Source organism: Erinaceus europaeus, chromosome 18, assembly GCF_950295315.1.
Source record: "Erinaceus europaeus chromosome 18, mEriEur2.1, whole genome shotgun sequence".
Taxonomy (NCBI): domain Eukaryota; kingdom Metazoa; phylum Chordata; class Mammalia; order Eulipotyphla; family Erinaceidae; genus Erinaceus; species Erinaceus europaeus.
This window is the reverse complement of record NC_080179.1, coordinates 45,754,241-45,825,934: the sequence shown is the minus strand read 5'-3', so window position 1 is coordinate 45,825,934 and position 71,694 is coordinate 45,754,241. Positions and strand designations below refer to the sequence as shown.

At 44.5% G+C, this 71,694-nt stretch overlaps 1 protein-coding gene and 1 long non-coding RNA gene across 3 annotated transcripts; one reads left to right on the top strand and one right to left on the bottom strand.

The window, feature by feature from the left end:
• Positions 1-25,346: 25,346 nt before the first annotated feature.
• Positions 25,347-32,156, bottom strand: LOC132534325 (uncharacterized). The gene is made up of 3 exons (XR_009546049.1): positions 32,043-32,156; positions 27,296-27,476; positions 25,347-25,567 (listed from the first exon to the last, which is right to left on the bottom strand). It is a non-coding gene; the product is annotated as an uncharacterized LOC132534325 (long non-coding RNA).
• Positions 32,157-32,303: 147 nt separating this feature from the next.
• MARCO (macrophage receptor with collagenous structure) lies at positions 32,304-70,793 on the top strand. 2 transcript variants are annotated; one of them, XM_016188886.2, is made up of 16 exons: positions 32,304-32,498; positions 41,293-41,394; positions 42,128-42,343; positions 43,137-43,172; positions 45,231-45,266; positions 48,161-48,205; positions 49,279-49,386; positions 52,615-52,713; positions 52,817-52,852; positions 53,450-53,548; positions 53,640-53,702; positions 64,261-64,305; positions 66,485-66,583; positions 67,315-67,359; positions 68,490-68,666; positions 70,493-70,793. In XM_016188886.2, exons 1-16 carry the CDS (start codon positions 32,390-32,392, stop codon positions 70,621-70,623), a joined length of 1,446 nt encoding a protein of 481 aa, XP_016044372.1. In that variant the 5' UTR covers positions 32,304-32,389; the 3' UTR covers positions 70,624-70,793. The 2 variants fall into 2 exon arrangements, with proteins under 2 accessions (XP_016044372.1, XP_060033990.1); XM_060178007.1 differs by lacking the exons at positions 41,293-41,394; positions 42,128-42,343 and having other exon boundaries at positions 32,305-32,498.
• Positions 70,794-71,694: the final 901 nt, after the last annotated feature.

Sequence of the window (71,694 nt, the reverse complement as noted above, 5' to 3'; positions counted from 1 at the left end):
ATTGTATGGAAAAGAAAATTTTCAAAAGGGAAATAGGTTTTTTTTAAAAAAAATTATGAGTAATTTAATAAGGATCAACAAGATTATAAGATAACAGTGGTATAATTCCAGGGTGGAGAGTAGATAGTATAATGGTTATGCAAAGAGACACTCATGCTTGAGTCTCCAAAGTTCTAGGTTCAATATCCCGCACCACCAAAAACCAGAGCTGAGCAGTGCTCTGGTTAAAAAAAGTGACTTTAAGCATGTTATATATGTTTTAACATGTTATATAATATTATATATGTTAACATGTTATATATGTTATATATAATATGTTATATATATATATGTTTATATATATAACAGAGATGTAATTCCATATAGTTCCCACTACCAGAGTTCTGTGTCTCATCCCCTCCATTGGAAATTTCCCTATTCTTTATCCCTCTGGGAATATGGACCAAAATTCTTTATGTGGTGCAGTAGGTGGGAGTTATGGCTTCTGTAATTGTTTCTCCACTGGTCATGAACGTTGGCAGGTGAATCCATAGCCCCAGCCTGTTCTTATTGTTAAGTTCGGTAATCCAAGAAATTCACCAAGAGACCAGGGTGATGTAAAGACAAAGAGCTTTATTTACTAGCCCGGGATAGGGCTAGGGCTGAGAACCCACAGCTGTATTGGCTGCTCAACCCTGATTACAATTTCTACTGGGCTTAAATAGGGCTCAGGACAAGGGGCCTACGTGGCAAGCATCATGTCAGTTTAGTTAAAAAAAGGTTTTTCCCAGCCATAGCAGGAGGAAGGGGGGGGGGGTTTTGCTACCTTTGGTTATCTCCCCTTCAGTCTGGTCAGCAGGATATAGCCGGTTGGGGAGCTGCCTTTGTAATTGTCTCTCCTCAGCAGGAAATGTTTCCTTAACTGATTCTTGTCAAACAAGTAGTTTACTGGCCTTTCCAGGGGGCCCATTTTCTCAAATTTTACTTTTTTAACCCTTTTATTTCTGGAACAACGTTTTACCTTCTAACACTATCAAGGGAAATAATTTTTATTTACTCCTTTGTATTATCTATTGTTTTCCCCTCTGCACATTAATTGTTTATTAATTGTTTCAGAACATGGATTCTTTTTTATGTAAATATTTTCATTACTTGTTATGTAAAATGCCTGATAAATAGCATGGACAAGGTGTGTTTGATATGTAGCAGTCTCCAAATTAAAAGAAAAAAAAGTAATGTAGAGATACTAAGGAACATATGTAAGTAAGAAATTCCTAATGACCCAGACCCAATATATATTCTCTTAATCAAAATTGTATTCTATGTACTTATAATTATTTTTTTTTCTGTTATCATTTTATTGCTGGGAGGGGGAGATGAATCATTTATAGTAGAGTTGTTCACACCTGGATCTCGTTGGTGTAGCAGGATTTCAAGTTGACTGGATAATAAGCTTATGGCTAACTCCCTAAATCTGAGGATGCTTGACTCAGACACGTATGACCAGAGTGTTACAGGGATGGAATAAGAAACAGGACAGACACCTCTCAGGTGTTCAAATGTTTAAATGTGCTTAAGTGTTTAAATGTGGGGGAACAAATACTGAATTTACGTAAGTAGAGCTTCCCCCAATGGGCAAACTAATATAATTGTTTTGAAGGGAAAGAAAAAATGCCAGTGGAAGGGATCCCAGCACGGTAGGGTACTGGCAGGCTGTATCTACTCTTTTTTTTTTTTTTTTAAGGATCAAAATCAGCATTTTATAAGGCCCAATTATAACACTAATAATTGTTACAAAATTTGGAGATTTTTAAGAGTACTTCTTCAAATCAAGATAATTTTTATTGTGGATACACAACCTGGATGCAAAACTTTGATTCTGAGAGACATAGAGATACTTAAAATGACAAATAAGATAGTTCGGTAGTTTTAAAATAATTACATGCTCTTCTTACATAAACACTTTAATTTCCCTGTCTATTGTTTGAAGCTGACATTCCATAGCAAGGTTTGGTCTCTGTGAGCAGAGTTGCCTTATTTTCCTGTACACCCACATTTCAGGGGTCTGGATTCTGGTTCAGTGAGGGTGAAGTCTGCAGGTATAAATTCAGTTACTAGGTGATCAGACAAGGTGTGTGTGCATATGGCCTGGACTCTGAGTGGCCCTTTGATTTCACCCAGACTGACTGATTTCTCAGTCATCTTCACAGTGTACCCTGAAAGCAGAGCCAAATTGGTCTGGAAGTAGAGTGTTGGACTCTCAAGCTTGGGGTCCCAAGTTCCAGCCCTGGCATAGCATATGAGAGTGATATCCACCGCCTCAGTCATTTCGTTTGTCTTGTTTCCTTGCCTTTTTCCCCAGTGGCTATCTTCCACACCTTGACTGTTAAAATATGAAATTTCAGCGATGAGAGCTCCAAAAAGCTGCCTTTCTTTCTCTTCCTTCCTTTCTCCACCTCCCCTTTTTTTTCTCCACTAGGGGGATGAATGGTTTACAGTCAACAGTAAAATACAGCAGTTGGTGAGTGTGTAATATTTCTGTTTTCCTCATAACACTCTAACCCCTCACCTAGATCCTCTTCTACCATCAAGTTCCAGGACAGGAACCCTCCCCACCCCAGAATCTTTTACTTTGTTAGAATACAACAACTCCAGTCCAAGTTCCGCTTTGTGCTTTCCCTTCTGTTGTTACTTTTCAACTTCTGTCTATGAGTGGGATCATCCCATATTCATTCTCCTCTTTCTGAGAAGCCTCCTTTCTATTTCAAGAAACAGCAAACCTGCTAGATGGCTTCATTCTGAACTTTGTGAGGTCCAGAAATCAAAGCAGAAAACGCCTATTCTGCCGTCAGCTGTATCAGTCTTCCCCAGCCTGAGGCAATGCACACACCTCCCCCAACCCTGAGTCTCCAAGCCTCACCTGCCCAGGGGCAAAAGAGGAATAAAGAAAAAGAAAAACTCACAAAAGGAAACTGCCTTGAGTGTATCTCAAAACATTATATTAGAGTTCCATTGTATGAATATAACAGTTTAAATGACTCTGTTGAGGTATATTCAGTTTTTTTTTTTTCAGTTTTGCTTTTCTTACCAACAATGCTGCTTTAAATAGTCTAGCCCATGTATACAATGTCTTTAAAGCAATGCTAAAAGGGTGTGGGAGATAGCATAATGGTTATGCAAAAAGACTCTGTTGCTGAAAGCACCTAGATCCCAAGTTCAATCACATTTCAGCCACATTTGAGCAATGCTCTGGGTTAAAAAGAAAGAAAAGTGTAAGTGTGTGTGTGTTTGTGTGTGTGTGTGTGTGTGTGTGTATGTGTGTGTGTGTGTGTTTGTGTGTGTGTGTGTGTGCGTGCGTGTGCGCATGTGTATGTTGCTGAAGAAATGGGATTACTGAGTTCTAAATACCTATTTTAATGGAGAATGCAAAAGCTCTTCCAAGGCAGTGCATCTGCCTGCTTGCTCCCTGAATTTTGCCCAAGATGGCTGACTACTCTCCATATACTTTTGCCAGTCGGATCTCCTCAAGCTTTCGATCATTTCCAACCTGAAGATCTGAGATCCGTTATTGTTTGTTCATGGCAAACATTTCCCCCTCTATAGGTTGTTGATGGCCTTGTGTGCTCCACTTACATTTGTAAACCTTTTATGGAGTCAGAGAATCAGTCCTTACAATGACATGCTTTAAATATTTTCAATATTTTAGCTTTTTCTGTGAAAAAAATTATAAAATTTTCTTCTCCCATGGTTAGCTTTAACATTTATAAATAATCAAATACATAGGATCTATGTTTTCATTTTGCTTGGAAAGCAAATGGTTTTCCTTACTTCAAAAATGGTTTTAAAATGTGCTAAAGCAAATCACCTTTCCTTCACCTACTGTCAGGTTTTCTGTTTGTTTTTTTAAACTTCACAGGTATACTTCTGATTCATTAACATTTAACTTTTGGCAATGAGATGCTAGTCAACTAGTTGGCTTAACAGAATTTACCATTGTGGACAGAGGAGATAGCATAATGGTCATGCAAAAAGACTTTCAGGGGCTCAGGTGGTGGCTCACCTGGTTGAGTGCAAATATTACAATGTACAAGGATTCAGCCCACCTGCAGGAGGAAAGCTTCACAAGTGAAGTGGGACTGCAGGTGCCTCTCTCCTTCTCTACCTCCCCCTTCCTCTCAATTTCTGATGGTTTCCTTGCAATAAATAAATAAAGATAATTTAAAAAAATTTCAAAAAAAATAAGACTTTCATATCTGAGATGCCAAAGGTCTCAGATTGAAACCCCAGCACCACCAAAAGTCAGAGCTGAGCAGATCTCTGGTTAAAAATAAAAATAAATAAGTGAATAGTCCATTTTTTCTTTTCTGATAATTAAATAGACCTTGTTTTGTACCCTAACAACAATGCATATTTCTGTTATTTGTGAATTCTTTCTTCTTTTCCATTGCTCCTGGCTACTCAGATACAGACACACTCAGTTTCTCACCGGTATCAAAATGTGTCATGTGTGCTAAGATTTGTCCTTCCTTGTAACTTTTAATTTTCTGCTTCTGACTGTGTGTGTTTGTTCTTCACATAAGCTTCAGACAGAACTCACTTATTTCATGCTCTCCTGAAAATTCTGTTTGTGCTTTTATTGAACTTGAACTAGATGTACAGACCCACTGAGGGACAGTTGGCTTATTGCAACTTTGGACCTTATATGACATTTATTCAAATCTTTTATAAATATACTTCAGTAGTACCTCAAAGTGTTCTTCAGAAAGATTCATGACATTTTTTCCCCTTCATTTATTTCTGGGTAGTTTATTCCTTCACATTTAGAGTGAGTGAGACATTTTGTTACATAGCATATGTGAAAGATGATTAGGTCTTCTCTTCAAAAGAACATGAATAGAACAACTGTTTAGTACAAAAATTCTTTTATAAGTTGTTATCTCTGACCACCTGTGGCCAGTAGTTTTGTATTCTTTAGGTCAGCTCCTTGCAGTGCTTGCTAATCCTCCAGCGGAGACCCTCAGATTCTGCGTCAGGTATAAAAGATGGGAGAAGGGTGAAGGGGCGCGCAGCTAGCTGATGGCCACTGTTGGCGGCACACCCTTTTGCAAAAGAATAAATGCCTTGCTGCAACTCCTTATTTTTTGCCTTGATTAGTCATTTTAATTGGACATCATTTACAACAGCATACCTCATATTTTCTGTTGTTGTTGTGGCCAGGTGTCGGGCTGCACCGCGGAGAAGAGAGAGGAAGTCCGGAGCAAGGGGGTACACAAATCTTTATTATAGGATGGGGGGGTGGCTCAGGCCACGTGGAGTCAGCCGACAATGGCCGTCCCCGCTACCTGACCACAGGGTGAGAGAAGGGAGAGAGATCTGCGATCTGCGAGAGGGGGAGCAGAGAGCTCGGGGGGGGGGGGGGTGAGGGGGCTTTTTATTGGGCAACAACCAGGGGTGACGTGTGGGGCCAGGATTGGTTGAAGGGGGCGGAGACTGCATCAGAATAATTCCTCACCGTCATCTCCTCCTTTCCCTTTATATCTAAATGGACACAATAAAGAAAAATGGAATGGAGCAGGCTTAAATGTTATTAAAGAGTGCCATGCTCAGGTGGGAAGATGTAGGACTTTCTGTGGAGGAGGGAAGGCTTAAATGGATGCCAACCTTGTGAGATTTATCCATCCTCCTGTGCTCAACCCCTCTTTAGAGAGAGAGACTTACCTGGAGGGACTCATCACATAAGTTTAAGCGCAGCCTGCTCAACCATCTCTTCACAATATCTCTACATCTTTTCTATCTTTCTATCCAGTAATAGCATAAGATGGTTCAAAGTCTGTAAAAGACTATCATGGAGCAGAAACCTTTTGGGCATAAACCTAAATGATATAACAAAACAGGAAGGGACAAGTAGGGGAGTAGTAAAAACCAGTGTGAAGTGAAGGGAAGGATTGGTGTGTAAAGGGACGTTCCCTGCTTGGGGGGGGGAGGAGCAAGGGTACATAATGAGGGGGAGGCGGGAGGGCATGACCCACCAAACAGAGGGGCTATTTGGCATTGTATAGTCCTCAAGGCAACAGTCTGTAAAGTCTATGAATTACTCAGGATCCGTCTATAAAAAACCAGCATTGTGAAGGGAAATAAGCTGCTTTAAAATTGTGTAAAATGTCTATAGGGTATGCCAGAAAGTCCGATACAAGTCTCAGTCCAAAGTTGATGGCTAGGGGAAGAATTGGCAGGGGATGAGACGCTGCATGAGGGAGGTCAGCCGCTGGAATTCTGCTGGTCTCTGTGAGCCAGATTTTGTAGGTACTGCCATGTCGTATTATGGGTCCTGGGATGTATCCTGCATCTGGTCCTCTTGTAGTATTTCTTGTTCTTCAGGGATAACAGCGCCATCCTGCGGGTATTGTCGGACATGGCGGGCAGGAACCTAGACAGGTTTAGAGAAATTTTGAGGGAAAACGCATGCAAAACCCCTTCCCATGGTCAATAGTTGGTCAGGTCCTTTCCAAATTTTATTGAGTGGGTCTCTCCATTTGACCTTAATAGATGGGAGGGTTGATGGTGTTTGCCAGTGAAGAATGATAGGAGGTAGGTCCGAGTTATTGTAAATATTAAAGAGATTTAACGTAGTTAAGGCTTTTGCTAGCTGGATATTCGGGGGGTACATTCCTCCTTTAATTTTATTTAGTTGAGCCTTAAGGGTTTGATGGGCCCTCTTGACAATGCCTTGTCCCTGTGGATTATAGGGAATGCCTGTGGTATGAGTAATGTTCCAGAGGGAACAAAAATCTTTAAATTGTTTGCTGGTAAATGCCGGTCCACAGTCAGTTTTCAGCTTAAGAGGTAAACCCATCACAACAAAACAGGAGAGCATATGGCTTTTAAACTTTTTAGTGCTTTCTCCTGTCTGAGCTGTAGCCCACATAAATTTAGAAAAGGTATCAATTGAGACAAACACATATTTTTGTTTGCCAAAGTTTGGTATGTGGGTGATATCAATTTGCCAAATAGCATTAACTTTTAAACCTCGGGGGTTAACCCCAAGGGTCTGGATAGCAGGTGTCTTTATGAGACTTGCACAAGAATAGCATGTAGTGAGGATATGTTTTAACTGTGGTACAGGAACATCAGGAAATCGAGCTCGAAGGCCTTTAAGATTAATATGGGTTAGAGAATGAAAATTAGCAGGATCAGAGACAGAGACTGGGAAAGTTCCTGTGGAGGCAAGGCAGTCAACTGCGGCATTCCCTTTGGACAGGGAACCAGGAAGAGGGCTGTGGGAATGAAGGTGTTGAATATACAGTGGTTGGGTTCGAGAACAGAGCATAGAGGCGATTTGAATCAAGAGAGGGGAAAGTGGGTTGTCATCAATTTTCACATAAGAACGAGCAAGCCATGGGAGTAAGTTAGCAGTGTACACACTGTCAGAAAAAAGGTTGAAGGATTCTAGTACAGCTTTTAATGCAAGGAAAACAGCATAAAGTTCTTTGTACTGAGGGGAATTCTCAGGAAGCTCAGTAAAGAGAGGTTTAGGAGATTGTTTGTCTGGGTAATATATAAGGGCAGCAGCTCCCTTTCTTCCGCCATCAGTAAAGATGTAGGAGCAGAGGGAATGGGATCCCGAGAGAAAAGTTTAGGTGCTAGTAGAGGCAGAAGAGGTAAAGAAGCTATCAATTTATTAGAAGGAAAATAGTTATCTATTTGTCCTGGAAACCCCACGAAGCTTATGGCAAAGTGGGAATGATGGCATATAATATACTCTGTATGTGTGAGAGAAAAGGGCAAAATAATTAAATCCGGTTCTTTCCCTAAGACCTGCACAGACCTATTTCTCCCTTGGCAAACCATGAATGCTAATGCATCTATCTCAGTGAGGAGTCTTGGAGCTCCTCCTACTGGCGTGTGAAGCCACTCGAGAACCCCATGGTCTTGCCACAATGCCCCTACTACTGTGGGGGTGGAGTTGAAGATTAGAAGGTTTACTGGAGAGGAGGGGGAGAATCGAACAAGGTGCATGTCCTGGAGGACCTGGTTAACCCTCTCCAATGCTGAGGAGGCCTCGGAGTTAACTTACGTTTTGAAGAGGGCTGTTTGTTTCCTTTCAGCAGGTCAAACAGTGGTTGGAGGCAGCTTGTAGGCAGATAGAGATACTGCCTAAGCCAATTTAAATTTCCTAGAAAACTTTGTAAAGAAGGAAGAGTAAGGTTAGAAGGGAAGGTGACATTAGGTTTTAAGGGACGAATTTGCATTAGAGAAATTTCTGAACCTAGGAAGGTTATTGGAGGGATTAGCTGTATCTTCTCAGGGGATACATTAAGGCTGCTTTTCTTTAATGCAGGAATGAGAAAGTCATGTAAGGCATAGAGATCTGTATCTGGTTTTCCCCATATTAAAATATCATCTGTATAATGAAAAACATGAAGGCCTTTATGAGTATATAAAGGGAAAGGGCAGATTTAACAGCCTCCTGACAAATTGTAGGACTATTGGTCATACCCTGGGGTAGCACCACCCATTCAAATCTATCAGCAGGGCTGGCATTATTAATAGAAGGAACAGAGAAGGCAAAATGTTTACAATCTTGCAGATGCAAGGGAATAGAGAAAAAACAGTCTTGTATGTCAATAGCTATGATTGGAATTCCCATGGGAATTGCAGAAGCAAGAGGCAAACCCTTTTGGGGGGAGCCCCAGACCTACATGGTTTTATTTACTGCATGGAGATCTTGAAGGAGGCGCCATTTTCCCGAGCGCTTTTTAATCACAAAGACAGGAGTATTCCATGGGCTTCGAGAATGACAAATGTGTCCCAATGACAACTCCTCTCGGACAAGCTCTTTTAAAATTTCTAGTTTATCCCTAGGTAAAGGCCACTATTCCACCCAGACAGGCTCATTAGAAAGCCAGCTTAAGCAGGGTGTTTGGCTATGAACAGTGGCATTTAGTATTGGGGGTGCTGATTAGACCTGGTCTCGCAGGAGCGAGTGTTACGCTCTGCAGAAGCATCTGTGGATATCCTAACATCAAGACATTCCAGAATATCCCTGCCCAATAGGTTGGTGCTAATATTAGCTACCAAAGGGCAGAAGTGTCCAGTAGAGCCTTCCGGGTCTTCCCAAATGAGCGAATCTCGTGTGCGAAATGATGGGGTCATCCCTCCTACTCCATGTATACTGGGTCCAGGAAGGAGTTCCCAATCTTGGGGAACCTCTTCTTGCCTTAAAATCATTTTTTCTGCCCCTGTGTCAATCAAAAATTTAAAAGGAATATTGCCAATCTTTACTGTCATAGAAGGGTGACCCCATTCTAAAACAGGAGTGGTCCACAAAATCTCAGGCCCCGAATTTGTACCATTCAGGGGCGAACCATCTTTATGAAATTGGGACCAACAATCTCTCGTCCAATGAAACCCCTTACGACATTTTGGACAAACAGTACGTGGCCTCTGGCTCCCTGACTGAAAGCGGGGTTGCTCTGACTGGAGGCGTGGCTTCCCTGACTGGAGGCGTGGTCACAGCTTATCAGGACATTGGTTACGCCAATGTCCTTGGCGACTGCACTGAAAGCAGGCCCCGTTGTGATTACGTGGGGTAACTGCATAAACCTGTGTCTTAGCGGGAGCCCCATAATTGCCTGATATAAGTTCCTGTGTCACTAAAATCCAATTATCTGGGTGTAGGTGTTTAAGATTAAGGCATGCCTGACGGAATTGTGGTGTCATGCCTTCCCAGACAATAGAGCGCAGTAGTAGTGAGCGGACATCAGGATTATAAACCTTTCTCTCTAAGCTTGTCTTCACCCTTGAGATGAAGCTCGCCAATGATTCATCAGTGCCTTGGCGAAGAGAGTTAATGGGAACTGATGAATCTACATCCGGTGGGGTCACCCTTTCCCATGCTTGTGTTGCGCAGTTGCATACCTGTTCAAAATAACTGGTTGGAAACCTGGCTTCTGCCTGCTGAGCTCCAGATTCATAAGCTCCTGCTCCAAACAAAGCATCAGAATTCCATTCTACCTGTTTGTTACTATTTTCCTGTGACTGTCTAGAGCACTCATCGCGGAAGCATGCCTTCCACTGTAGATAGAGTGGGTCTGGGAGTGCAGCACGAGCCAGGTCTTTCCAATCCTGGGGCATGTTAAGACGCTGGTAAAAACTCCTTAAAATGGACTTGGTCCATGGAGCGTGAATTTTGTTCTCCCTGACCGCTTGTATGAGTTTTCCGAGCTCTTTAGAGGTGTATGGCTGCCACGGCTGAGGGTTTTGTTTAGAAGGGGCCACGTTTACCAGGAAGGTGTGGATTTGGTCCGATGGTGCCGGAGAGTGAGCTACAGAAGTGGAAGGTGCCGTGGAAACTTCTGTAGTGGCCACAGGAGAAACTGAACGCATATCTACGGGGACGGAGCTCTCAGGGTGGACTGCACATGGTTTAAAGTCCTTAAATGCTGAAAAAATATCCTTTAACTCTCGTATCTCAGCCACAAGGTCCCTTAATGATGACGTATCAGCAGGGGGCGGGGTCAGAGCTTCAGGAGAAGCTGAACCCGGGGTGGCAGGGGGCTGGGTCAGGGGAGGAGCTTCCGAACACATGTACGTGTCTGTGGGAACGGAATTTTTGGATCTAGCTGCTGATTGCTTAGGGCATATAAGTTTTAAGCACATGTGCTTTAACTCTCGTATCTCAGCCTCAAGGTCGCGTATCCTCAAGGCAGGCCACGTTGTACATATCTTGTAAGTTGCGATTATAGCTATGAGAACCCACGGTGTAGCGAAAATTAAACAGTCTCTGAGAGGGCAAATCTGTCCCAGGACAGAAGGAGATAATGACTGGGACACCTCTTCATAAAACAAAAAATTTCCCATGGTGGAGGGAAACGCGGGGCCACAGAGGTGGGCGGATGCCACTTACCTGTGTCTGGGAGGCTTTCAGGGACCTCAGGCCGGGCCGTCCAGCGGGGCGTGGGTGTGGAACACGATGGGCGCCAGATGTTGTTGTTGTGGCCAGGTGTCGGGCTGCACCACGGAGAAGAGAGAGGAAGTCCAGAGCAAGGGGGTACACAAATCTTTATTATAGGATGGGGGGGTGGCTCAGGCCATGTGGAGTCAGCCGACAATGGCCGTCCCCACTACCTGACCACGGGGCGAGAGAAGGGAGAGAGATCTGCGAGAGGGGGAGCCGAGAGCCGGGGGGGGGGTGAGGGGGCTTTTTATTGGGCGACAACCAGGGGTGACGTGTGGGGCCAGGATTGGTTGAAGAGGGCACTGCTAGGATATCGAGGGGCATGATAAAACCTGGGGGCGGAGACTGCATCAGAATGATTCCTCAGCGTCAACTTTCTAACTGATGGCCGTTTCCATGAGGTAAATTAGGATCTCAACTTAATTTTGTTTTGGGCCACTTTACTGGCTTTACTCAGTGGCCAGTCACCTAACTCAAGTTGGACGTGCTAAGATCGACCCAGTCTGGAAAAGAGAAATTTCCCATGAGTGGTTATCCCACTTCCGTTTATCTTGTCCATCTCCAAAACTCTCTCCCTTTACACTGTCTGAACTGGAAGACGCTTTGAAAAGGGTTAAACCGGGTTTATCATGGCTGCTGGCTATGATAACATCACCCCAGAACTCATTCTTAACTTGGGCCCCGCGGCAAAGAAGTGGCTCACTTCATTCCTGTCCCACATCTTGGAATCTGAATCTATGCCCAAAATTTGGCATCGTGCGAAGATAATAGCAGTTTTGAAACCAAAGAAAGACCCAACACTGGCAGCCAGCTATAGACCAATTTCTCTCCTCTCCTTGTATTACAAACTCCTTGAGAGGCTGCTTCTGTCACGTATTTCTCCTCTTACAGAGAAATTCCTATCACCCGCACAAGCTGGTTTCTGCCCAGGAAGATCTACCTGCGAACAAGCCCTGGCCCTCTCAAATTACATTGAAAATGGATTCCAGAAGAATTTAAAGACGGGTGCTGTCTTTGTTGATCTCACAGCAGCCTATGACACGGTCTGGCACCGTGGTCTCCTAGTCAAGATCTCAAGATGCCTGCCTCCATGGGTGGCCAACACTATATCGTTTCTTCTCCAAAACAGAAGATTCCGGGTGCATCTGGGTGACAAGTCTAGCAGATGGAGACTTGTCTCAAGTGGCCTCCCCCAGGGCTCTGTTCTGGCTCCTACGCTATTTAATATTTACATCAATGACCTTCCAGAAACTTCTTCAAGGAAGTTCATCTACGCCGATGACATCTGCTATGCAACTCAGGCATCCAAGTTTGACATCCTCGAGGAAACACTCACGAAAGACATGTCTCTGATATCTGATTACTGTAAAAAATGGCAACTAATCCCTAGCACTGCAAAAACGGTATCATCTGTTTTCCATCTACACCATGCCTCGGCCTCCCGTGAGCTTAATGTGCAGCTTGACGATACGAGAATCTGGCATGAAGCCCAGCCAGTCTATCTTGGCGTTACTCTCAATCACACCCTGTCATTTCACGAACATCTCATAAAAACTGCAGCAAAGGAATAACGCGCGAGGAATAACATCATTGCAAGACTGGCCAGCTCCTCATGGGGCGCAAGCGCTTCCACACTACGATCATCATCTCTGGCATTATGCTATTCCACTGCAGAATACTGTGCCCCAGTATGGTTCTGTAGCCCCCATGTCCACTTGGTCGATTCCAAATTATATTCCTCCATGAGGATAATTTCTGGAACCATCCGTTCCACCCCAGTTCCATGGCTGCCAGTTCTTAGCAACATCACCCCGCCAGATATTCGTCGGGATGCGGCATCATCTAAGTTCGTTTCCCACGTCTACGCTCGACCGGACCTGCCAATATACATGGATATCTTCGCCCACCCTGTCCAACGCTTGACATCTCGTCACCCAATCTGGTCCCCTACGCCTACACTGAACTTCTCTGTTCCAGTCTCTTGGAAACAGAGCTGGCAGTCAGCTGAGGTAAAGAACAAACACCTCATCACAGACCCCTGCAAGCGTCAACTCGGCTTTGACCTAGCACGTTATGATTGGGCCCTCCTCAATCGCTATCGAACAGTCCATGGCCGGTGCGCCGCTATGTTCCATCGCTGGGGAGCCAGAGATGACCCGAACTGCCCCTGCAGCTTACAGACAGACTATGACCCACATAGTCAATGACTGCTACCTCTCCAGATTCAAAGGAGGTCTCGAAACTTTACATCAGGCTCAACCTGACACTGTTGACTGGCTACGGAAGAAGGGCAAATGCTAGAAGAAGAACTGGCTTTACTAATACTTTCAATATTTCACTTTATTCTTTTGACTTTTCCAGGTATATAGTAAGGAATCTGCAACTGAAAATAATTTCTATGGGAATTTTCAGTACGTAGTATTGATTATCTTACAAAACTGTCTTCTCCTCTTCTCTCCAAATCCACCCATGGCACTGAGGCTGCACCCTCAATCTCAGCTCAGCCCCTCTTCTCCCAAGGACCACTTCAGCTGGCATCTCAGGCCCCACATCACCTGCACAGTGTGTGTACTTGGGGGAAAGTGGCTGTCCTTTGCCACCAGTTGTGAGGCATGAAGCACACACCTAGAATAAGAATAATACGTTCTCCTTCCTCCACACAGACCATAACGACATACATACTCAGATTAAAGACAGATGACCCAATTTGAGGATGATGGGGGTTTTCAGTCAGGAGTTCTTATTCTTTCTCAACTGTGAGGGAAGTGTTGGTAACCTCCCTGCAGTTACTATGTAGTTAGAGAAATGTAGTATCACTATATTCCTATTGGAATGAATAAAATTGGTAATGTGTTAGTATACTTGTCAGAGCTCTCCAGAGAAGCAGAACCAATAAGGCACATGTGTATACACACATGCAAACATACATAGCATGCATCCAAAGACATATAAATATATCCATGTATATACACACAGACATGCAGGTATAGATACATACATATAAATTTTGGTACAGATTTATCTATCTATTTATGAGGGAGAGAAGGAGAAAGAACCAGACTACAACTCTGGCACAGTTGATGATGGTGATCTAACTCAGGACCTCATACTTGAGAGTCTGACTGAGGCTTTATCCATCCTGCCACCCCCTGGACGCTATATATCAAGGTCTATGACGGGAGTCAACTCATATGGGTTTGGAGGCTAAGAAGTTCCATGATCATTTAACTTCACAATAAACTGAAGATTGAGGAAGGTTATCAGCATAATTTAGTCTGAGGTCAAAAGCTGGCTTAATGTCACAGGAGCTAATGGTGTCACTGGCTATTTTAAGATCAGTTTACCCTGCTGTAAACCCCAAGGTCTGAAGGTCTGAAAGCATAAGGCTGGATAAAGTCTGTCGCATATTAAGCCAACTCTGCCTGTTCCATCCTGCATTACTGGTACTATGGCCTATTTACATAATCATTGTTTTGCCTGAAAGATCCCCACCCATCCCATTGATCTATCTTCTTTCTACCTGGAGACCTGCCCTGCCTGCAGAGTAACATTAATCCCACGGGTTAAAACCCTCACAACAGTTGCTAAGGAAGCTTCTACCTTTCCAGTGTGCTTTTGCCTTTTTCCACCCCCTTTCCTAGCCATTTCCGTTTCTGACTTGCCACTTCCGGTTTTATTCTATAAAAGCATTGGATCTCTGATCAATAGATCCTTTTGCATTACCACGCTGCCACAAGTTCCTGAGTCAACTATCTCCCGCACCACTGAGTAGCAGCCCAGGCTGAGTCCAGTTGAGTTCTCTCCAACCCAGAGAGCACACACCGGGGAAGAGGCACCCCCACACTAGCCTGGCAATAATGAAAGACTCAGCTCAAGGAAAGAGATAGGTTGGGGCCTGGCAGTGGCATGGTGGACATGGTGTGCAACTAAGCAGACATAATATGAAGTGCAAGGACCCACTCAGGGACTCAAACAAGGATCCAGGTTCAAGCCCCCAGCTCTCCACCTACAGGGGGGATGCTTCACAAGTGGCAAAGCAGATCAGCAGGTGTCTTTATCTCTCCCTCTCCCCTCCTAATTTCTCTCTGTCCTATCCAATAAAATGAAAAAAAAAAAGCCACCAGGAGCAGTGGATTAGTCATGCCTGCACTGAGTCCCAGTGATAACCCTGGAGGCAAGAAGGAAGGAGGAGGAGGAAAGAAGGAGGAGAGGAAGAGGAGAAATCTATCTCACCCTCCTTCTACTTTCATGGTCTCTGCAGGCTCTCCAGGGACCGAGTGAAACCATTTTAACTCCCCACTTTGGGACTATCACAAACAATGTATTTGAATCAAAGTGAAAATTGTGATTATTTTCTTAGGTTAATTCTGGCTGAATTAAGTGTTGAGTGTGTGTCCAGTCTCTTTTAGGGGGAGATCAAGGACCTCAGTCAGGGGAAGAGGACATTGAATGGTGGAGGGGATGCTTAAAATATGTGGTAAAGAACTCTAGTTTTCCTGCAGTCTTACCAGCTTCTGGTTCTTCATAGTTCTTAAAGTGGATGGTATCAGCTCTATAGATTCAGACTCATGAATCCTTTGTTTCCGTACTCCAGTTAAATGACTCCAGCTATATTGAGGGAAAGTGGGACCGGTGCTTATTTTCCCAACTTTTAAAAAGTTTCTCATACATTATCTCAAAAAATAATTGAGGAGAGAGCATGATTTTTGGGAATTTTAAATTTTATTTGGGAAAAGTGAGAACATTCACATGTTAGGCTGAGATCGAAGAGAGTAAGACAGAGAGAGAGAGAGAGAGAGAGAAGCCCCCAGAACTCTCATTCACATGTTGATGGGGTGCTCACCTAGGGTTGAGAACCTGATGGAGAGTGAGCAAGAGAGAGAGGGAGAGAAAGAGAGAGACAGAAAGCCCCCCCCCAAAAAAAAACAGCTTAGTCACTCACAGGGTGACATAAAGAGAGAGAGAAAGAGAGAGAGAGAAAGCCCCAAAAGCAGCTTACTCACATGGTGACCTCAGGAGAGAGAGAGAGAGAGAGAGAGAGAGAGAGAGAGAGTCCTGAGAGCTACTACTTACATGTTGACCTGAGCAGACAGAGACCATGCCCACAGGTCTAGCTAATAACACCAAAGCCCCGACCTCACTTTTGCAAGCCATACCTGTCACCACTCCCATTTCCTGGGCAGTACCCTCCATCAGTACATGGCCTCTTGTGATGCTGTGAGACTCCAGTACTCAGTGCACACATGGGAAGCTCATGGGGGCTTGCACACAGGGGGACCTGGTTGTGTATTGTTTATAGGAGTCTTTCAATGGCCCTGAACCTCACTTTCCTCATTTTCAAAAGGGCACAACGACATTTATATTTAAAGAAAATTGCTGTGAAGAATGAATCAGCATAAATACTTAACTGTGTCAGGCCTGGAGTAGATACAAAAATCGAGACTTATCCAGAAAGGGGAAGTGGTCCTACAAAATTGACCACTGAAATCTAGTCTTACTTCATCCAGCTCTTAAAAACTCAGTCTCAGGATTTTGATGTCCTCTTTTTTTTTTTTTAAATGTATTCAGTTTGCACAATCATTTAGTTGATTCCTGTTAGTGAACAGAAATGACACTAGAGAGATAAGAATAGCTTGGAAATTTTGCAGACAAATGTATAACTCTTTAATTTTTAAAAAAAGATAATTTAATCATACGCAGAATAAATTCTTAGATTTAGTAAGTCCTGGATTACAGTTTCCACATGATGGAGTCAAAAGTGGTTTTGTTCATTTTTAAATGTATTTATTTGTTGAGAGGAAGAGAGAGGCCAAAGCAGTCCTATATGATGCCAGAGATTGAGCCTGGGATCTCAGTCATGTAACATCTGACTTCTTCCAGTTTAGTGTCCTCCACAGGGCTGTATCTTGCTTATTATAGCACAAGCGCCACTTTCTAAAAATGTCTGGAATGGGTGTGGTGTGATGTGGTGTAGTATTGTGTGGTGGAGCTTTGCTTTTGGTGTGGTGGAGCTTTGCTTTGGGTGGCTGAAATTGTCCTTATGTGGAAACTTCATCTCCCAGTAAAGGAAATGAGCCATTCTTCCTACCAGAAATAATTAAAATTAAGAACCATTGACTGTCATGTTCAATAAGAAATTATTTGAATTGAGGAATGAATTGGGTCATTGGGAACAGAACCATATTGGTTCTAAAAGCCTGCTCTGCCCTAATTTGAGTGGGAGCCAATCGAGTCGAGCAGGAGGCTGATGAGTCTGGTTAGACCTCAGGTATCTGAGCCAGAACAGTGGGATGCCAGACGGAGGAGAGTCATCACCTGCCGTCCACAGAAAGGAGATCTCGAGAAAGTCCCAGGAGTCATTTGTGCAGAGCTATTGGGGGTAGGGAGTAGAAATCAAATCTGAACAACTTAACAAAAGGAAATTTACTGGAAGAATATCAAGGACTTCCAGATTTCACAGAAGAACTAGGAACCAAAGAGGCAAAAATCAAAACTGAAGCAAGTTTCAGTTTGTGAAGAGCAGGGCAGGGCTAAGGTCAGGTGACAGGATACTCTGCAGACTAATGTAACTCTTTGAATTTGTACATGTAAATAGTTTCACCATACTCAATATAGAACAACTCAGAGCAACACAAGAGGGGCATAAGCCTGCACTACCTTTAGGCTGTGGTCACCCTACCTGTGACTTACAAACCCTGAGGGAACGTGCCATATGTCTGACTCTGTTTCCTTGCCTACTCCTTTCTCCGGTTGTCACGGGAGGCTCCTTGTTTGAAATCAGTACAATGAGAGGCATTCAGGAAGAGCTAATACTGATGAACGAAGTTGACATCAAGGAAGGCCAAAGTGGGTGTTGGATAGCCTACTCATGTCTACTCTCGGAGTCCTGAGCAAACAGGTGACACACCTTCAATAGTGCTAAATGGCCGAGGTGGCCTGAGGAAACTCCTCCTCCTCCACTTCCTCCTCCTCTACCTCATCCTCCTCCACCTCCTCCTTCTCTTCCTCCTCCACCTCCTCTACCTCCTCCTCCACCTCTAACTCCTCCTCCTCTTCCTCCTCCACCTCCTCTACCTCATCCTCCACCTCCTCCTTCACCTCCTCCTCCTTCTTTTTCTCCTCTATCTCTTCCTCCTCCTTCACTCCTCTTACACTGCCTCTACCTCCTCCTCCACCTTCTCCTCCTCCACTTCTTCCACCACCTTCTCCTTCTACACCTCCTTCCTAAACCTCCTCTCATCTCCTCCTCCTCCACCACCACCTCCTCCTCCTTTTTCTCCACCTCCTCCTCCAATTCTTCCACCTCCTGCTCCTCCACCACCCACTTCTCCTCCTTCATCTCCTCCTCCTCTTCCTCCACTCCCTCCACCTCTTTCACCTCCTCCACCTCCTTCACCTCCTCCACTCCCTCCTCCTCTTCTTCCACTTCTTCCTCCTCTCATCTCTTCCTCTACCACCTTCTCCTCCTACACCTCCTAAACCTCCTCTCATCTCTGCCTCCAACACCTCCAACTCCATCCTCACCACCTCCTCCTCTTCCTCCACCTCCTGCTCCTCTGTTTGTTGCCCCAAAACCACAACACCACACAGACCTTCCCCAAGCACTGTGTTGTCCTTTGGAACATCATGATATTATAAAGGAAGCCTTCTTCCCCTTGCACTTCCATTCCACATGACTGTTGAACCCTTCTGGTGCCTGGGGGAATCACTTCTGACTGTACCCAGAAGTGAAAGTCAAATGATAAAGAGAAATATTAAGTAATCATTCCAGTCCTGGGGCTTCTTTCACAAGCACCTACTTCTGTCTCTTAGTTTCAGATTACTCCATTCATAACTTGAATCCCTCAGGGAGTCATGACACTGAATAACTAGTGAGTGAACTAGTCACTAGTCAGTGGAAAACCCTGTAACCCCCCCCCCCCCACAGAGGCAGTGTCCCTTTAAACCTAGATTTCTCAGGGACAGTGAAGCAATGAGTAGAGAAAAGGGGAAATTGGATGCAAATCCTACAGATTTACATGTAGAAGGACCTGGCAAAGGATGGGGGTGGGCCATTCTGGTCACCCTGGCTTGTACTTCTCCCACTGTGATAAAATATGTGTAACCTAATATTCATGTTACTGTAGGTATGTTTGGTATGGTATGTTGTCTTCTATTTTAATCCATCTTTAAGTATTTTCTCATTTATCTTGTGATTTCTTCTTTGACTCAATGATTATTTAAGAGCACACTTTTATTTCCACATTTTTGAGTTTTTTTCAGTGTTCATTTTACTCTTGATTTATGTAATTTCTATATAATTAGAAAAGACATTTTGTATGATAGATGTCTTTTCAAATCAACTGGGATTTGTTTTGTGGTATCACAGATGGTTTATCCTGGAGAATGTTCCATATACATTAAGAAGAATGTGTCTTGAGCAGTTGAAATAGCTCATCTAGACAGAGTGCACCTACTTCATTATGCGTGAAATCCAGGTTCAAGTCTTTCCCCTCCTCACTGCTTTGGAGAAAGCTTCAACTCTCTCTCTCTCTCTCTCTCTCTTTCTTTCTTCCTTCCTTCCTCCTTCCTTCCTTCTTCCTTCCTTCCTTCCTTCCTTCCTTCTTTCTTTCTTTCTTCCTTCCTTTATTATATTTATTTATTCCCTTTTATTGCCATTGTTGTTTTATTGTTGTAGTTATTGTTGTCATCATTGTTGGATAGGACAGAGAGAAATGGAGAGAGGAGGGGAAGACGGGGGGGGGGGGGGCGGGGGGAGAGAAAGACACCTGCAGACCTGTTTCACTGATTGTGAAGTGACTCCCCTGCAGGTGGGGAGCTGAGGGCTCGGACTGGGATCCTTATGCTGGTCCTTGCGCTTTGTGCCATGTGCACTTAACCCGCTGCACTACCACCCTCTGTCTCTCTAACTAAAAACATTAACCTAGAGCAATGAGGCTGGGTCACTCACAAGACAAAGCCCAGATTCCAGGTGAGCTATTGGTACTTGCTCTTTGTTTTCCACTTGCCTTACAGAATTTTCGTCATTTCCTCCATTACTCCTGTGTTTTATAAAGAAACATTTTGATTTTCTTGTATTTTTTTTTTATATGGACCAGTGGTTTTGCAAATTCATTGATTTCATGATAACATTTTCATTCAAAGAGCTAGACATTGAAAGAGAGAAGGAGACAGATAGAAGGAAAGACACCCAGAGCACTGCCCCACTGCTTTGAAGCTTCTCCCCTGCAGGTGGGAACTAGAGTCTTGAAGCTGGGTCCTCGTGCATGGTAATGCATGTATTCTGCCAGGTTAGTGTTTTTTATTAGCAAATTAAATAGATATTTTCTTTGTGGTTACTATGAGGACTATATTCAACATCTCAAACATGTAACAATTTAGTTTTATGGTTGGGGATAGAGCATAGTGGTTATGCAAAAGACTTATGTTTAAGGCTTTGAGGTCCCAAGTTCAAACCTCAGTACCACCATAAATTATAGCTAAGCAGTTATCTTAGCTATAATTATCTTAGCTATAAGTTATCTTCCAGGTTATCTTTGTGTAGTTTGCTTTTGATGTGTAGAAGCATTTTAGTTTCATGTAATTCCTTTCATTTACTTTTATTTTCATTTCCCATGTCCATGGGATTGAGTGTCCAAATATGTCATTGATGTGAAAATTCTGCAAAGTTTCACCAATGCTTTCTTATATAAGTTTTAGTTTCTGCAGGCTGGGAGTATGGATTGACCTGTCAATGCCCATGTTCAGAGGGGAAGCAATTACAGAAGCCAAACCTTCCACCTTCTGCACCCCATAATGACCCTGGGTCCTTCCAGAGGGACAAAGAATTGGAAAGCAGGGTCAGGTGGTTGCGCACCTGGTTGAGCACATGTGTTACAATGCACAAGGACCCAGGTTCAAGGCCCCAGTTCCCACCAGCAGGGGGAAAGCTTTATGAGTGGTGAAGCAGTGCTGCAGATATCTTTCTGTCTCTCTCCTATCTCTCCCTACCCCCTTGATTTCTGGCTGTATCTATCTAGTAAATAAAGATAACAAAACTTAAAAAACAAAGGAAGTATTTTAGAAAAAAAGAATAAGAAATCTTTCAAGAAAGGGGATGGGATATGGAACTCTGGTGGTGGAAATTGTGTGTAATTGTATCCTTCTTATCCTATAGTCTTGTCAGTGTTTTTATTTTATAAATAAATAAAATAGTAATTAATTTTTTTTAGTTTCTGGTCTAATATCCAAATCTTTGATTCCCAGATTCTCAAGTTCAAACAAGACTTATGCAAAGGACAAAGAAAAACATTGGAAACTTCTAGAGAAAGGGAGAGAGAGAGAGAGACATAACTACAGCACTATTATGTCCTCACCATACTTCTCACCAGGAGAGAGTGGAATGGATCATTCACAATTCTAAAAGGTAAGAGTTGTCAGCCACAAGTAATTTACTTTATAATTATCACTCAAGTGTAAGGGAGAAATAATGACCTTCTCAGACATATAAAATCACATTAAATCTACCATTTCCAGGTCTGTATTAGAAGGCTATCCAACCCAATTATAGGTATTCAGCTAGAAACATAAAATTGAAATATACTTTTAAAAAAAAATAGGAGTACCACAAGAAAAGAAGAAACCAAGAAATACAAAACCCCAAATAAGGTGATAAACAATAAAACACAGCCAGAAATATAAACAACAGTACCTTAGGCAACCACAAAATATAAAAGGAGAGGAACTAATGGCTAGAAGCGTATAGTTGAATGATGATGAGACCAGCTTAAATCGGTTCAGTGAATTGAATCCAATACTCATGATAACCACAAAAGAAACAAACAAATGGCAAACTACAGTAGACATTCCCAAAAGGAAAACATGAAGAAATTGAGAAAACCAGGTCCCTCTTTCTATGAACTCTGCTGGTGAGATTAGACCTCAGATAGAACAAATGGCCAAACAGCCAGTGACAGGTGTTAGGAACTCAGATTTGGCTCCCTGGTTGTTGTGGGAATTTGTTTTGAATGCTTGAATTTTTACTGGTGGTTTAATATGGTTGCTCCAGTTTTCAGGTGGAATGAGGTTACTCTGGAGTTATTTGTGATCAGTCAGAAGGACACAGGAATTTATTGTCAAGCTCAGGCAGAGTCACCAGGAGAGGATGCCACACTTGGCTGGAGCTGCAGTTCCTCTGTCTCTTGTCTAATAAAGCACTTTGAGTCACTTCAGAATATCACCACTTGATAAAAATTAGAGCTACTGTGACCACACATTTAAGTGGTCCAACTCCACTATGTGTACTTTATTAGAACTGTAAAGCTGAAACCTGTCTATAAAATAGCAAATGAAAGAATGACAAGGGCCATGGGACTGGGCAGTGGTACACCTCATTGAGAGCACATTATACTGCACAAGGATCCAGGCTTAAGCCTCTGGTCCCCACCACAGTAGGGAAGCAGTAGAAGCAGCACTGTAGGTCTCTCTCTCTTTCTTTCTCTCCCTATCCCCCACCTTCCTCTAGATTTCTCTCTGTCTCTTTCCAATAAATAATAAGATAAAGTATTTATTTTTTATTTTTTTATTTAAGAAAGGATTAATTAACAAAACCATAGGGTAGGAGGGGTACAATTCCACACAATTCCCACCACCCAATCTCCATTTCCAAACCCCCTCCCCTGATAGCTTTCCCATTCTCTATCCCTCTGGGAGCATGGACCGAGGGTCATTGTGGGTTGCAGAAGGTAGAAGGTCTGGCTTCTGTAATTGCTTCCCTGCTGAACATGGTCGTTGTCTGGTCGGTCCATACTCCCAGTCTGCCTCTCTCTTTCCCTAGTAGGGTGGGTCTGTGGGGAAGCGGAGCTCCAGGACACATTGGTGGGGTCTTCAGTCTAGGGAAGCCTGGCCAGCATCCTGATGACATCTGGAACCTGGTGACTGAAAAGAGAGTTAACATATGAAGCCAAACAGATTGTTGAGCAATCATGGACCCAAAGTTTGGAATAGTGGAGAGGAAGTGTTAGGGAGGTACTCACTGCAAACTCTAGTGTACTTCTGCTTTCAGGTATATATTTTGCAGTAGTTTATGGATATGTGTGAGCATATGCTCTCTCTCACAGAAACTGGTGTATATCTAGGTTTTGGGACTTTGTTAGAAAGTGAACCACCTGAGATGAAATTAGAGTATACTATGAAAGGAAAGGTCTCACCTGAGTAATGAAGCTGAAGGGTTGTCATTCCACATCTGAAGTCTCTGGACACAGTCTGAAGTGAAGCATGTTGAGGTGGCAATCGTTGTGTTGGTTAGGTTGTGATTGGCAGATGCAATATTATTTGATATGGATTGGGAGAGGCATATGGAAAAGTGGGCCCTATCCAATGGTTCCAGGACTGGGGGAAGTAGAGGCTCTATAGTGAAGATGTGAGGTTCCTGCTGTCTTAGGGTTCAAAAAGACAATCTATAGTTAATGTTATCATCACATTATTTGGTAATTGCGTTAACTTTGAAAAGTCCTTTTGTTAGAGTTTGCTGTACAGTACCCAGTATCTTGTATATAGCTGTGCTATTAAGATAAAGTATTTTTTAAAAAAAGGAAATAGGTCTCATATGCAAGTCAACCACTTCATGTTGTTGAAATTGGGCTAGAGTTAATAAATGAAATATAGCTAGGATTATCTATAGGGAACACAGAGAAGGAGGGAATGTTGAAACTGAGCTAGAGTTAATAAATGTAAATTGGTAATTAAAAGATAGGTAGGCCTGGACTCCAGCAACCTGAAGGCAAACTGCTGATGTAGACCCCTGAGGCGAGGTCAGAGGTCATAACAAAAGAAGACATCTCCCGCTGGAGGCACTGTGAGGTATCATAACAAAGGAAGACACCTCTGGAGGCAGGCAAAGAAGATAACCACAGGGCTATAAAAAGGACCCTCACTTCCCTCATACATATGTAATAGATAACCATAATTGTAACACTGTCATGTGCTTTATCACATAAGCCATGCATTCTGAATTATATATAAACCCTAATAAGACTTAGATAAGGGGTTGAGCACCCAATACATCTGTGGGGTCTCGGCCCTAGCCCCTATCCCAGGCTAGTAAATAAAGCTCTTTATCTTTACATCACCCTGGTCTCTTGGTGAATTTCTTGGATTACCGAACCTAACATTGTAGTACTCAAGGGAAATCACCAGATCTGTATTCTCAGAGATAAAACTATTTGAGGTCATGAGCAGGACTGAGGTCAAGCACAGTGAAACATTTAAGTGATGACAAGAACAGACTGGGAGTCTACCATTGTTTTGTGGTTGGTGGGATTTGCTTTAATGTTTGTACTTTTTTTTTTCTAGAATAAATTTTTCACATTAGTTTTGACTTCTAGTACATTGTGTGAAAAAAAAAACTACTTATCTTGGTTACTCACTCTTCTGCTTCTCAAGCAACTGCCACAATAGCCTCACGTTAGTGTGGGTCCTGCATGTAGAAAGATTAGCTTGCATCCTTCAAATTATCATTATTTTGTGTCAAAAGAGATGAATGTCGATGACCTCTTAATAGATCCTTCTCAGATGGGGTCTTAGCCTCATCACTATGGACTGTTGCGCAATGACTCCAACCAGGAGACATTTATTGAAACCAGAGCAGGAAGAACTCAAAAAGAAATTTGGTTCATACTCCCAGCAGGGATAGCATAATGGCTGTGCAAACAGATATTCATGCCTAAGGCTCCAAAGTCCCAGGTTCAATCCCCCGCACCACGATAAGCTAGAGCTGAGCAGTGCTCTGGTGTTTCTCTTTGTATGTGTGTCTTTCTCTGCATCTCTCTAAAGACAAAATAAGTAAAATATTAAAAAAATAAAAGAAATATAAAATTAAAATACTAAAAAAAGAAATCAGAACAGGTGGCAGGTGTGCTTTGTAAAGAATTCCTCTTTTCTTAAAAATTATATTTATTTTCCCTTTTGTTGCCCTTGTTTTTATTGTTGCTGTTGTCATTGTTGGATAGGACAGAGAGAAATGGAGAGAGGAGGGGAAGACAGAGAGTCGGAGAGAAAGACAGACACGTGCAGACCAGCTTCACCACCTGCGAAGCGACTCCCGTGCTGGTGGGGAGCCAGGGGCTCGAACTGGGATCCTTACACCAGTTCTTGCACTTTGCGCCACGTGCGCTTAACTGCTGCGTTACCGCCTGACTCCTTAAAGAGTTCCTCTTATGTGAACATTTATATTAGAGTACTAAGTTAGATTAAACTGGGCTTACTCCAATTTGACTAGAAGTCATTTCAGCTTCAAATTCTGGTGTCTTCACTTTCTGATCACACAATTTGACACACAGAACAATCTGCTGTGAGTATTGAACAATATGTGTGAATGTCTAGCTCAGTGAGGGTCATCTAAGCAAATCCAAGATAGCAGGAAATGCTTTTCCAGGTTATTGCCTTTTGCTGAGTGGTTCAAAGAAGTTGAACAAGTCACCAAGGCCATATGACAAGTTGGTAAAAAGAATAGAGCTTGGGGGCCAGGTGATGTAGGGTTCACAGGTTATCATGTGGGAAGACTGGGATGGTCTCCACTTCTAGTGGAGTAAGCTTCATGAGTGGTGGAACAGTGTGGCAGGTGTCTCTTTTCCTTCTCACTCTTCCCTATTTCTATCAGAGAGAAAAAGAAAAAAAAAGTCTGCTAAGAATGGTAGAGTCATGCAGGCACTGAGCCCTAGAGATAACCCCAGTGGCATAAAAGTGGGAGAGGGGAATGCAGGGGAGATAGCATAATTATTATGCAAAGATACTCTCATGTCTGGGCCTCCAAAGTCCCAGGATCAGTCTGCAGCACCACCAGCATAAGCCAGAGTTGAGCAGTGCTCTGGTAAAAGAGAGAGAGGGGGGTGGGGGTGGTAGTGCAGCAGGTTAGGTTGACTTCTCTCTGTTGTATCCAACAACAATGACAGAAATAACAACAACAACGTAAACAACAAGGGCAACAAAAGGGAAAAAATATATTCCAGTAGCAGTAGATTCATAGTGTAGGCACCAAGCCTCTGCAATATCCCTGGAGATGAGAGAAGGAGAGGGAGAGGGAGAGGGAGAGGGAGAGGGAGAGGGAGAGGGAGAGGGAGAGGGAGAGGGAGAGGGAGAGGGAGAGGGAGAGGGAGAGGGAGAGGGAGAGAGAGAGGGAGAGGGAGAGGGAGAGGGAGAGGGAGAGGGAGAGAGAGAAATAGAGTGAGTTTGGGTCCCAAGCCTATTTGACCTCATAGCCAGAGATATCACAGGCTTGCTTCAAGCATGGTAGTACTTGGTAATCAGCTCACAGCATTTTCCAGTGAGCCCCCTGCCCATCCCTATAAATGAAGACCAGTCTTGGTCAGAGCTGAGCTGCCCAGGCAGGATCCTCAACAAGCAAGAAACTTTGTTGGGGGACTTCCCTTTCCTCAGGGGGAGCCCCTTACCGCTTCCACTATCTTCTGTTATCCACCCCTAACGACTCTGACTTCAAGCTGACAGCTGTCTCCATTGCCTTCCCATTCTCACCTTTTCACTTTTCTGTCCTGGCTTCAGCTCCTGGCCTTCTCCAAAGTACTGACTTCCTGAATGTTGAGATGATGGGCCCCACTGGGAACCTGTGCCTTGTGGGGTACTGTTAAGACTCACTTTCCCCAGTTCCTGTCCCCTTTTGCTTTCTGCCATAGCAGAGTTCAGAGAGTGGCTCAGCCATGGTCACCTCATTGCCTCTCCCTTTGTCCCCTCAGCTCAGGTTCCAAATGACCCAAGAGGTGGGCTGGCTAAACAGCCCAATTGGATTGTCCGTTGCTTTACCATGTGCACAAGCCAGGTTGAAACCCAGCCCCCACCACTCTGAAAGAAGCTTCAGTGCTATGGTCTCTTTTAGTCTCTCTCTTTGCTTCTCTCTTTTTAAAATTATTTATTTACTATTTATTAGATAGAGACAGAGAAATCAAGAAGTAAGGAGTAGATAGAGGGGAACAGAGAGAGAGAGAGAGCTGCAGACCTGCCACAGTACTTGTGAAGCATTCCCCCCTGCAGATGGGGACCAGGGGCTTGAACTGGGTCCTTAAGCATGGTAACATGTATACTCAGCCAAGTGTGCCAACACTTAGCCTCTCTATCTAAAAGCAAAGCCAAATGGGCTCAGAGGCTTATGGCTTCCTGCTGCCATCCCAGCCATCCTACCTCTGTTAGGCTGCATTTCGATCTCCACTGCTTGAAAGGCCTTTGCCTCCCCACCTTGCTCTCTGCACAGTCTCCCGGTCATCCCTGCAAACCAGCGCTAACACTAAAACTTGCCTATGCAGCCCCACTCTTGTCCCATGTGATCTTTCACTGGCTCCACTTACATTACAGTACTTACAGTGTACTTACAGTGGTGGCTGGAACTTGGCTGCATCCACAGCCACATACACTCCCACACCAGACCTCAAACTCCTTCAGGGCCATGGTCATCGGCTTCATATCCTGACACCCAGGTTTCATAGTGTGTCCATCTACTGTCATAGCAACATGGCTTCAGTGTTCTCCATGGGTCAGGTACCACCCCAGACACCTGGAAAGATATAAGAACTTTAATTTGCACAACCATTGTTTTACAGACAGGGCTAGGAGACATATCCTGGCACCCAACGTGGGGCCGGACCTGCGCAACTCCCAGATAAGTGAAGACTTTGCCTACCTATGCACTATGGTCTTCTCTTCTGCTTATGAAGAGGTTTGCCAAAGCCTCTACTGTTTCATCATGAGACAGTTACTCTGTCTCTGGAACATTTTGCTCTGGGCCACACTTTGTTTCCCTGACCGGGAACTTTGGTTTCTTGTGACCCTAATCATAGAACTTGGGAGATGCACTGAGATTTCTCCTTGGACTTTCTGGATTCCCTCTCCCATGTTTCCTGAGGAAAAGGACTACATTTTGCTCCCGGCCACAGTTTTGTTCTTTATGACCGTGATCGTAGACCTTGGGATATGCATGGGGATTTCCCCTGGGACTTTCTGGACTTCTTCTCGAATGTTTCCCATGGAGAAGGACTACTTTAATTTGAGGGGCATTCTCGAGTACCCTGGCAGTCCCCAAGAATGGAGACACGTGGTTAGTTCTACTCTCCTGATTGGATTCTTTCTTTGATGGGAAGACGCTTTTAAAAGTAGATGCCTGAAGCAATACAGCAGGAACAGTCAGAAGCACCCTAAATGGAATTTTGAAGAGCTTTTTGGACTACGACGCCCTCTGGGGACTCTTGGTGCTACATGGTGAGGTCTGTTTCATAAGAGAGTGATTTGAATGAATGAATTTTTGTTTGACACTGACTTAAAAAAAATGCTGGACGCAGCCATGATTTCTAGAGACATCCAGAAATAATCCAAAAAATTGTTTTTTTCCTCCTTTGATTTCTTTTTTTATGTCTTGGCATAAATCTGAAACGTTTAATCCTGAAACGGTATAAGTTAGGGGTGGGGCAGATAGTGCAATGATTATGTTAATTATTCTCATGCTTGAGGCTTTTAACCGTGGTTCTTCTGTTTACCTTTCCACATTTTATTGAGTTTAAACTGTTTAAACAACCTTAAAATCATACTAGAAAGGACTTCCAATTATAATGTAGTTATCAATTATAGTAAACTTCTATTCTGCTACAAGTTTTGTTTGACAAGTAAGTGAATTTCAGCTGTCAAGTCTTCACATGAAAAAACATCTACTCAAATGGAATTCCCGGAAATCCATTTGGAACCCTGTTCTCTGACATCGCCCACAAGATGGAATGACTACAACACACCCCCAGAAACCAATGATGTGACCTGGCATGACCTGAAGAAACAGATTCACAGACTCCAAAGCTCACTCTCTACAGAAAAGCAGAATTCTGGTGGCCGACATTCCCCATCGAGACAGACATGCAGCGTTTCATCCCTTGGCATTTTCTCCTGTGGTCAGCTACTTTGGACTGACACCTCCATCGGACTTACTGGTACTCGCTGCTGTGTTTCTCAAAGACTATCTTCAGCCAATTGCCTTGGGACTTTATAGACCATGTCCCCTTGCCTGCAGGCTCTGTCCCCAGAATCAGAAAACTCTTCCTCCTTATTAGGTTATGCCCACAGAGGCAGGAAACGCCCTTTGAGGCAAGAGATGCCCCCAGAGGCATGAAGCACTCCCAGAGGCAAGAAATGCCCTTTCACCTGCTAGGCCTTGCCCTTTGAGGCAAGAAACATTCCCCTTGGCATCACACTGGTTATTGCAGTTCGCCTATTTTGTTTTCCATGTCTTATGCCAGTTCTTTTGAAAATGCCTGTACGATATAGGTTTCTGTTCACCCCACATTCCTGATACTATGGCCATTAGTTAAAAAGAAAGGGGGACTTGTTGGTATGCTTCTAAAAACCCCTTCTGTTTCATTGGTTTAATCCCCCCTGCTTAATACTATTCTACTTACATAACCACTGCATTCTATTTACATAACCGCTGTTAACAAGCACCACGCTCCCTCCAGGGCATTGGTGGTTCAGTGATAGAATTCTCGCCTGCTCCGCCCCCTCTCCTTGTCATACCCTAATTTTCACCAGTCACTTTTCTCTCCACCCTCTCTGCATCGCATCCTGTTCCCACCCTACTGGGCTAGTATATTTATAAGGACAAGATTGTTTGTAGTTGTTAGTTTAGCTTAGGTTGGTATAGATTGTGCTGTGTCCTGTGTGAATAAAGAGATACTGCCTACAGCTCAACCATGAGTCCTTGGTCGTCTGTTACCCACCCGTGAAGCCAGCCCAGTGAAAACAACAGCCCATGACTTACTAGCTTTTGCCTGAGCCTGACATCGAAAGTTTGATAAAGGAAGAGAGTAGCTCCCAAATATGGGAAAAGTATATAAATATTGTAGAGCCCATCAATTTGATCTGGGGTCCATATTTAACATAGGAGCCTATGTGACCTCTGTATCCCTGTAAGTTTTAGTTCACATTTATGTGGTCACGAGTAGAAACATTCCAGGTTGCACAAATTTCAGGACCCATCTTCCTTAGGTGGTAGGTAGAGTATGTTATCCAACCTCCCTTCAGAGGATGGAACATTCTCTACCATTGTTGATCCACACTGAAGGCAAGGTCCTATGGGGGCCCTCAAAGGGTCCATTATGTTGTTTCTGATGTTTCAACAGTGGAGAGAGGGATCTATTTGAGGTCTAGGCCTCTCATGGCTATGTGAAAATCCTAGGACTCCCCAACTAGGGCCCCAGATGATGGGGTGGCCTGGTTGTGACTAAAGAGCCATCATTAAATATGCCAGTCTCTTGCCCTTATTCAACTTTTGTAGTCCTTACTTTGACAAGATTAGCGTTGGAGTGCTTATGGGAATTGTAATAGGAAGTAGGTGAGGAGCGTATCTAGGTCTAAGTAGAAACTATTTCATTAGGTATTTTAAGGTGTCTTTTTAGGTCTTTCTACTTGCTGCATTTATTGACTCACTGCAGAATATTGTGCACTTTTGCCCTAATTTATGGATACATGTGTGCATATGCCCTATCTCATGGGACCTGGTCTATATCTAGGTTTTTGGGCTTTATTAGGAAGTGAACCACCTGAAATGGAATTAAGGAGTCCTATGAGAAAGGAAAGGCTGAGGGGTTGACATTCCATGCCTGACATCTCTGAACACAGTCTAAAGTGAAGCATGCTGAGGTGGTACTCATTGCACTGATTAGGTAGGTTAATGATTAGTCAATATTTTTTTCTGCTTTACATCGTAACTCTTTTCCAGCTACCAGTTTCCAGATGCTACCATGATGCCAAATGGAATTCCCAAGGCAGACAACCCCATCAATGTATCCTGGAGCCTCTCTTCCCCAGAGCTCTGCCCCACTAGGGAAAGAGAGAGACATACTAGGAGTATGGCTCGATCTGCCAATGCCCATGCTCAGTGGGGAAGCAGTTACAGAAGCCAGACCTTCCACCTTCTGCATCCCACAATGACCCTGGGTCCATACTCCCAGAGAGATAAAGAATAGATAAGCTATCAGGGGAGAGGATGGGATATGGAGATCGGGTTATGGGAATTGTGCAGAATTGTACCCCTCTTATTCTATGGTTTTGTTAATGTCTCCTTTGTTAAATAAAAAAAAAAAAGTATTGTCTGGGTAATACATTGCTGCTGCTACACGCCCCAAACTCTGTGAAATGAAGAGAAACTGTAAGGGTCCAAGCAGATCAGAGGAGGGAGATCTCTCTGATCTCTGGGCTGGGGAGGTCCTGGTACAGCATATTAGGTCTGGGCTGATGACAATGGGGAAAGCAGTCAGCACCTGGAGAGACACCCTCCCCATCTCCATCCAGCCAAGCACTCCCAGGGACCATGGAGCAAAGGCTGCTTTCACACCTGAAACTTGCCTCCAAACCACCTTGTCTACTACCTTCCCCTCCCCCCAATAGCTATACTAAGCAAAAGTGCCACGTGTGAATATCCTTTTTTAAAATCTAATATAACTAATTTTTTAATAATCTTTATTCGTTGAATAGAGGCAGTCAGAAATCGAGAGTGGAGGGGGAGACAGACAAGAGAGGAAGAGAGACAGAGAAACACCTGCAACACCACTTCACCACTCACAGAGCTTTACCGCCAGCAAGTGGGGACCAGGAACTCGAACCTGTGTTCTTATGCATGTAACATGCCTTCAACCAGGTGCACCCCCAACTGGGCCCCTTAATCTAACTGAATTTTATTAGTGATGTAATTATTTTTTATTGCCTCCAGGATTATTGCTGGGGTTCGGTAGCTGCGCTACGAATCCACTGCTCCTGGAGGTCATGTTTTCAGTTTTGTTAGCCTTTTTTTTTTTAAATTGTTATTATGATTGTTGTCATTGCTGTTGGATAGGACAGAGAGAAATCTAGAGAGGAGGGGAAGACAGAAAGGGGGAGAGAAACATAGATACCAGCAGACCTATTTCACTTCCTGTGAAGTAACTTCCCTGCAGGTGGGGAGCCAGGGGCTCAAAATGGGATCCTTCCACCAGTCCTTGCGCTTTTCTACGTGTGTGCTTAACCTGCTATGCTACTGCCCAAGCCCCATAACTATGTTTTTCAAAGTTATATTATAAAGGCATAGTTGCACACCACCCACACCCACCACAGTTCAGAGTCTTTGAGATAGCTTGGCTAATTCTTCTTCATCTTCAACTTCATGTGTTTCCTTTATCTATATTACATACATGTGCAAAACTGTTGGATAGTTGCCTTTCACCTCCTTACTCCACTAAGTGTATGAACAGCCACCCCCCACTTTGAGAAACACCCAATCCTAGATCATGTCAGGAAACATCTTGCAAACCCAGAAGTCAGAGCCAAAGGGAAGTGCTGCCTGTCCATCAGAGCCAGCCGTGGTGGTTAAATGGGAACAAGCCCTCCCCAAGTGGTTCCTCTTGCGGACCACTTTTCTGCTGGCTCTGGGACTTTGGCCACCTATAAAGTGGAGTGATGGAAAATAAGGAAATTCTCAAGGAAGAGGAATTTTTGGTGAGATCTAGAGAAGCCACGGCTCTGGAACCAACCATGTTCTCTACCATGGAGACCTTTGAAGTCCACGGTAAAGTACCTCTCTCCAGTCACGGCCCAGAGATGTAGCTTTTCTGTTGGCAACTTAAGACTAGACAGTCAAGAGAAATTCCAGGTTTGCATCACAGACACTCTAATTCTCTTCTGGAGTACTAATAACTGGTGCTGTCTCTTTAGCAGGTAGTTATTTTATTCTGTCTACCATTCCTCTAAATGGCATTTCAGTTTTCCCTCTTAGATTGCTTGTTCATGCTCCTCCTTTTTGTTAGTGACTTACTCTGGTATGTGTGTTCTGTGATGAAGTGGCAACGCCAAATGAGAGCCCACTCATCTAAGGTCTGACACTTAAGGACTAAAATGGAGTCCTTAAGAATGGTTTTTACTTGATGCCCATAGTAGCCGACGTATTCCCTCCTATTCTTGTTGGTGAGGTTACAGTCACAGTTCATGTTTAACATGCTTTTCAGTGGACTCAGGTTTTGGAAATTTCATCAGTTCTTTTTGTGAGGATTACTGGTTTGCAGTATATATAGTTGTGGGTACATGTATAAAGTTTCTCAGTTTTCTGCAAAACAGTTTCACCCTCAGCCTAGGTCCTCCATCCCCACCATGCACAAGGACCTAGCCCTCCCTCCCACCCCAGGTCCTTTACTTTGGTGCAATACACCAAACCCCAGTCCAAGTTCTGCTTTGTATTTCCCCTCTGTCCTTATGTCTCAACTTCTGTCCATGAAGGAGATCATCCCATATTCACCTTTTTCTTTCTGGTTTATCTCACTTAACATGATTCCTCAAGTTCCATCCAAGATGAGGTGAAGAAGGCGACTAATCATTCTGAACAGTTGAATAGTATTCCACTGTGTATATAGACCTCTAACTTACTCAGCCACTCATCCTTTGTTAGACACCTGGATAGCTTCTAGGTTTTGACTATTACAAATTGTGCTGCTATGAACATAGGTTTACACAAATCTTTTTGGATGGGTGTGTTTGGTTCCTGAGGATATATTCTTAGGAAAGGAAATGCAGGGTCATAGGATAGGTCCACTTCTAACCTTCTGAGAGTTCTCCAGACTGCCATCCACAGGGGATGGACCTACTTACATTCCCACCAGCAGTGTAGGAAGATTCCTTTGTCCCCACAACCTCTCCTGTGTTTGTTGATTACTTTGGTTTTCTGAAGAGGCTCCATATGCCAGTGGTTCTTTGCCCTGAAGGTCCAATAAAACTTTAGGTCTTTCCTTAAGAAAAGTTTTGTGAGGGTGGGAGCTAGATAGCATAATGGTTATGCAAAGACAACCTCATGCCCAAGGCTCCAAAATCCCAGGTTCATTCCCCAGTTTCCCCAGCATCTCCTTAAAGGAGAGTTGAGCAGTGCTCTGGTAAAAAAAAAAAAAAAAAAAAATCCTGTAACATACTTTCCCCCACCTGACCTCCTACTACGTTGTAGCACAGCTTCAACAAGAGACTTGCCTCTGAAAACTATCTTTCTGAGGTGTGTATCTTTTTACCTTCTTGGAAACAATAAACAGGTTTTTTGTTTGTTTTGTTTTGTTTTTCTCTGGTTTGAGTCTTCCTGTCTCTTTCCCAACATTTCTGGTTTCCCTGGGCAAGTTCTTGCACATCTGAGGATATAATTTCACTAGACCTCTCATCTCATGCTCTTAAGAATCTTAGGCTTTCCCATTTTTTGTTTTATGGTGTTTCACGCAATTGGTTTTTTTGTTTGTTTGTTTTGTTTTTCCTGAGAGATCAGGACACCACTATGTCATTTTATTTGACACTGGGGATGGAACCCAGGGCTTCATGCATACTAGGCATGTTTGCTATTGCTGAATCATCTCCCCAAACTTCTCATGAACATTGAATCTGCTGAGCAGACTTCTTTACAGAGAAGACTGCAAGTAGCACCTTAGGATTTTTTTTTTTTAAATCTATGACTTTTATTGTTGTTTGCTTTAAGTAACACTAAATATCAGCTCTAAGCTATCCCTTCCTGTTGTTCCGATTATAACTTAGAATAGTCTCCTAATAGAATTTAACCCTGGAGTTTATTCTAACTCAGCTTGATTGACCTGACTATTATTTCATAACTTTTGTTCTTTGTCATGTTACTATTTCTAAGCAGTTTTTTTTCAAATGTACAACTTTACCCTAGTGCCTAAAAAAAAACTTTTTGTTATGAAATAATTATAAATTGACAAGAAATTGCAAAACCTATCCAGGGAAGTTGTAGTACAGTTTCTCTCAGGGACAAAACCTCATATAGGTGTAGCATGACATCTCAGCCAGGAAACTGATACTAATGGAACTCGTGGGGCTTATTAATTTCATTAATTTTATGTGTACTTATTTTTGTGTGAATATGATTCTTTTTTAAATAAATTCTTAAAAAATTTATTATCTTTATTTTATATATTGAATAGAAACAGTGAGAAATCTAGAGGGAAGAGGGTGATAGAGAGGGAGAGACAGAGAGAAACACCTGCAACATTGCTTCACCACTTGCAAAGCTTTCCTCATGCAGGTGGGGACGGGGGCTCAAACCTGGGTCCTTGCACATTGTCACATGTGTGCTCAACCAGGTGCACCACCACCCGGTCCCGTGAATATGATTCTTACCAATTTTATCATCTGTGTATATTTGTGTGACCACTCCTAAAATCAAGATGCGAAACTGTTCAATCCATTAAATCCTCTTTCATACACTTTCTTGATAGTCATGTGCAACCCTCTCTCCCCACCAGCAACTGCTGTCCTTGGACAGCCACTAATCGGTTGTCCATTCTACTATTATTTTTTAAAATAAATATACATATATATTTATTTATAAAAAGGAAACATTGATAAAACCATAGGATAAAAGGAGTACAACTCCACACAATTCCTACCACCAGGTTTCCATATCCCATCCCCTCCCCTGACAGCTTTCCTATTCTTTATCCCTCTGAGAGTATGGACCCAAGGTCATTGTGGGATGCAGAAGGTGGAAGGTCTGGCTTCTGTAATTGCTTCCCTGCTGAACATGGGCATTGACAGGTCGATCCATACTCCCAGCCTGCCTCTCTGTTTCCCTAGTAGGGTGGGGCTCTGGGGAAGCAGAGCTCCAGGACATATTGGTGGGGTCATCTGTACAGGGAAGTCTGGCATCATGCTAGCATATGGAACCTGGAGGTTGAAACGAAAGTTAATATACAAAGCCAAACAAATTGATGAACAATCATAAATCTAAAGGCTGGAGTAGTGCAGATGAAGAGTTGGGAGGGGAGCCTCCATTTTGTAGATAACTAGTAGGCATATTTCAGTTATATTCCATAGGGCCTGTGGCTATACTAGTTTTGTTTTTTTCCCCTCTCCTAAGCCTGAAATTTGATATGCAGGTGGATCCAAGTTATTGTCTGGGGAGATGATGTCATGGCTGGAAAAGGAACAGAAAGCTGTATCAGGGAAGGGGGCATATATATTGTTGACTTTAAACCCCATCGATCTGATGTGATCTGGGGCCCATATTCAGCTTGGGAGCCTATGTGACCCATTCTGTTATTTTATCTCTCCCTCTCCCCCCCCCTTTCAAAGCACTGCTCAGCTCTGGTTTATGGTGGTGTGAGGGATTGAACCTGGAACCTTGGAGCCTTAGGCATGAGAGTCTGTCCATATAACCATTGTGCTATCTCACCCACTACCTATTATTTTATGATTAAAGAATATTATGTTATGTAATTACAGAAAAAATATTCAAATATTGGCACACGCGCACACACACATACACACACACACACACACACACACACACACACACATACACACACACACACAGTAGTATTCTCTTCAGGTCCATCCAAGTTGTTATATGTATCAAGAGTCAGTTCTTTTTATTGATCAGTATTATTTTATGATGTGAATGTACTACAGTTTGTTTAGTCCAGTGAAAGATATCTGGGTTGCTATCAGTTTTTGTATTACAAATAAAACTGCTATGTATAAAGAAGTTGTAAGTCAGTGTTGGGGAGACAGCATGATTATGTAAAATATTTTCATGCCTGAAGCTCTGAGGTCCCAGGTTCAATCCCCAGCACCACCATAAGTCAGACCTGAGCAGTGTTCTTGCATCTATCTATCTATCTATCTATCTATCTATCTATCTATCTATCTATCATCTATCTATCATCTCTGTATCCCTCTTTCACTAAAATAAGCATATTTTTCAAACAAGTTGTAATCCTATTTTTTAAATTGCTCTGGGGTAAATGTCCGCAAATCCAGTTGCTGGACTATAAATGCACTTTTAGTTTTACAAGAAATAGTCCATTTTTGCTATGCAGATATCACAGAGCCCCATCAGCAATGTTCTCCACTGCCAGTTTCCTGTGTCCTTGCCAGCAATTAGTATTGCTGCAATCTTATCTGTATCCTTCTGATAGGCGTGTGATAATAATGATGTGAAAGTAATAACCTCATTGTGATTTGCATCTTTGTAATTCATTGCTGGTGATGTTGACTGTCTTCTTAGGAGTTTATTTGTTGTTTGTGTATCCTCTTCGGAGAGATGTTTCTTTGTGTCTTCTGTCAATGTTTTAATGGGATTGTTTGGTTCTAACTGTTTTGTTAAGATTCTTTATGTATTCCAGACACAATTCATCTGCCAGGTGTGTGGTTTGCAATATTCTCTCCTAGTCTGAACTTTGTCATTGCACCTTTTAAACAAAAATTTTTGCAAAGTAAAAATATTTCATCCTATTAAGTTTCAGTTTATGTTTTTTTTTTATGAATTGTGATTTTGGTGTCAAACTAAGGACTCCTTTTAAAATTTTTTCTTAAATTATCTTTATTTATTAAACAGAGATAGCCAAAAGTTGGGAAGGGAGGGGAAGAGGGAGAGAAAGAGAGATATCTGCAGCCCTGCTTTATCACTTGCAAAGACCCCCCCCCCCCCGCACGCAGGTGAGGAACAGGGGCTTGAACCCCGGTTCCTTGCACATTGTAACACCTACACTCAACAAGGTGGGCCACTACCCAGCCCCTCAAATCTAAGAATTCTTTTCCTAACCCTAGGTCCCAAAGATTTTCTCCTATTCTTAGTTCTGAAAGCTTTATAGCTTTCCATTTCATGATTACTGTTATTACCTTTTTTGAATTGATTTTTAGTATGACAAAGTTTGTTTTCCTAGCCTGTCTAATTGCTCTAAGACAATGTGTTGAAACTGCTGTCTTCCTGAATTTAATTATTTTCATAAATTTGTCAAAAAATCAATTGAATTTATTTGTGCGGATCTGGTTTCATTCTTTATTCTATTCCATTGAGATATATATATTCCTTCTTAATATCAAACTATCAAACAAAAACTGTAGGGTTATTATAAGTCTTAACTCGAAGTAAAGTTATTCCTTACATTTTCAGGATTTTTTTTTCAGTCATTCTAGGATTCATACCATTAGGAAACTGTGTTGGGATATTGTAGGAATTGTGCTATACTTACAGGTCAGTTGAGGAGAGCTGACATTGTTACCATGTTCAGTTACAACTGTGAACATGCTGTGTCTCTAGATTTATTTAGGTCCCTGTGTGTTCTTCGGATAAATATGTAGCAGCATAATTTTTCAGTCATTTGTTCTAATTTAATTTTTTTTAAGGAACTTTCATGCCTTTCCCCATAGGGGCTAAACCAATTTACATTCCCATCTAGAATGTACAAGGGTCACTTTCTCTTTGTACCCGTGCCAACACTGATTGGTTTTGGTCCTTTTGAGTTAGAGCATTCTCTTGTGTCTGAGAGGATATCTCATTGTCATTGTTATCTTCATTTGTGTTTCCTTGTTAGTGAGGAATAATGAACAAGTTTTTCACATATGACTTTTCTGGTAAAGAATCTGTTCAACTCTTCTGGTCATTTTTTTGTTTGTTTGTTTGAGATGGGTTGCTTTTTTTGTTGTTATTGCTGAGTTTTATAAGTTTTTTCTGTTCTATATTTCTTTATTTTTATGTTTTAAAAAAGTTTATCTAGGCACCAGGCAGTGGCCCACCTGGTTAAGCATTAATTACAGTGTGCACGGACTCAGGTTCAAGCCCCTGGTCCCCACCTGCAAAGGGGAAACTGTGCGAGTGGTGAAGCAGGACTGCAGGTGTCTTTCTGTGTCTCTCCCTCTCTGTCTCCCCCTCTTGTCTCAATTTCTCTCTGTCTCTATCCAATGAAATTTTTTTTTTAAGTTTATCTATTTCATGAGAGAGACCAGAGGACTGCTTGAGCACATGCAGTTCCAGGGACCCTGGAGATTCATTCATACATACTCATTGAACCACCACTCCCCAACTTCAGGGCAATTTCGAACTTTGCCTTCTTGTCATGGCTAAAGTGTATTGGTCGTTCTTCTCCTCCTGCTGCTTCTTCTCCTTCTCCTTCTTCTCTTCCTTCTCCTTCTTCTCCTCCTTCTCTCTGCTTTATTCAATAGACTAGAGAGAAATTGAGAGTAAAGGGGGGGAATAAAGAGGGAGATAGAAAGATAGACACCTTCAGACCTGCTTCACCACTTGTGAAGCATTATGACCTGCAAGTGGGGAGCCAGGGGCTCAAACCCAGATCCCTGCGCTTCGCACTCTGTGCACTTAACCCCATGAGCCACCGCCCACTCCCCTATTGGTCATTCTTCAGTTAGCATCTCAGCACTTTGAAATTTCAGGCAGATGACAGAGCTTTCAACTACGGATCGTGAGTGACCCACTCATTGACAAAACCTGCTTGCTTGGAACACAGTGTTTGAGAGGTATAGCCAGAGACCAAGTACAACATAAATTCCTTTTGCTTTTGTCAATAGTTTCATCTCTCTCTGGTTAGTCCATCAGAAGGCAACCCATTTGGATTCTGTTGTGCACAGGAGAAATGTACTAATCAAGTTTAATAATATGATCTTAAATTCATAGAAAGATAACTGAGAAAAATGTCCACTTGGGTGTAGGGAGATAACACACCCAGTTGAGTCATGAAACATTGGAATCATTTTGCTATTTACTCACCTTACCATGCCTGAAGTGCTGGCTTTGAGCCTGAGCACCAGATTGGAGCACGAAGGGAACTCCATGAACGGTGAAGTGCTACAATGGCATCTCTGTCTGACTTTCCCCCTCTCTTTGTCCTCTCCTCTCTGTCTTCTCTCTCTCACTCAAAAATACTTTAGAAAATTGGACTGAGGACACAGCTCAGTATATTGTTCATGTGAAGGACCTATGCTCAGTCCCTAGGCTATTTGTTTTGTGAGCTGTTACTAAGTCTTACATACTAGCTTTAGAATATACTCCTTTCTATAACTATATGTGGCATCTTGGTCATATGTTTTTTCCAGAGTATAATTTTTTATAAAATATTTATTTATTTATTTATTTATTTATTTATTCCCTTTTGTTACCCTTGTTTTATTGTTGTAGCTATTATTGTTGTTATTGATGTCATCGTTGTTGGATAGGACAGAGAGAAATGGAGAGAGGAAGGGAAGACCGAGAGGGGGAGAGAAAGATAGACACCTGCAGACCTGCTTCACCGCTTGTGAAGCAGCCTCCCTGAAGGTGGGGAGCTGGGGTCTTGAACCGGGATCCTTAAGCCAGTCCTTGTGCTTTTCGCCACCTGCGCTTAACCCACTGCACTACCGCCCAACTCCCCCCAGAGTATAATTTAAGTGGTTTGACCCTGAAGTCTATTTGTCTAAGTTCAGGAAAGGAGAAGAAAAGAAAAATCAAGTCCATCTAGGTATATGCATTTGTAAATTTCTGCAAATAAGGGGGTAGGGGTAAGAAGAAGGTCTTGGGATGTTAGAACCTCAGAGACTTGAGGGAAGATTAATAATAAAGACTGAGAAGGAGAAGAGGGAAAGAAGGAGAGCCATTTACAGCCATGTTCCAGTGCTTGTGAAACTTTCCCCTTGCAGGTGGCGATGGGAGACTTAAACCTAGGTCCTCAGACGTGTGCCACAGCCCTACCCATATGCATAGATTTCCATCTCCTTGTGATAGGTGTCTACTACTATATAACTTAAAAAAATGAAAACTTCTGTGACACTTTTGTTGGAGGGCTAACAAATGAGAGGTTATTACAACATGGGCTATTTGGGTACATAATATCCACAGTACGGATGAAACACGGAACTCTAGTGGTGGGAATTGTATGGAATTGTACCCCTCTTATCCCACAGTCTTGTCAGTCACTATTAAATCACTAATAAAAAAATCCATGTAGTAAAATAAGCAAAAGGGGAATTGGCTATACCCAGGATGGCACAGGCCACAGTGCTCAAGTGTAGCTCACCAACATTCAGCCACACCACATGCAGTTCACAGGGGAAGTGGCAGGCTGGTTCCGGGGAGAAGGTGCAGGCAAGCAGAAAGAAGAGAGCCATTACTACCAGACACTCATATACATAACTTCCTCTACATCCACAATCCCTTGTGGATTTACATACATCTATTATATGTTTTTGACTTGATGTCAAGTTGACTGTCAGCCATGTGGTAATTACGTTCATGTCCCAACAACCAAAGCTCTAGCTTTAGCTTATGGCAGTGTGAGAGATTGAACCTAGGACCTCAGAGCCTCATATTTCTCCACAGTCATGCAGTAGGTCCTCAGAACCTCTTTCATCCCTGATCTCCAATCCTTCCCCCACCTCTGCCACCCCCACTCCAATCTTTGGATCTGTTACAATAGACAGCAGCTGGCTTAAGTTTCTTCAGTGACTTCACCAGGGAACCTATACTCACACAGAGAGGTGCTGGACACAAGTCCGGGGGCTCTAGTTTTCTCTCTTTTGCTGCAACCACCTTGGCCCTGGTTGTGTTTCAGATAAAAAGCCCAAGAAGAGAACTGGGAGGAACTGCTGCATCGCCATAGTGGCCACCTACCTGATCCTGCTCTCTGCGGGTGTGGGAATGCTGGCGGTGCAAGGTAAAGCCTCCTTGGTCCTGCAGTCCTTCCTGGAATATCAAACATGGCCTCTCTGACTCAGGACTTGGGGGAAAGGAAGAGAGCCTGGGGCACCACTGTCCAACTGCTGAGAGAGTTTCCAGCCTCTTAATAGCCACCTTGATGGGGGTCCAAGACAGGGAAACAGAGAAGGGAGAGGAAACACACACACAACGATTCAGGCATGAGCCTGTGTGTGCATCTGAAGCCCACTGGTCTGCCATGTGTGCCTTACACCGAGGATTTCCAGTTCTGAGAGAGAAGGGGCTTTGTTAATCAGGGTGTCCTTTTCCTTTAGCATGGCTTTACTGTCAAAGTGCTCCCAGCTTACTTGTTAGAGTTGTGAAGCGATTCCATCTGCAGACATGGGAGTCACTGGAGAGCATCTGCCCCAGGTTCAGCTGCCAGGAAGCCATGTCATACGCATATACAGCTCACACCTGAGAGCCAAAACAGCAGAGTCTCCCCTGTACGGAGAGTGAGGTATGAAATGGATACGTCCACGCAGGATTGTTCTGTGTGCTGGTAATGACCAAGTGTAGGATGCACATGTGTGAGATAAAGGGACAGCCGTGTCTTCACACAGAGTCCTTGCCCCACATGAAGATCTACAGAGCCACATGTACATCACACAGGAAGGTCAGGGATGTGCTCCAAACCCTGGGCTTTCATGAGGCCACTCAAGGAATGCCATGGGATGGGTGTGGGTATCCAGTTATGAACCTGCAGAAGCAGCTCTTGGAGAGCCTCTTCGACAATGGAACACTGGCTGCCGAGGGCATTCCATCCTTCTCCTTGCTCCGGTCGGCACGGCTCCCACACCAGGCTGGCAGCACCAGCAGGCTACATACCCTGCAGACCCAGCTCAGCCAGGTCTGCAGCCAGCAGGAGCACCTGCAGCAGCAGGTGGATAACTTCACTCGGAGTCCAGGTTTGACCCTGGGTTAGGACTCTTCTGGGAAGGATGGGGAGGAGGAGCTATTTGTCCATGGGCAAGGGAATCTTTTAGGTCTGAGTCTCTTCCCAGGCAAGAGGGCAGGGGCACTTCCAGAACCCTATCCTGGTATGGGATCTTAGGGGCCAAGATGTAGGATCAGAACAGCATGAAGGAGAGTGTAGACAAAGATGTGAGAGGTGATAGAGTCAGGAACACAGGAACCAAGGCCCCTGTCCAAGCAGGATGAGTGTTAAGTCTTAGTGTGACCACTGAGATCCATATACTGGAGTAGCCAATCACAGGTCAGTCTGAGTAACAAAAACTTCAAACCAGTGGGGAATGTTTAGAATGAGGGAGGGGGAGACACAGAGCTTGGGCTGATTCCCAGCAAATATTGGCCTATGGGTGGGAAGAGTGTAATGGCGGCCACCAAGGCAGTCAGTCCAATTTGGGGAGTTTGAAGGGGAGAAGACAACTAACTGAACCACAGGGACACAGTGGCTGGTCTGGTGGGGCTGTGTGCAGAGGTAGAACCGCCTGAGGAATCTCAGCACCTCCCAGGGATCTGGAGAGCTCAGGTGTAAACTTCAAATTAGAGCTTAATACCAGGCTCTTTCCAAGGCCTCATTTCTAGAAACCATGCAGGTGTCTGGTTCCTGTTGTCCTACACCTATGTCTGTCATCTGCCTGAAGCCTCTGTCCCTCACCACAGTGGCCTTGGCGGTGTGATGTCCCTTGGGAGCTTGGGGGTGCCACCTCAGCTACACTCTGCCCCTTTCTTTTGCAGAACTTTTCAGAGTCAAAGGAGAACGAGGTGCTCCAGGTAGGCTTCTTTCCATCCTTCCTTCCATGCTGCCTGCCTTCCAGTCTCACTAGGGGCTTCTTGTCCTGTGCCTCTCTGCACCTCCCCACCCGATGCTGACTTCCTTTCCATTGACTTCTTTTCCCTGGCTCCCCACAAATCCCGTGACCTTCTCCCACCCTGACTGTGTGTGGACTGCCAGCCTCTGAGCGTTGAGCCTGTAACCCTCCTCCCATCCCTGGAAATCAGTCTTCCCTGAGGCTCTGAGCTTCCTAGAACAATCCCCAGCCCCATCACAAGCCAAAACTGAACAGTGCTCTGGTAATAAATAAATAAGTAAATAAATAAAAATAAATATTATAATTGAAAAAACTGAAAATCAATGTATGCTACATTATGGGGACAAAACTGGCTTATTCTTATTTACTTATTATTATTATTATTTATTATTATCTTTATTTATTGGATAGAGACAGAAATCAAGAAGGTAGGGGAGATAGAGAGGGAGAGAGAAAGAGACATCTGCAGCCATGATTCACCACTTGCAAAGCTTTCCCTCTGCAGGTGGGTACCAAGGGCTCGAACCCGGGTCTTTGAGCACTGTATCATGTGCGCTCAACCAGGTGCGCCACTACCCGGTCACGTTTTTATCATTTTTGAAATTATATTTATTGATTGGATAGAGACAGACAGAAATAGAGAAGGTGGGGGAGATAGAGAGGGAAAGAGACAGAGAGACACCTGCAGCCCTGCTTCACCACCTGTGAAGCTTCCCTCCCCCCTGGCAGGTGGGGACTAGGGGCTCAAACCTGGATACCTGATCATTGTAACATGTGGACTCAACCAGGTGCACCACCACCCGACCCCCTGTCTTATTATTTCTCAAGTGAGATCCAGATCACACTACTGATCTAAAGGGTGGTGGAGGCAGCCTTGTGTAGGGGCTGGAGTACAGACTTGCAAGACTGGTGCGCTGCAGGCAAACATGGGGTCTGCCACTCTCAAACTGGGGCCTTGGGCTACTCCTTTCACACTTCTGAGCTGTGCCTCCTTTTGCCCCATAAAGTCATAGCATGGGGGTAATGAGACGGGCCTGAAGAGCAACAAATGTCAGATGCTTGGCCTGCATCCAGCTCAAAGCAAGCACTCAACAATCTCAGTGCGGTGCTTACCCCTGCTGGCTTTGTAGTTGAGCTACTACTTGGTGGCCCCCAGACCTCCCCAAATTACTCTTCTCTCTAAGAAGATGCTCTACCTGTCAGAATCAGTGGGTAAGCCTTGCCCTGACCTGTCCCATGTGAGCACCTGCACAGGGGGAAACTGCATAAGTCATGGAACAGTGCCATGGTCTCTCTCTCTCTCTCTCTCTCTCTCTCTCTATCATTCTCTCCTCCACTTCTCACCTTCTATCTAAAAAAATTGAATTAACTGGGGTCCAGGCAGTGGTGCATCTGGTAAGTGCAAAAGGACCAACACAAGGATCTGGGTTCGAGTCTCCCAACTCCCCCCTCCCCACCTGCAGGGGGGAAGCTTCACAAGAGGTGAAACAGGTCTTCAGGTGTCTGTTTTTTTTCTCTCTCCCTCTCTATCTCCTCCTGATTTCTTAATTTCTTTCTATCCTAAAAAAATAAAATAAAATAAAAGGCTACTAGGAGCGGTGGGTGGATTTGTAGTTCAAGTACCAAGCTCCATCAACTGCAGGAAAAAAACAAAATTAACTACTTAATAAATTAATAAATAAAAGAAAAGATTCCTTTGAAAATAGTAGACTCATGCTGGCACAAAGTCCCAGCAAAAAAATTAAAAAGCCTGGTGGGGAAAAAACAAAACAAAACAAAAATAAGGATGGGGGGGTAGATTGCATAATGGTTATGCAAAGATACTCTCAATCTGAGTTTTCATAGTCCCAGGTTCAATCCCCAGTACTACCTTAAACTAGAGCTGTGCTCTTGTGAAAAAAAAAAAAAAATGCAAGGGAGCTCATAGAATCCAGCCTCTCTCTGTCTAGCTGCCCCATTATCCTTTCCCTCCTTGGTCAGGCTGTGTCCTGACTTCCTTTTCCTTCCTTTTCCCTTCTAGGACCCCAAGGCCCCCCAGGACTAAAGGGAGAGGCAGGTAAGTAGCTGAGCCTGAGGCCTCACCCACAGCAGGCAGCATGGAAGCTGCTTCTGAAGGCCCTGAGCTGGCTGTGAGACCTGGACACACCGGGGTGTGGGAACGACACGGAGAGGCCACTCAGGTGGTGCAGCTGCTCCAGTCTCTGGCCGCCCCCTGTGCTCTGGGAGTGCACACCTGACTCTGACCCTAAAAGATTCCCTCAACTTTCTGATCTCATTTTCTTTGTTGAGTGGGGGTGAGAGAGATTAGCTGGCCACTGACAGATGAGAGAGAGAAACAACAGGGCTTGGGAGAGAAAAGATAGTGGTTTATGTAAACGACTCTCATGCCAGAGGCCCCAGAGGTCCCAGGTTCAATCCCTGAGACCACCTTAATCCAGCTCTGCTCACAGGGATAAAATAAGGGGATCAGGTGGTGGTTCACCCAGTTAAGCACTCATAGTACTAAGCACAAGGACCTGACAGATGAGAGAGGTGCGATGCTTCACAAATGGAGAAGTAGGTCTGCAATTCTCTATGTTTCTCTCCCCCACTCTGTCTTTCCCTCTCTGTCTCCCACTCCCCTCTCAACTTCTCTCTGTTCTCCCCAATAAAAATGGAAGAAATGGAGACCAAAACAACAACAACAAAAAAAGGATAAAGTAATTAATGCTAGCATGAACAAAATCCCATGTTCATTGCCTATGTTTCAGGAAATAGCCTAGACCTGCCCAGCTGGCTTACACGTGGCCTCAGCTTGGCTGGTCAGACACTGTGGGGAAAGAGCTCAGGAGCCCTGCAATGGGAGGCAAGACCCCCACCAAGGCCAAGATCCTCAACTTTTTAGTCTGCTCACTTTTGACCTTGGCTCTCCAACTTCCAGATCCCAGCAGGTGGGGTTTAGGCTGCTGGGCTGTAGAGATGCGAAGATGGTAAGACCTCACTAGAGAGAAAGCAGAATGCAGCGTGGGAGGTAGTGCAGGAGATAAAGCTCTGAGTTGTCTCACACTGGTATTTTAACTTGTGTTTCCTTTATACCCAGTAAGTTCAGCATTTTTTGTTAATTTGTTTATTTATTTATTTATTTACCAGGGCACTGCTCAGCTCTGGCTTATGGTGGTGCAGGGGATTGAACCTAGGGCTCTAGATCCTCAGGCATGAGAATCTCTTTGCAATAACCACTGTGCTATCTATGAGGTCCTCTAAGTTTGTTCCCTGGACCACAGGTGCCAGAGTGATGCTCTGGTTCTCTCTCCACTCCCATTCATAAATAAATCCTTTTTTATAAAATTGGGGGGGGGGGGTAGAGGGCTGGGAGGCAACACAGTGGGCTAAGCACACATGGCACAAAGCACAAGGGCCGGCATAAGGATCCCAGATGGAGCCCCAACTCTCCACTTGCAGGGGGGTCACTCCGCAAGCGGTGAAGCAAGTCTGCAGGTGTCCATCTTTCTTTCTTCCTCTCTGTCTTCCCCTCCTCTCCTTGTGTCTCTCTTTCCTACCCAACAACAACAACAACAGCTATAACAACTACAAGGGCAGCAAAAGGGAAAAAAATAGACTCCAGGAGCAGTGGATTCAAAGTGCAGGCACGAGCCCCAGCAAGAACCCTGGAGGCAAAAAAGAGAGAGAGAGAGAGGAGGGAGGGAGGCAGACCAACAACTCCATAAGCCTCCAGGCCACTGAGGCAGAAAAACAAATACCACCAGTTATGAAAAGGAAATAGCTATCTTTGCCTTTTTCGAGGAACTCATATTTGGGAGGAACATAGCAGAAGGGACCACAGAGAATCTCTTGCTCTATTTCAGGAAGGAAGTTTTCTGAGGAGGAAGAGAAGGGTGGGCAGAAGTGGCGGGAGAGTTTCTGGGGCACCTAGAAACACACACACACAGATGCATATACACTTGTGTATTCACACACACATTGATATGTACACACACATTGATATGTACTCACACATTGATATGTACATATACACATTGATATGCACACACACATTGATATGTACACACACATTGATATGTACACACATTGATATGTATGCACACATTGATATGTACTCACACACATTGATATGTACTCACACACACATTGATATGTACTTACACACACACACACACACACACAAACATGAACTTATACTCCATATGGAACTCTCATTCGTAGCTGGGCAGATACATCTGCAAGATGCTGGGTCTCCCTTCTTCCTCCTTTCTCCCATAGAGGAAGAAGAATGAGATCTTGGAGCAGACAGAGCTATGCAATCCTGTCTGAAAGAACAAGCAGGAAACCCAAGGTGCTTAGTCATCCCTGGAGGAGAAACTGTGCCTCCTCTTTCTAGGACTCTGTCAACATTCACTTCATGCTTCTCTGGCAGAGGGCTCAGCAAGACCATGCAGTCTCACTTGTCAGGGCCAGACCCCAACTGGAGTACACACACACACACACACACACACACACACACACCCTCAGTGTTTACCCCTTGGGTGTGCATCCCAGAGTCCCTCTTTATTTCCCAGACCCAGTCTCAGATAAAGAAATGCAACACAGGGGGGTCAGGCGGTGGTGTACCACATTAAGCACACATAGTACTAATCGCAAGGATCCACTCAAGGATCCCGGTTCAAGCCCCGGGCTCCTTACCTGCAAGGGGGATACTTCACAAGCAGTGAAGCAGGTCTACAGGTGTTTCTCTCTCTCTCTTCCTCTCTCTCTCTTCCTCTCTCTCTCTCTCCCTGTATCTCTCTCCATCCTCTCTCAGTTTCTCTCTGTCCTATCCAATGAAGTGGAAAAAATAGCCACCAGGAGTAGTGGATTTTTTGGCCGATGCTGGGCCCCAACACAGGGTTCCACTATACTGGCTGACTGACCACATGGAGTACAGAGACTAACTTCTTCTCTCCTTCTTCTCAGGTGTCCAAGGACCCAAGGGTGCTCCAGGGAGTCAAGGAGCCACTGGTAACCATGCTTTCTCTGTGGGCTCTATGATGCCGTGGCCGAGGCACCGAGCCCGTCCTAACTGCAGCCCCTTCCACAACCCCCACATCCTCAGAGTGCTTTCACCCTGAGCCTTGAGTTCCTCAAGATTCCTGAGATGAGCTGACACATTCCGTACTTCTTCTGGGAACCACTTTCCCATCTTCCCAGAGCCCCACCTTGCCATTTTTCTTGTGAGGAGGCCTCTCTCGGGCACAAACTCCTTGGTGTAGCCGCTCTGGTGTACACCAGAAGCAGAAGCCTGGGAGAATATGCTCTGAGGCAGCAGGAGCGAGTCGACTGGGTCTTTCTCAGTGCTCGTAGCTAGAGATGCAACAAGAGATCACCAGGGGAATGTCTGATGGACAAATCCGTTTATTGATCAGAGAGGCAAGGCTTTTAAGGGGTTGCAGAAGGAGGTAGCTTGTTTATACCATATATGGTTAAAGCAGAAAAGGGGTGGAGAGAGGTAAGGGGTTGGGAAAACTATCAGGTGAGTAATCTAAGGTATGAGGAAGCTAGGCTTTGATGTGCATGGGTGTAGGGGTCTTTGCATGTCAGGAGGATGAGCTTTGGTTATAGTCTTATTCAGAAGGGCAAGAACGAAGAAGTGAGAAAAGGGGCCTCTGATAGCATCTGTGTAAACAGGAGAGCCATTTTGGGAATGAGGAATTAGGGTTATCAATGGCTAGCAGACAGAGAGGTGTCCTGAGGGCAGAGAGAAGATGGGTCAGGTATGATAACTTCTGGTAGCTTTTGAATAAGCAGACCATTTGGTTTAAAGGCAAGGAAGTAAGCTATTGTATTGGGAATGCAAAGTCCCTGTGAGGCAGAGTCTGACAGGTGAAGCTGAACCTGAAGGCCATTCTCTCCCATGCTCAATCTCTGGTAGAGAGAGGCTGACAGGAAGACCGTGTTCCTCAGGCACCCATCTTTCAATGGGAGATTCCACCACGCTCAACCATATCCTCACAGTTTCCCTACACCACCCTTGCACTGCTTCCTGGGAACTCTCAAGAAGACAGAAGGCTATCTGTCTGGTTACTCCTTTGCAGGTACCCCAGGACCCCAGGGGATGAAGGGCAGCAAAGGCGACGGGGGTCTTATTGGCCCGAAAGGGGAAACTGGAGCTAAGGGCAGCAAAGGAGACCTGGGCCCCCCAGGTAAGGGCAAGGTTGGGTGCCAGGGCTGGCCCTTGGTCCTAACCCTGTGCAACTATGTCTGTTCAGTGTCACTAAGAGAGAGCTCTGCCTGGGGTGCATGACTGTGACCCTCTCTGCCCAGGTGAGGAGGGTGGAGTGTGAAGGTTAAGAGTCATGTGAGAAGGAGGATGGGTGTCTTTGTGGCACCCCTGTAGTTGGTGGGGACACAGACAGTGCTAAGAGGTTAGAGGAGCAGTGTGGTGCTGAGTGGGGCAGGGGGAGAAAGGCCGAGTGACTGCCATAGGGTGGATGGATTCCAGTGAGGTACACCTTGAGGTTCCCAACACCCCTCAGTGGCAGGTGCTGTCTCTAGAGAAATCTTGGAACCATGGACAGCAGCCACCTGGAGTGCTTGTTCATGACACAGGGTGGCTCTCTGTCTTTTTGAGACCCTGGGAGATTCTTCAACTAGAGAGCCAGAAGATACGTTCTCTGAGGCACTGCTCCAGGGATGCTGGTGTGACTTAGCCACATCATGCTGCTTGTCCCTTGGCCCATTTTTGGCTCCCCAGGTGACTTTGGGAAGAAAGACAGAGTTACTACTCTGGGCTCAGGCTGGCAAAATAGCTCACTTGGATAGCGCTTTGCTTTACCGTGTGCACAACCCAGGTTTAAGCCCTGTCCCCACTGCACTGAAGACAACTTCAGTGTTGTGGCTCCCCTATCTGATCTGTCTGTCTGTCTGCCTGCCTATCTATCTATCTATCTATCTATCTATCTATCTATCTATCTATCTATATCTATCTATCCTCCATATATCTGAAAAAGTCACCTTGAAGCAGTGAATCTCTGGTAATGAGTCATCATCATCATCATCATCATCATCATTACTCAGGGCTGACCTACAAGGAAATGGGCAGATGGGTAACCAAAAGTGGTTTGGATCTGCTAGTGGGGAAGAATTCTCCCTGGTGGCACAGAAAAAGAGACCCGTGTTCCAGAAGAGAGCAGTTGGCCTGCAACCCTGAGCATTGTTCCAAACATGCTGAATCACAGTTCTCTTCACAGTGGGGAGAAACGGCTTTTCACTGTGGCTCGGCCAGCCCAAGAGAATGCCACGAGCCTCCAGACTTTGTCTGCCAAGCCTTAGCCAGACTGTTTCTCATCCCACATGCCCCCATTGCCATGTCAGAATCCATGAAAACACTGATCAGAGGGAGGGAGTCAGGACTCGCCCCACATCTCTTCTCCTAAGATGACAGGATCTCTTTTAGTCGCTGCTGCTTCACAACCCACTGGCAGAGGGTGGCACTAGTGAGCCAAGTAGGGTCTGCCTACCTCAGGGCTGCTGGCTTTCCCACTCTTTGTCCCAGCAGATGAGCAGTAAAACCCGGTGAAGCTCCAGGGAGTCCCTTCCCTGTCAGCTGTGGTTAGAAAGCTCTGAACTCTGATGCAGCTTTGATTCTGCAATTGGAGCCAGACTCTGGTCCTTCACAGATAGAACTCCCAGACCACTTAGCCCAGACCACTCTCAAGAAAGACTGGGCAGTCAAGCAAGGACCATAATGTGGTGGCCTTATAGCCTAGAGCCACAGACAGCAGTAATGCCTTTAGAGAACTAAATCCCAGTCCCTTCTAGCAAGTGCTATTACCTTTTCTGCCCAAGTGAACATGAAAGGACAGAGCCTTCTGTGCTGTTTATACCTGAGGCTGTTCCTTAGCTACAGCCAAGTTTTTCTTAATCTTTTTGTCTTCCATCAAGGAATATTCACTCCTTGAAGACCGAGATCATCTTAAAGAATGGCTTCATTGCTAAGAATTCCCAACCTTTGTCCCTAATGTTACTCACAGTTTAGACTCGGAAAGGCTTATACAGCAAACTGCCCACCCTCTCTCCCAACGCACATGACTATTTCTCTCCCTTTCTAGCTCACTAGCACTCTCCTGTGTGCTCTCCAGACTGAATACCATGAAAATAATAGCATGAGGTCTTTTTACATTTTAATTTCTTGATAGAAAGTGAGACAGAGAGAAGAGATACCCACAACTCTTCACCACCACTCATGAAGGTTTCCCTCTTGCAGATGGAGGCCAGGGATTTGAGCTCAGGTCCTTGTGCACAGTAATATGTATGCTATAGGATGAGAAACCATGTGGTTGCTTGGCATGATGTCATTTAACCCAGTCCCAGCCCAGCAAGTCAGTTCCAGAGCCCAGGGCGTGGGGAGTGCGGGGTTGGGGTTTGGCCAGTAGTGAGAACTCTAGGTACAGTGAATTCCAGATAAGCCAGTGTGGTGAAGATGAAGCTGCCTGGCCTGTTACTGAGAAGCCCACTCCCAGAGCACACTTGCAATTGGGAAGAGACTACTAGGGGCCCCAGGGCAGTGGTACACCCAGTTAAGTGCATGTGCATCACCAAGCACAGGACTCAGGTTCAAACTCCACTCCCCACCTGCAGAGTGTCTGATTCATGAGTGGTACAGCAGGTCTGTGTCTATCTTTCTCTCCTTCTCTACCTTTCCTTCCTCTCTTAATTTCTTTTTTTTTAAAATAAAAATAATGAAAATTTAAAAAAGAGAGAAAGAAAGAAAGAAAGAAAGAAAGAAAGAAAGAAAGAAAGAAAGGAAAAGGAAAAGAAGGGACTGCCAGCCCTGCATTCTGCAGAGTCTCCTTCAATGTTATGCACCAAGTAGCAGGAGAGGAGGGAAGGACAGAGGACCGAGGAGAAGACAGGCTGAGATAAGCCTGGAATGCTAATGCCAAGTGGAAAATTTGAGACCTTGGGTTCCAGGAAGGCAGGAAGATTAGATGCTGCATTTTTTCCCTCCCCATCAATACCTCATGGTTTCTATTCTCAGCATTGGGGACTTGATTTCTGGACTCTTCAAATTTCAATTGGGGAGACTTAAAAAAATATATTCTCCCAAGGCAGACACTCAAATGAGCCTACATTAAACCTGGGCTCCTCCCAAGGAGACCTGCAAGCTGACTTAGTCCCTAGAAATCTGGTGTCCACATCTTCTGCTGTCCCTTAGCCAGACTGGGTCACCTTGTCCATTTCCCTGAGTTTATTTATGTCACATCTCTGGGGTGCTTGAGGACAACAATTGCATCTCACATTTCTGGGAACCAAGCTAAAATTGAATGAGTGGGAGTTTCGAATTTAGGTGGGATGGGACTTGTCGGTAGGAGTAGGATCTGGACACTGGGCAGGCCTCCATGCCTGACCCTGACCTTTTATTCTTTCAGGAAGCAAGGGGAACATGGGTGAAAAAGGAGCCATGGGCATCATGGGGCCCCCTGGACCCCTGGGGACTAAAGGTGACTCAGGAAAACCAGGTTATCCAGGTAAGAGGCTTCATGGTCAAGTGCATTGGCCCATTGGTATACTCTTCTACCTGGCAGGTTGAGCTAAGGAGGAAAGTCCATAAAAGCCCTTCTTCCTTTTCAGGTGTGCCTGGAGTTCCGGGAATTAAAGGAGATCAAGGTAGGAACTGTGAGAAACTGGGCAGAGCATCCCTGGTCAAATCCAGTCAAAGCCTTTCATTTAATTACATTATTAACCTAGAGCTCCTCCTAAAAGGAACAGAGCAACATGCTTAATTGATATTTCATGTGTATGTGTGTGTGTGTGTGTGTGTGTGTGTGTGTGTGTGTGTGTGTGTGTTTTCCAGAGCACTGCTCAGCTAACCTGGGACTTTGGAGCCTCAGGCATGAGTCTTTTGCATAACCATTATGCTATCAATCCCACCCCCAATTGATATTTCTCTTTAGAACGTTGTCTTACTCAGCCACTGAGGGTGTCGAGCTAGATAGCCACAACCCAGAGTTCCCAATAAGCCTACAGGTCCCAAACTATAGTGGTCAAGGCAACAACAATGCTAGTAAGTGTAAATCCCTGAGACCCTCATCTTCCTCCAAGTATGAGGCTGGCTCATGGCTTCTAGAGACAGATATTTCAAGCTTCCCACACAGGGAACACATGAAGTGTTAAGACAGACCCTTCTCACTGCTGAGCTAAACATGCTGGGTAGTGAAACCCCTGACCACCTGCCCAGCCTCACAACCATGACTTCACTTTCAGGTCAGCCTGGGGCCAATGGTCCCCCGGGGACAGTTGGTGCTGCGGGACCCCCGGGTATCCCGGGTCAGCAAGGCAAACCTGGATCCACTGGACTGACAGGTGAGGTCCTCAGACCTGAGGTGACGTGGGATTGACGTCTGCGAAGTCACACAGCTGAGTCCTTGTGTCCTCTGTTCCATCTTTTGTCTAGGACCACCAGGGAGACCCGGGAGCCCAGGGCCAGAAGGCATGAAAGGAAGCAAGGGGGACACAGGTAATAGGGGGTGGACAGGGTGGGGAGTGGGGTGGGCTGGGCTGCTGGACAGTGAAGACAAGGAGTCTTATGTGCTCAGACCCCTGAGGTTTCCTGCTGAAAGAAGGCATTTTCTTCTGCCAAGACCTTTGAGTCAAAGGGTTTTTGTTGTTGTTGTTGTTATTGTTTTCTGTGATCAGAGTCCCTGAAAGGCTTTGAATACTATGACCACTGTCACCCTCAAGCACTTCATTCAAACATCACCTGGTCTGCCCACCCCCTCCCGCAAGCTGGGTGCACAGATTCTTCTCCTTATTGATTTGCACTGGGGCTCCCCACATGTCAGAGCTCTAGATTTGGTCAAGAAGACCCCTCTTGTCTAGTTTCCTGAGGTAGGAGGCTAAGACTTGAGAAGTGACCAACTTGACAGAGATTTGTTTGCAAACCACCACACCAACTTACACTAGGCTAGACACAGTCACTCCGACAGTCACTCCAACTGTGCCAACTAAGTCTGGGTGACAGACCTGCATATAGCAGTGTGGTCATCTCTGGAAACTATGACTGCAACTACCTAGTCACTCGGTACCTCCAGGCACCAAGAAGTTGAGTCACTGTTGGTATCTGACCCTCCTTCACTCCCCACACTGCCTAAGTCCTGTCCACACTTGCAGAGAGACAGTTGGGACAGGAGACAGACAAACACTGCTTGCCCCCATTGTCAAACTAACAGTTCTTGACTCAACAAGAGTCTTAGGGGTAGGGCATGAGTTTTGCCCACAAGGAGAACTATGCCCACTCCCTCAACCTTTCCAGCTGTGTTTCCCACTTTCAGAGGGTAGAGAATCTTGCTCTGTACTTTGCATGCTGGGTGAGCTTGCATCATCAGAACAGCTTCTGATAACCATGGCAACCTAATGGGATGAACACCTTTTTTTGAAAAAATGTTTTTTAAGTGAAGTACCATAGCATTATAACATTAACTTTTCTTTACATTACAGTACTATATATTTCAGACATGCATTATTTCTTGTGACTTTTTATTAGTGATTTAACAGTAATTAACAATTATTGGAAGATAACAAGAGTATGATTACATACATTTCCCACCACCAGATTTCTGTGTCCCATCTCCTCCACTGGAAGGTTCCCTATTCTTTATCTCTCAGGGGGTATGGGTCAAAATTCCTTATGGGGTGCAGAATGTGGGAGTTCTGGCTTCTGTAATTGCTTCTCCACTGAACATGGACATTGGCAGGTGGATCCATACTCCCAACCTACTTCTATCTTTCCCTAGTTGGGTAGGGGTCTGGGGAGGGGAGGTTCTGGGACAGATTGGTGAGGTTGTTTTCCAGGGAAGTCAGGATGGCTTCATGGTAGTGTTTGCAACTTGCTGGCTGTAAGGTGGTAAGATATAAAGCAGGGCAAATTGTTCACTAAACAGGAACCCAAAGGTAGAAATACGGAAGACGAGGAAAAAGGGGTCTTCATGTGGGAAGAAGCTAGGAAGTCTATTTTAGATACGTTCCAAGGGGCCCCTGACTTTATAATTTTTGCCTGAGCCTGATAGCTAACACACAGGTGGACCAAAAATATTGTCTGGGAAGATGGTGTCAGAGTTGAGAATAGGCCTAGAAAGTTGGATTAGGGCAGAAAGTAGCTCCCAAACATGAGGGAAGCATATACATACCATTAAGTATGTATAAGTAAGCTAAATATATACATACCTAGGTCATTGATCTGACCTAGGGTACACGACTATTCACATTTATCATAGGAGCCTGTGTGACTTCTGAGTCCCTGTAGGTCTAAGCTCACAGTCCATGGTCACAGTTAGGAACATTCTAGGCTGCACTCATTTCAGGACCAATCTTCCTCATCAGATACACATTCTTAAATTCAATAGTCTGAATCCAGTTTAATCCATCAGCACATAATTTATCTCTTTGACTCCATTTATCCAACACTCCTTCCTTTCTGGAGAACCATTACTTTGGTATTATAGTCTAAAAAAAAAGTTACTTTCCAAGCTTCTTTCCAAGCTTACCCAAATCAGGTGGCCAGTTATGGTGGCAGCCAGAATTAGAATCCAGATTTGGCTGATCCACAGCTTGGTCTTTTAAAAAAATAGGTTTTTTATTTGTTTTGTTTTACTGATAGATACAGAGAAAGAGAGGGAGAAACAGACTACAGCACTGCTCAGCTTGGATTTATGTGGTGGTACAGAGGATTGAACCTGGAACTGTGGAGCCTCAGAAATGGATGTATTTTTGCATATCCATTATGTTATCTTCCCAGCTCTCACAACTTGGTCTTATCCATTACATGTTATATTCTGTCACCATGGACTCTTTCTTCATAGATAGAAAAGATCAGGATGGAAACAGCAGTAGTTTCTTCTACTCTTAGAAGACATCAAGGTATCAGACTATTTGACTCTGTTATTTACATAAGACCCAGCCCCCATGTTAGCAAAGAGATCTCTGGTCATGTGGTGTAGTGATGGATTCAACTCCACTGCTGTGTCCCTGTAATATTTGTGGAACACCCTCACGGGCATCTCCATCAGTCAGGTCTAGTGGTAAATACCACCCAGGTCAATGTTGAGGGCTATTCATTAACTCCAATTGGCCAGATCAATGACATTTTCCATTTGGGGGTATTGCTGTCACTTGTATATCACATTACATAGGTTTCCCACACAAATACAAAGGCTTGCCTTCATTATGTGTCTGATGACCCACATGAACATCTTTGAAGGGGATACCCAAGGGCCATAATCTGAGTAACCATAGCTGTAGTGAGCTGATGAGCTTCTAGATAGATAGGATTCCTCCAGGGGGAGAAGAAAGATTGAATTTGAGCCAAATCTTCTCATTGTGGAAGATAACGCAGATTTTTTAATGTCGGAATGTTGGTATTCCCCAAACTGGACATACTATGGTGTTTCTCCAGTTCTAATTCTATCAAGTCAGTTTTTCAAATTGATGTATTTCCCATTTTGTAAATAGAATCATTAATCTCTCAAGAAACCAGCTAGCATTAGTGGGTGAAAGCAGAAATTACAGCACACTTGACCTGACCTCTTTAACAACTAGATCTCATTATTGTGCACTAATTCTAAGAGGTCTGTTTATTATGAGTGGTGTTTCAGGCACTGCCAGACTCTCATGGGGGGCCTATCTAGGATATAACTCTCTGGCGTGACCATTCCATTGCCCACTGGAGATGGGCGCCAGCAAGAATATGCCCCGAGACAGCAGGGGTGAGTATGCTGGGATACCTTTGTGACCAAGAGTCTGTGGTGACAGATAGTCTATTTATTGAGCAGCAGAGCAGAGTTTTTAAAGGGTGGTAGGGGGAAGCAGTTTGTTTATACCTAATATGGTTAAGGCTCCAGGAGGTTAAGAAAGGGTGCGAGGGTTTTTCCAGTAACCGCTGGGCGGGTGGTCTAGCCAGTTCAGGGGATGAGGAAGTGAGATTATCAGCCAGCACACGGAGAGAGAGGGAGAGGGAGAGGGAGAGGGAGAGGGAGAAGGAGAGAGGTCTTTGCCTGGGTAGGGGGAGTTGAACCATATATGGTCAGAAGAATGGGAGACAGGGAAGAGGTGAGGGGGCTTCTAGTAGCAGAGTAAGCGGATTAACCGGTTTGAGAACAAGGAAGTAAACCTTTGTGCTTAGAGAATGTGGGGCCCTTGTGGGGTGGGGGAGACTGATAAGGGGGACAGAATCCTGGAGGCTGAGGACCCCCCTGCTTGACCCCAGGTGGGGGTGTCTGACGGGGCACCTATTTTATAGGAGGTCCACATCATGCTCAACCTCAGCGTCACAGTTCCCCACAAGGCACTATACTTGAGACTTTACTCCCATATGCTTTGTATATCTGCCTTCAGACCTGAATTTCATCATTCCTCCCTCACTGTCAGGGAAGTAAAGGTTCTCAGAAGCTAAATGCTTTCCTTGGTGACATTGTTAGTATACTTTGAATTAGGAAGCCAATCTCAAAGTCTGATTGTAAAGTCATGCTTCTCCAAAATTTGTTCTGTAGGATTATGAAAGGCACAGGACTCAGTAGAAATAAGAATCCTCGTCATCTCTCACTTCATAACCCACAGTTGATGGGTAAACCTTTACTTAGAAACTAAACATTTCCGTGGTTGCAAACAGTCACTAACTATAACTCTGATCAGTAGACTGTACACACACACACACACACACACACACACACACACACACACAATATGTGTGTATGAGAGAGAGTAAAAGAGAGAGAGAGAGAGAGGGAGAGAGGGAGAGAGAGAGAGAGAGAGAGAGGAGAACTTCTCAGATCAGAGGTGATAAAAAGGAAACTCTGGGAGTCAGGGTGGTAGTGCAGTGGGTTAAGCACGGGTGGGAAAAAACGCAAGGACCGGCATAAGAATCCCAGTTCGAGCCCCTGGCTCCCCACCTGCAGGGGAGTTGCTTCACAAGTGGTGAAGCAAGTCTGCAGGTGTCTATCTTTCTCTCCCCCTCTCTGTCTTCCCCTCCTCTCTCCATTTATCTCTGTCCTATCCAACAACAACGACATCAACGACTACAGCAATAAAACAACAAGGGCAACAAAAGGGAATAAATAAATATATTTTTAAAAAAGAGGAAACTCCTTCTATTCTGCTGGGATGATGAGCTGAATTGTTCATTAAATAGAGCAGGCTCACTCAGCAGAATTTTCTCTAATGATAATTTCCTTCACCATCCACAAAATAGGGTCTTATCAAAATTTCCAAACTAAGCTTCTGCTAACCTTCAATCTTTCAAACAATTGCAAAATTACCTCTCTGCCAAAATAATTGCAAAACAAACAAAAAAGCCCAACATAACACAGCATAGCTCTAAATTTCTTAGCCATTTTGGAAGTTAAAATGTGATTGGTAATAAGAATTGCTGCATCTTGTAGCCATGGCATTTTTCCTACCATTCCCACAGCATGAAATAATCTCAGCAGCAGCCCGAACATGTAAACTCCAAAACTCTAATTGGATCATCAGTTCTGCATCTAAATAATTATTATGTCTAAAAATCAAGCAGAAATCTGAATACTTCTGTGTCCTTTTATTTTGCCTTTGTGATAAAGTCAAGGCACAGATAGCCTGAAGTCTACTTTCTCATCTACATATTAAGACATGTTACTTTAAATAAAGGCAACAGAGAAAAATCTGTAACAGCAGCTAAACCCTATCATGCTAGCGTAATTTCTCATTTAATCCTATTCCCCACATCATAAGCACTTAATTCAATAGTACTGCTAATTCTACTAAATTGACACTACAAAAGATTCCCTTTCACCACATTAAAAAAAATTTCTTTATTGAGAGATTAATGATTTACAGTTAACAATAAGATACAATAGTTTGTACATGCATAACATTTCTCAGTTCCCCAAATAACGATTCAACCCCCACTAGGTCCTCCTCTGCCATCATGTTCCAGGACCTGAACCCTCCCCCCACCCCAGAGTCTTTTACTTTGGTGCAATACACCAACTCCAGTCCAAGTGCTGCTTTGTATTTTCTCTTGTAATCTTGTTTTTCAGCTTCGATCTATGAGTGAGATTATCCCATATTCATCCATCTGTTTCTAGTTGATCTCACTTTACAAGATTCCTTTAAGCTCCATACAAGATGAGGTAAAGAAGGTGAAGCCACCATTTCAATATACTGGGTAGTATTCCATTGTGTATATACCGCAACTTTCTCAGCCACTTATCCATTGTTGGACACCTGGGTTGCTTCCAGGTTTTTGGCTATTACAAATTGTACAGGTATGAACATCGGTATACACAAATCTTTTTGGATGAGTGTGTTTGGTTCCTTAGGATATATCCCCAGGAGAGAAATTGCAGAGTCATAGGATAAAGACGCCCTTCTTTCTTGGTAGGTTTCTTAGAAATATCTATGGGGGAGTCAGGTGGTAGCACAGTGGTTTAAGAGCATGTGGCACAAAGCACAAGGATCGGCTTAAGGATCCCAGTTCGAGCCCCTGACTCCCCACCTGGAGGGGAGTCACTTCACAGGTGGTAAAGCAGGTCTGCAGGTGTCTATCTTTCTCTCCCCCTCTCTGTCTTCACCTCCTCTCTCCATTTCTCTTTATCCTATCTAACAACGATGACATCAATAACAACAGCAATAAAAAACAACAAGGGAAAATAAATAAATATAAAAAAATTTAAAAAAGAAAAGAAAAGAAATAACTATAAAAGACTATAAACATATCAATTTTGGATCTCCCGTCCAACAATTTCCCTATTACTCCACAGTTCAGCGTGTCAGTTAGGCATGCATCCTACTGTGCTAGACTGCACTTAGTCTGTGAATCTGGACATTGTTTGAGGTTAGTTTATGTACTGGAAAGCCGTGTTATGTTTTTGTGAATTTTGTATTATATTTTAACATATTTGCATTTACTATTAATTGAAATTTCATTGACTAATAATACTATATAAATAAAATTTCTATTGTAAATAAGAAGACCTGCCCCTCAATTTGGACTTGGTGCTAATTAGCTAAGTGATGGTGGGCAGCACCTTGACTTTCTTGGCCCTCGAGTGTGAGGAGTCATCCAAAAGTCCAAGTCCCTGCCAGCTTGACAGCTCTGTGGATTGGAAATCAGCAGCTTGCCCTTATAATAGGAGCATTCTGAGATTTTCGTCAGAACTCAGACTGAATGCTTAACAATAAGAAGGCACATGCTCTCTAACTAAATGATTTTCTGGGGAAGGGGAATCATTTCTCTAACAAACAGCTTGCAAATAAATGTTTTGAGTCCTCTCCACTTGATAAGTTGATGACACCAGGGGAAACCCAGTTTGCTTGTGGTTAAGAAGGAAGACCTGTCTTGACTCGCTTTCCAGTGTGGCTTTACAGCATTCATTTCTAGAGACTACTTTTCGTTCTCCCTCTCCCTCTCCCTCTCCCTCTCCCTCTCCCTCTCCCTCTCCCTCTCCCTCTCCCTCCCCCTCCCTCTCTTTCCCTTTCTCCTTCTCTCTCTGGACACTGCCTTGATTTAAGGAGAAATAATTACTAATCCTTCCATCAACTCTACAACACCCTCTTATAGTCCAGTGAGGCCAGGGGAGAAATCACATGAAACTCAATTCCAACTTCCTTCCCACAAAGAGGGGGATTTTGACAACAAGACAGACAGTTATGATATACATATCAGAGGGTCAGCAGGGTCTGGGAGAGTTTAGCTTGTGATCTCGGCATTTTCCTTTCCACCACTGAACTTCATTAAGTGAAGTTAATAGTCACACAAACATTCAAGCTAAAAATCAGCTCAGAGGAGAAAAGTTCAGCTGTATGAAGAGACTCTAAGTTCTTTAGAGACAAGAAGGTTGAAAGGGAGTTTAGGAGGTGGCCCAGAAGAATAAATGAGGTTTGTCTAGGTTGATGCCCCTCAAAATGTGCGCCCTGCATCAGCAGTGCCAACCCTACCTCAGCACCTGTTCAGAATACAGACTCAGGCCGCTGGCTCAGAGCCACCAAACAAGCAGCTCTGGACTGATGTACAGCACTCTCTTTTCTTCCTTTAAAAAAAATATATTGACTTGATAGAGACTGAGAGAAACTGAGAGGGAAGGGGGAGATAGAGGAGAGATATGCCTGCTTCCCCACTGGTGAAGCTTCCCCCTTCACATGGGGACCGGGGACCTGAACCTGGGTAACCTATGTACTCAACTGGGTGTACCACCACCTGGCCCCTTGTACTTTATTTTGCTTTTATTTTTTTTAAATATTTTTATTATCTGTCTTTGATACATACAGCCAGAAACCGAGAGGGAGGGGGAGACAGAGAGAAAAAAAGATAGAGAGACGCATGCAGACCTGCTTCACCATTTGTGAAGCTTTCCCTCTTCAGATGGAAACCAAAGGCTTGAACCTGGGTCCTTGAGCATTGTGACATACATGCTCAGTCAGGTGTGCCATCACCCGGCCCCCTTTTGTACTTTTTAAAAAATATCTTTTCTTTTTTCTTTTTTAAATTTTCTTTATTTATTGGATAGAGTCAGCCAGAAGTCAAGAGGGTGATAAAGAGGGAGAGACACACACATATACACACACACCTGCAGCAGTACTTAACCACTCACAAAGCTTTCCCCCGGCAGGTGGGGACCAGGCTCGAATCTGGGTCCCTGCACATTGTAATATGTGCATTCAGCCAGGTGCACCACCACCCAGCCCCTTTTCCTTTCTTCCTTTCTTTCTTTAATTCTTTCTTTCTTTCTTTCTTTCTTTCTTTCTTTCTTTCTTTCCTTTTCTCTTTCTTTCTTTACCTCCAATGTTATTGCTGGGTCTTGGTGCCTGCACTATGAATCCACGATGAATCTATTCTCCTGGAGACTATTTTCTCCATTTCATTGCCCTTGTTGTTTATCATTGTTGTTATTATTATTGTTTTTGCTGTTGTCGTTATTGTTGGGTAGGACAGAGAGAAATTGAGAGAGGAGGGGAAGACAGAGAGGGGGAGAGAAAGATGGACACTTGCAGACCTGCTTTACTGCTTGTGAAGCAACTCCCCTGCAGGTGGGGAGCCGGGGGCTCGAACCGGGATCCTTAAGTAGGTCCTTACACTTTGCGCCACCTGCACTTAACCTGCTGCGCTACCACCCAATTCCCTTTGTACTTTATGTTTTCACAAGTCCTGTGCAGATGACTCTGAGGCATACTTGAGTTTGACTACCTATTACAGAGGGGAAAGGATGTGCCCCAGGCATGCTGGGGCTATCTTGAGAATCAGGTGGGCCAGCTATGTGGAGCTCCAGGAAGCATTGGGCTGCCATGCTGATGGGACACAGGTGTCTAAAGCACCCAGCAGGCAGCAGAGCTGGGCTATCTGACTCTTTAACTGTTGCCAAGGGGAAAAGAGCTGCCAAGTCCACTGGCGGGACCCAGTGTCCCAGGTGGCAAGGCTTAAGCAGGTTTTACAGATTTGATCTAAATCCTCTAGAGAACCAGTGGGGAGAGGGGTCAAATGTACTACTCCTATATAGTTTGCAGTGAGCTGGGCCTATCAGCCAGGGCCTACCTCAGAGGAAGCTGTAGCTCCCAGCAGCTTGGGGAGCCTCATTCTCTCTCCAGTCCTAAAGCAAAGCATTAAACTAGTGGCTTTCTCAGTCAAGAGAGCCAAGTTCAGAAGCCACAGCAATGATGCCATGCTGCCCCCACCCTCTGCCCCTTCCCCCCAGGGCATGTCCTCTGAAATGCTGCCAAGTGTGAGGGCTTCCCATGCTCATGATTTAAACACAGGGCTGCAGGCCTCTTGCTGGCTGTCCACTGACTGGAGCCCAGTAAGTACTGGGGGCATTTGGGAATTGAAGTGAAGGCAAGCCCTTCTCTCAGGAAGCTGTCCACAACGGGGACTGAACTTGCAGTTCTGGTGATCTGGGTCTTATGTTGTGCTGATTTGCATGTGGGCAGGACAGCCATCAAGGACAAGGTGAGAGGACAGCCTCCTGAGTGCATGTGTTCCCTTGTAACTCTCATAATAGCCACTTGTATAGCTGTGTTGGACAATCCCATCTCTCCAATGTGAAATCAACATCGACGTGTCAAGTTGAGAGCATGATGCTGCTGGACAACACACTATGGCCCCACAGTGACCCAACCTGGAACTTGGTCTATGAGAGTCAGAGTATCAAGGGATAAGTGGCTGAAGCAAGGAAGGAAGGAGGGAAAGGAGAGAAGGGGTAGAAGGAAAGCAAGGGTAGGGGGAGAAGAGAAGGAACTTTCATCGACAGGGTGACCACAGTAGCCGTGACTATTTTCTGCCTCCAGAGTTATTGCTGGGGGTCGGTGCCTGTACTATGAATCCACTGCTCCTGGCGTCCATTTTTTTTCCATTTTATTGGATAGGAAAGAGAGAAATTGAGAGAGGAGGAGGAGATAAAGAGGGAGAGATATACACCTGCAGATCTGCTTCACTGCTCCCTGCAGGTGGGGAGCCGGGGGCTCAAACTCAGATCCTTGCATGGGTCTTTGCGCTTAGTATGATATGTGCCTAACTTGGTGAGCCACTGGCCAGCCCCCACTATTATTACTTTTTTTTCACTATTTGGACATGAGACCCTTCAGCCACATGAATTATCAACCAAACTGGGGGCCACAACAAATACTGCTGAGCATCTCTTACAGGTGGCAGAGCCCAAAGCCCCTGGTGTCACCAAGGCCTCACACACTACAGTCTTTTGCAATTCAAACAGCTTTATTTTCAAGCCCACTCTCCATTACTTCCCCAGAAAATGCAACAGTAGGAAATGGGGTTTTCTCTAGACACCAGTCAGGTCAGTACTGGACTAGGGAGTGAGTCATGATGGGAGGGAGTGTCACTACATTTCAATTTTACCCCCACACACATCACCATTTATCTTCAGTCTGTCTGCTTTGACACTCAGCCTGAGAGACTTTAAATGATCTCAGAGAACCAATGTATCTTCCCATCTGAATTAATCAGACAAAAGGCAGAGGTTGTCTAAGATTAAAAATGTCGAATATATAAGTTTTATTATCTTCTTTCTTTTTCTCTCTTTGTATTTTGATTTTAGGACTTCCAGGACAGAAAGGGACAAAAGGAGAAACAGGAGTCCCAGGTAAAGGACTGCTTCATTTCAGTATCTCAGAATGAGGACAGAAAAGACATGGATGGGGAGTCGGGCAGTAGCGCAGAGGGTTAAGCACAGGTGGTGCAAAGCACAAGGATGGGCGTCAGGATCCCGGTTCGAGTCTCTGGCTCCCCACCTGGGGAGTCGCTTCACAGGTGGTGAAGCAGGTCTGCAGGTGTCTATCTTTCTCTCCCCCTCTCTGTCTTCCCCTCCTCTCTCCATTTCTCTTTGTCCTATCTAACAACGATGACATCAGTAACAACAACAATAATAACTACAACAAGAACAACAACAAAAAAGCACAACAAAAGGGAAAATAAATAAATCTTAAATTTTTTAAAAAGAAAAGACATGGACGCCTTTTACATTCGTACAGATTTCTGTGACCCTCCCACCCCACCCCCCACCAAGGGAGCTGGGGTCTAGCCCACTGGAATGGAGGGCTCAGGGGCTCTGCCACTCACACCTCAGGTTATTCTCCTGGACTGGAACCGGTGACATAGGAGGGGCATAGGATACAGCCAGGGTAGCGGGGTGAAAGGTGAAAGTACGTTCTAGGAGTCGGGTGGTGGTGCACCCAGACAAGCAAACAGATTATCCTGTAAGGACCCAAGTTTGAGCCCCCGGCTCCTCACCTGTAGGGAGGACAGAGGACGCTTAACAAGTGGTGAAACAAATTAGCAGGTGTCTCTGGCTTCTTTTTCCCCTCTCTATCTCCCTCTCACCTCTCAATTTCTTTGTCTTATCAAAAATAAAATAGAAGAAAAGGAAAAAATATGGCCATTGGGAGTGGTGGATTTGTAGTGCTGACACCCCCAGTGATAACCCTGGTGGCAATTAAAAAAAAAAAGAAAAGAAAAGAAAGAATTTGTGCAACGTTGACCAGGTGGGGGCCCCTGCCATGAAGTCCCAGCCTCAGTCCCCAGGCTGCCTGCAAATACTCTCTCTCTCTCTCTCTCTCTCTCTCTCTGACCCTCTCTCTCTCTGTGTGTGTCTCCCATATCTGCTTGGGTCCCTCTCTTATCTCCTCTTTGACCCCTCAAGAGCCTCCTTTCCTCCTCCTGCTTCTCACTAGATACTTTTATCATCTTCAACCTCCCTACAATGCATCCCATGTAATTGGCTACTGACCTGGGCACTCTTTCCTCCCTCCCTCCCTCCCTTCCTTCCTTCCTTCCTTCCTTCCTTTCTCTCAATCCTTCTCTCTCTCTCCCTTTCTCCTCCCCCCCCTTTTTCTTTTTTATTTTCCTCCAGGGTTATCGCTGGACCTCAGTCCCGGCATTACAAATCCACTGCTTCTGGTAGTCATCTTCCTTCCTTCCTTCCTCTTTCTTCCTTTCTTTCTTTCTTTCTTTCTTTCTTCCTTCCTTCCTTCCTTTCTTTCTTTCCTTCTTTCTTTTTTCTTTCTTTTTATTGTATAGGACAGAGAGAAATTGAGAAGGGAGGGGAAGATAGTAAGGGGGAAAGAAACATATACACCTGCAGACCTGTCTCACCACTTGTTAAGCGACCCTCATGAAGGTGAGGAGGCAGGGCCTTGAACTAGGATCCTTGTGTGGGTACTTTTGCTCAGTACTATGTATGCTTAACCCGGTGCATCACTGCGCACCGCCCTGACCTTGGCACTGTCCATACACAGTTTTTAGACTTTTCTATAATCTCCTACCGGAAATGGCATGTGGAAAGTACAAAACAAAATCTCTTAGGTGATTCTTTTTTTTTTTTTTTTAATTTTTTATCTATAAAAAGGAAACATTGGAACCACCATTCTTCTTCATAGACTGGCTGGATTTTTCTGTTCCCATTTTAATCTTCTAAGGCAGGAATTGAGGCCTAGAAATACTCTAGCGAGTTTTCCCAGAATGACTCGAATTCCCACACCATGATGTAATAATCCAGTGGAACCAATAATCCCTAGAGTGCAGCCAGCCACTGTCTCTGTCTTCTCAGACATTGTTGGCCTGGCTTCTGGAGATTGGAGCAGCACCTTTCTATTCCCGGTCCCCGAGCTGGACCAGAGACCCTGAAGGAACACTCCAAATAGCCCATTCATGGGAAGGGGGGACTGTAGGAGCTGAAACCAACTCATTTACTAAACACCAACGGCTGATGACCATCCTTAGAAAGCAGAAGTGAGTCTGACCTTAGTGGTCTCTCTCTGTCCCAGGCCCAGCAGGCATGAAGGGAGACAGAGGAATTCCGGGGCTGGTAGGCCTTCAAGGTGCTCCTGGAGCAGCTGGCAAAAAGGGAGATCCGGGACTGAAAGGTAAGGTTTCTATTTCTGATTCATGCATCGCAAAGAGAGGCCCTGGTGCAGCAAGGTTAGCAGCTTTCTAAAGCAGGAGGGTAAAAATCTATTGGTTTCATGGTTCATTTTTGTGCTGAGACTTCTTCCCTGGGCACCGAGCCCACAAAGAAGTGTGTTAGATTCCTCCCAACATGCAGACACGCTGACTTCAGTTGAGCCGTGGCCAGCCATGCCCCCAGCTACTCCTGACAGTGCCCATGGCTAACCAAACTTTCCACACAGGAGATACTTCCATCCTACTTTGTGGCTACTTTTCTTTTCTCTTCTTTGTTTTTTTTGTTTGTTTGTTTGTTTTATTTTGTTTTTTAACCAGAGCACCGCTCAGCTCTGGCTTATGGTGGTGCCTGGGACTTTGGACTTTGGACTTTGGGACTTTGGAGCCTCAGGCATGAGAGCCTGTTTACATAACCATTATGCTATCCATCCCCGCTCCCTACTCTGTTTTCTACCTCGCAAAGGTTCCTTGCTCTTCTAGCTGAGATCCTTCCTATTGTAGCTTAAGCTCATTTCTTCCTGCTTAACTACTGGTACTGAAAACCAAGCCAGGTCACTGGCAAGACTGGAGGAGAGAACTTGACCTCTACTTTGCTCTCTTAGTCTTCGCCCCACAGCTGGCAATGGAATGTAAGAAAATCCTGGCTTTGTTTTTCTTCTTCTTTCAAATTATGTGGTTTCTCTCCTCATGATAGGATCTACTGGACAGAAAGGAGAAAAGGGAGAAAAAGGTCAAAAAGGTAATTGTTATTTCTATTTTCTCGAACTTGAGTTGTTATCTTAGAGTTAGTTCTGTATTTGAAAATTACATATCTGGGGCTCTAGGAAGTGGCACAGTGAATAGGGTGCTGGATTTGGAAGCATGAGGTGCCTAGTTCATTCCCTGGCATCTCATGTGCCAGTGTGATGCTTTGACTTTCTCTCTCCCTCTCTTCCTTGTATTAATATACAAACAGACAATCGTATATGTGGTAGGGAAGAGGCCTTGGCTCTTGAAAATTCCTCACTTTGGGGAAATGCTAATAGACTCATCTCTTGAATAACATGCTGTTGAAAGATAGGGGTATGGATCTACCTACCAACACTCATGTCCAACAGAGAAACAATTACAAAGTCAGAATTCCCACCTTCTGCACCCCAGAATAATTCTAATCCATACTTCCAGTGGGGGAGAAGTAAGTGGGGGGAGATGACCAGAGGCCTCTGAACTGCAACTCCACCTGGACCTGAAGAGAGAAGATGAAAAAGAGAGGGACATTTGGATGTAGTGATAGGTTTATGTGCAACTTGGAAAGGAAAAGAAGATGTAACCTTTAAAAGAAAAGGACAATTATATATAAATATAGACAGATATTTGTAGAAATAATAGTCAACCCATATCTGCAGCCTTAAGCAAACTGCTGTAGCTTCCAGTGGAGGAATTAGGGATCCAGAACTCTCGTGGCGGGTACAGTGTGGAGTTATACCCCTGCTGTCTTGTCATTTTGTAAATTTATATTAAATCACTAATTTAAAAAAATAGCATATTGTTGACACACAGCTAGCATACAATAGCTTCCTTTCTCTTCTTCCTCATTCCCTTGCTTTCCTTTTTCTCTGTCTGTCTTCCTTCCATCATTCCTTCCACTCTCTTTGTTTCTTCTCCAAGGCAAGACATGATCTTCAGAACCAGCCACAGAGATATCTACTGCTCTGGCATCACTGGCTAGAGACCCAGGTGTACAGTGGCTGCCTAGCAGATGCCCCGATTGGGGCTCTTTCCAACTCTGCTGCTGACATTCAGTTTCTTAACTATAGAATTTTCCCAGATCAAAACACCCCAAATCCACAATCGCTTCCTTCACTTCTCCTGCATGTCCTTCTAACACAGGCCAGTCGATGTTGCTCGTCAAGATCGTTGGCTCTGCCAGCCGGGGCCGAGCTGAAGTTTTCTACAATGGTGCCTGGGGAACCATTTGTGATGATGACTGGGACAACTCAGATGCCACTGTCTTCTGCCGCATGCTGGGCTACACTACAGGGACGGCCATTTACAACGTGGGAGCTGGTGAGTCAGCAGCCAACAGTCTCTTTCCACCAGTGCAGAAGTGGGCTTCTCTTCCTGGTGGGCTACTGGCATCTTTCTCTTGCAAATGACTCAGCTTGCTCTGGATTCAAAACACAGAATGGGGTCAGGCAAATGGAAAGTTTTGTAGCTCAGGGCCCCCAAACTCCCATGCCTCAGCTTGGCAGCCCGAGGACAGTTGAGTCCCCTGACTGAGACCATTTGCTTATCCATAAAACTGACCCAGCGGGGCCAGGCAGTGGTTCACCTGGTCCATTGCACACATGACAGCGACTAAGAGCCTGGATTCAAGCCCTCAGTTCCAGGGAGAAGCTTCATGAGCAGTGAAGCAGTGAAACAGTGATACAGGTCTCTCTCTCCCTCCTTTTCTATCTCCCCCACCCCCTCAATTTTTCTCTGTCTCTATCCAAATTAAATAAATAAATGATTTATAAAATGGAAGTCTTAATTTATTTTTAGAAAACTGACCCAGCTGGGTGATTTGATTACCTTCTTTTGTCCTGCCCCCCAAGTGCTCCCTGTACTTACTCTACCAAAAGGAGTATGAATGCTTTTCAATCTGAGTCCAGTTGGGTGGTAAGGCTCCTTTAAAATACATATTTTTAAATTTTTTTATTACTTTTATTTATTTATTGGATAGAGACAGCTAGAAATTGAGAGCAAGGGGGAAATAGAGAAGGAAGGAGACAGAGACACCTGCACACCTGCTTCAACACTTGAGGTTTTCCCCCTGCAGGTGGGGGCTGGGGGCTTGAACCTGGGTCCTTGTGCATTGTAACATGCGCAACCAGCCAGGTGTGCCACCATCTGGCTCCTAAAATACGTATTTTCAAGGGCTAAACAGTGGCACACTCCACTGAGCACACACATTACCAGGCAGAAGAAGCCAGCTCCAACCTGTATTCCCATCTGCAGGGAGGACGCTTCATGAGTGGTAAAATAGTGCTGCAGGAGTGTGTCATTTTTCTCTGTCTTTATCTCCCCTTTCTCTACCAAATTCTTCCTGTCCTATCAAATAACAGAAAGGGGGAACTACATATTCTCCTGGTGACTACTAAGCTTCCATCAGTTGTCCCATCACAGTGCAAATTTTTGTCATCAAATCAAGCAATGATTTTCCTCTGAGTCCTTGCTCTGAAATCAAGAAAGAGGCTTGGAGACTGGTATGGATGCTTCCAAGCTGGGGGACTGACAGGTGTAAAGAGGCATTTGAGGAAGATGGATAAGGCGGGAGTGAATGAGCAGGGAAGAGGCGAGGGCTGGCAGCCCCTGGGAGCAGATTTGAAATAGTGCAAGAATTAAATACTCAACACTTGGATGAAACTCAGGCCCAAGGACAGAGATCAGAACAGAGGCAAAGTAGACAAGCCCTCAGCACCTGGGGCCTGGTTGGAGGTAAGAACAATGGGAATTCACCCACATGGAAGTTCCAGGCCACAAATGAGGCCACTTGGGGACCAGATGATAGTACACCCAGTTGAAAGCATATGTTACCATGCACAAGAACATGAGTTCAAGTCCCTGGTTCCCACATGCAAGAGGATAGATACTTCATGAGCAGTGAGGCAGGGCTGCAGGTGTGTCCCTTTTTCTCACTCCATATCTCCCCTTTCCTTCTTAATTTCTCTCTGTCTCTATCAATGAAAGAAAGAGGAAAAAAGTGGGGGAGGGGATGGTTGCTGGGAGCATTGGATTCATTGTGCAGGTACAAAACCCTGGTGGCAATAAAATAATGAAGGAATGGTGGAAATGCTCAGCTTTGGGCCAAGTCTGACTGCTGCCTCCCTCTTTGACATCTCTGTCTCCAGGCACTGGGAATATCTGGCTGGATAATGTCGGCTGTCAGGGGAGAGAGGATTCCCTGTGGGACTGCCACAGCAATGGCTGGGGCTCTCACAACTGCAACCACGGCGAGGACGCGGGCGTGAGCTGTAGATGACCCTCAGCAGGCAGCCTTCCTGGGTCCTGCAGACTCTGACACTCAGAAGGAGGCTGGCACTCACCTGTAGGGCTCCTGGGAGAGGCTGGGCAGTCTCTGGGCTGGGGGCACTAATAAAGTTCCCAGCACTGCCATTGCCTAGGGTTGAAATAATAAGAGTTTATGTTGAACCCCTGGTAACATCTGTGATTGGTGTGTCCACTCACTGCCCAATATTTCATTGGGTTCTTACACACAAGGAGGCTGGAGTGTCCACTTAAAGCAGGGGACAGTGGGTCAGCAGAGATACAGATGGATCTAAATGTGAAGTGGAAGGTGGAAACCATGGGCCAAAGGAGAGTGCACTGTTTTGTTTTGTTTTTTAAAATAAATTTATTATCTTTATTTATGGGATAGTGACAGCCAGGAATTGAGAGGACGTGGGAGACAAACAGGGAAAGAGACAGAGAGACACCTGCAGCCCTGATTTACCACTTGAGAAACGTTCCTCCTGCAGGTGGGGACTGGGGGCTTGAACCCCAGCCCTTACACATTGTAAAATGTGTGCTCAACCAGGTGCACCACCGCCTGGCCTGGTAGTGCACTGCTTTGTCATGTGCAAGACCCAGGTTTGAGCCCAGTTCTCACGGTGTTGCAGGAAGCCTTGGTACTGTGGTCTCTTTCACATATTCTCTCTGCCTCTCTTTCTCTGTCTAAATAGGAGGAAGAGGAGGAGGAAGAAGAGGGAGAGGAGATCACCTGTAGTCAACATCAGTCATGACCATCCTTTATTTATTATTATTTTAAAACTTTTTAAACATGTTTAATTAGTGGCTTAATAATCATTAGCAAGATTGTAAGGTTGCCACCACTAGAGTCCCATGTCCCATCCCCTCCATTGGAAACTTCCCTTTCTTTATCCCTTTTTGGGAGTATGGACCAAAATCTTTTTTTTTTTTTTTCATTTTATTGGATAGGACAGATAGAAATTGAATGAGAAGGGGAAGATAGAGAGGGAGAGAGAAAGATAGACATCTGCAGATCTGCTTTGCCACCCCTGCAGGTAGGGAGCTGGGGGCTCAAACCGGGATC

What these genes read in the sequence shown, in the direction of transcription:
- MARCO (XM_016188886.2), top strand. Translation starts at nt 32,390, where the DNA reads ATGGAAAATAAGGAAATTCTCAAGGAAGAGGAATTTTTGGTGAGATCT. An exon ending in AGGGAGTCAAGGAGCCACTG is followed by an intron (nt 48,206 to 49,278) that starts GTAACCATGCTT and finishes ACTCCTTTGCAG; the next exon opens with GTACCCCAGGACCCCAGGGG. An exon ending in CATTTACAACGTGGGAGCTG is followed by an intron (nt 68,667 to 70,492) that starts GTGAGTCAGCAG and finishes CTCTGTCTCCAG; the next exon opens with GCACTGGGAATATCTGGCTG.